Source organism: Lactuca virosa, chromosome 2, assembly GCF_052849685.1.
Source record: "Lactuca virosa cultivar CGN04683 chromosome 2, Lactuca_virosa_CGN04683_v6, whole genome shotgun sequence".
Classification (NCBI taxonomy): domain Eukaryota; kingdom Viridiplantae; phylum Streptophyta; class Magnoliopsida; order Asterales; family Asteraceae; genus Lactuca; species Lactuca virosa.
This window is the reverse complement of record NC_136427.1, coordinates 283,518,196-283,590,284: the sequence shown is the minus strand read 5'-3', so window position 1 is coordinate 283,590,284 and position 72,089 is coordinate 283,518,196. Positions and strand designations below refer to the sequence as shown.

General features: G+C 38.6%; 3 protein-coding genes and 1 pseudogene across 3 annotated transcripts; 2 read left to right on the top strand and 2 right to left on the bottom strand.

The window, feature by feature from the left end:
• Nucleotides 1-14,592: 14,592 nt before the first annotated feature.
• On the bottom strand, nucleotides 14,593-15,531 carry LOC145158583 (uncharacterized). Its single transcript, XM_079077462.1, has 2 exons — nucleotides 14,886-15,531; nucleotides 14,593-14,825 (listed from the first exon to the last, which is right to left on the bottom strand). Exons 1-2 carry the CDS (start codon nucleotides 15,529-15,531, stop codon nucleotides 14,593-14,595), a joined length of 879 nt encoding a protein of 292 aa, XP_078933588.1.
• Nucleotides 15,532-27,632: 12,101 nt separating this feature from the next.
• On the bottom strand, nucleotides 27,633-31,031 carry LOC145161264 (putative methyltransferase PMT11). The gene is made up of 9 exons (XM_079080765.1): nucleotides 29,991-31,031; nucleotides 29,686-29,835; nucleotides 29,316-29,586; nucleotides 29,121-29,231; nucleotides 28,877-29,036; nucleotides 28,530-28,787; nucleotides 28,339-28,461; nucleotides 28,184-28,261; nucleotides 27,633-28,089 (listed from the first exon to the last, which is right to left on the bottom strand). Exons 1-9 carry the CDS (start codon nucleotides 30,654-30,656, stop codon nucleotides 27,885-27,887), a joined length of 2,022 nt encoding a protein of 673 aa, XP_078936891.1. The 5' UTR covers nucleotides 30,657-31,031; the 3' UTR covers nucleotides 27,633-27,884.
• A 566-nt stretch (nucleotides 31,032-31,597) lies between these two features.
• Nucleotides 31,598-32,962, top strand: LOC145158582 (eukaryotic translation initiation factor 5A-like). Its single transcript, XM_079077461.1, has 5 exons — nucleotides 31,598-31,878; nucleotides 32,297-32,406; nucleotides 32,500-32,556; nucleotides 32,646-32,720; nucleotides 32,813-32,962. Exons 1-5 carry the CDS (start codon nucleotides 31,812-31,814, stop codon nucleotides 32,960-32,962), a joined length of 459 nt encoding a protein of 152 aa, XP_078933587.1. The 5' UTR covers nucleotides 31,598-31,811.
• Nucleotides 32,963-40,216: 7,254 nt separating this feature from the next.
• On the top strand, nucleotides 40,217-41,704 carry LOC145158581 (T-complex protein 1 subunit gamma pseudogene; annotated as a pseudogene).
• The last annotated feature ends 30,385 nt before the right edge of the window (nucleotides 41,705-72,089 follow it).

Below are 72,089 nucleotides of genomic sequence, written 5' to 3'. Positions count from 1 at the left end.
GTATTAAGCACTTAATGGGAAAATGTCTTAACAGGGGAGTACGTTGAGCGTACATGCAGGTACGCCCAGCGTACACACCATTTGGCTAGTACGCTTAGCGTACATAGGAGTACGCCCAGCGTACTCATCCGACTTGGGTCTTGCGAGTTTTGGGCCTCGGTTTGGGCCATGTAAGGGATTTTGGCTCTTTGGGCTTAGTGGGCCATCATAAGTCAGATGTGTTGGGCCAGGAATATGTTTGGGATTAGGGTAAGGCCCATTAGAGGGGTTGGGCCCAATTTGGCAAATTGGGTCATTAGTGGGCCACTAGTGGGTTTGGAAAGCCTACCTAGTGTTGGGCTTTTGTTTTGGGGTTGGGCCTTAGTTTTGGATCGTACTGGGCCAGGGGTAGAATGGTCATTTTACCCCATGCATGGATTAAGGATTATGGTATGGGACCCAATTGCTAATTGGGTATATTGTTTGGTAGTGACAGCTCGGGAAGCTGGCGGGGCAGCAGCTAAGGAATTCATGCGGGAAGCTCCTGCAGTGCGAGGTGAGTCTTCTCACCATACCAATGGGTCTAAGGCACCAAGGCCGACCCATTTTATGATAGTTGGTATGCTTGTTGTGTAGAGGTGTGTGACTTGAGTATGTGGTAATATGCGGTAGAGATAGCCTTTATGGCTAACGGTAGAGATATATTTTGGGGCTAACGATAGAAATAGCCTTTGGGGCTAACGGTAGAGATAGCCTTTGTGGCTAATGGTAGAGATAGCTTGATAGCTAATTGATATCTGATACATGGTAGAGGTAGCTTTTTTAGCTAATATGATATGTGTTAGCTTTTATAGCTAATATGATATGTGTTATGTGGATTGTGTGTGGGGTATGCTCTGGGGGACTCACTAAGCTTTGTGCTTACGGTTTATAGTTTTGGTTTCTGCAATGAATGATTTTGGAAAAGAAGAGCCCGGATTGATCGCACTGCACACACCTATGATTTCCGCAATGAATGATTTTGAGATTTACTCTGATAAATGTTTTACTTAACGATGATTTGGAATGTTTGAAATAAATGGTATTAATGTTTTAGCTATATTAAAAATGAAATTTTTACCCTTGATTTTTGGGTCGTTACATGTACTTGCTGGTTATTGGTTATAGTTTTATATGTCGACATGTTATTGTGTTTTGGGTTTGAGGCGGTCCTGCTATGTGTTGAAGGTCAAGATACCTGGGCGGTCCAGTTGATACTGTAGGCCCAAGGGAGCGGTCCAACTTATGTTGTAGGTCAGGAGCGGCCCAATTACTAGCTGAAGGGTTGGTGGTGGTCTAGCCTATTCTTCTAGGCCTGGTTGCGTGCATTGTACTATGTTGTTGTATATGGTACTTTGGGGGAACTCACTAAGCTTTGGCTTATTGTTTGATTTTATGGTTTCGGGTACATCAGAGGAAAGGGGCAAGGCGAAGGTGTAATTGTGCATATCATCCTGTATATTTATTTGACTTATGATTTAGGGATATTCAGATTTATACTTATGGTTTTGGAAACTATGTTTTGTGTGAATTATGGATTTTGAAATGGTTTTAATCATGAAAATTTTGTCATGATTTTTGGGATCTTACAACAATGATCATGCAAATTAAGAACACTAAATTGATTCTAAGATATACTTAGGCTATGAATGAATAGATCTAAGAAATATCTATCCATGATCAAGATAAACAATCAAGCAAATATTATGATCAAATAATTCTCTTTAACACAATTAAGCAAGTAACTTTACCACTTATACTAGGGTATGATGAACCTATAGCTCTAGCAATTTAATAATCATAAACAACTAGGAAAAACTAGTTCATGCAATAAATGGCCACTTAACTACAAAAAACTTGAGGGCAAAGTAATAAAATAGGAACTTTTAACATGCTAAGATGATGATATATCAAACATAATCTAAATCCAACTTCAATAATCCATAAAAGCATAAATTAGCACATACTATTAGGGTTCATCTAGTCTAAACGAAAACAAAGGGTTATTAGTCCATGATTACAGTAGAAAAACACTTAATAAAAGAGTAAGCTAGATTAAACATGTTAAAAACTATGCAAACCGAATGATTAATTTTAGATCTTTACTTCAATCTTTCTAATACTTTCTCTCAAATCGAAGTCTGATCTCCAATGGTTTCTCGTATGTTTTTGGTTGCTTCTTATCGAAAATCTCAGTAGCTCTCCTCCTAAATTGGCCTAATTATTGGTATTTAAACTTGCCAAAAATTATCTTCCACGTCGTGGTCATATGCTTGCCGCATCGTGGAAACCATTTAAAACGCGTATGCAACAAGTCATCAACAAATCAGTCGAGAACCTTCGACATCGCCACGACCTAGACCAGAGTTAACCATGTCGTGGAATCTTCATTATGAACGCTCTTCTCTCCATTTTTCTTCTTTATGCATGCTTTAACCTCCAAGTTTCTAGCTTTTTCTAGTTTCGGTCCTTTTCTTGAGATTGTCCTTCTTTGGCTACAAAATAGAAGTTATACTTATATGTACCCAAAATCTTTGTATTTAACCAAATTACGGCTAAAATGTATTTAAATAACACATAAATATATGTATAAATATGGCGATATCAAAATACCCCACACCTGTCTTTTGATTTTTATAAATATGGCAATATCAAAATACCCCACACTTGCATTTTGATTTTCCCCAAGCAAAACTTTATTTCAATACATCACATCAAAACATTGTCTACCAATATCACACAAAACAATCCAATTCGAACTCACTAATTATGTCTTGCCTCAATGCATGTATTTGTGTCTATTTTTACCTAATTACTTACATATCCTAAATACTCACAATCTTCATAAACGTTTCCCACTTATTTTAAACAACATTCATTTTTGGCAGTCCTACCACCTATACCCTTTTATTTACCTCGTTTCATTTCAAAAGTTATTGCCAAATTATAAGTGACACGATTTTAAAAAGAAAAATAATATATAATATAATTGTCCTAAAATATAACTATACTTTATTGAAACTTCATATTCTTGTGGAACTTATACTCTTTTCACATTTTTTTTATTTTTCACAACTTTTTCCATTTTTTTCTTTTCTCAATACTTCAATTTTCACATAAATAAGCAAACAAATAACTTAAACTTTATTTCTACTATGCCATAGTTCGTTACTTTCTGTAACACACATGTTCCAGATTGGGTTAGCTTACTATTTATCAGCGACCAAGGATGGAGTTTTGAAAAAAAAACTCTATGCCACGATGTGGTGCAAGGATGCCCACGACGTGGCATGTATTAATTGGACCGCGTGTTTTTGATGAGTGTCACGACGTGGCAGTAGGTTGGCCACGACGTCGCAGCTATTCTGGCCCAAGCCCGTAATTTTAGGGTTTCCTCCCATATTTAAGCAACATTTCTAGAGGATTAGGGTATCCTCTTCTGCCTCCAACCCTCTACCTCAAGCCCCTAGCCTCCCTTTGAGAGTTTTGTTTCATTTTGGTACTTTTTATGGCTTGAAGAAGAAGAAGAAAGTGTCCTAATGTGTTAATCCAGCAAACAAACCTCATCATCCCCCTCTTGTGTATTCTCTGGACCTTTGTAATTATCCAAGATCCAATCTTTTGTTACTTGCTTCTAGATCTAGGCCTTTTTGTTGGATTAATGTCTAAGTCCATAACTATATTTGGTATGTACTTGACCCGACCCGGCATGGTCCATTTGGGTTGCACTTCACCGGCACAATTTATACGGATAGTCTTTTGAGAATAGTATATTTATGATTTATATTAATATATTATAAGTTCTAATATATTAATATGGAATCATATTATTTAATTAGTATTGATCAAGAATTAATTTAGAATTAATTAAGTGATCAAAAAGAACTAATTAAATATGGACTCTTATATATATGGAATGGGCCAAGTTCATTTAGGTTGGGATAAGCTTTCATGGATGGTCCATGGAGCTTTTAACCCATGGATCCTATGTAAATGAAAGGTCATGGGTATTAGGGTTTACATGGATGTAACCCTAATCCTCCATAATATATAAAGGGGTCCTTGGCTCACAAAATTGGCACAAGTGTGTGAAAATAAGAGTGGGTCGATTTTAGTGTGCATACACATTCTCTCAAGTTCTTCTAAGGTGTTTTGGTGATTTGTGATTCCATTTGAGGCTTCCACACTATTGGGGCTAAGCTCTTAAAGCTTGAAGACATCAAGCTACATCAAAAGGTATGTCATCTAACTAGAACTTTGTAGTATAAGTGCTTCATAATATGCTAGTCAGGATGAAACCTTGGAATAGTTAATATTTGCATGTATAATAGAGAAAACATAGATCCAAGGTTTATAGGGTTGCATGTACACCATAGGAGTGTTAGAATGCTCAAAACCCAACAGTGGTATCAGAGCCATGGGTTGTTTTCTGTTATATTGATGCAAATGTTTTATTTTCAAGTTGGAAAAAAAAAGGAAAAAAACATGACGTTTGTCAAATTTTAAGATAATTACTTGTTTTGTGAAAAAACTAATTATTTGTAAAATTTGAATCATTTGCTATATGAGTTGAATTAGGTCAAATTTAGTAAAAGATAAAATGATATGATTATTTTATTAGTTTTAAAAGTTTGATCTAAATGTTTTAAGGAGTTACAAATTTTGTCATAAAATTTTGGAGCTCAAAAGTTTTTTTTAAAGTTGTGATCTTAAGTGTTTTGAAACCTCCATAAGTTATGGATATGAAAGTTTTTTTTAAAGAAAAATTGATTTAAAGTTTTTATAGAGTTACAAAATTTGGAGTTAATGTTTTAAAGAATTTCATAACTTGTTCTTAAGTTATGGAACATGAAAAGTTTCATCATAAAACAAGTATTTAACTCCATAAGTTATGGAATCCAAAGGTTTTCAAGAGTTACAAAACTTGTCCTCAAGTTTTGGAATTTGGAAAAAGCTTTTTATGAAAAAAAAGAATTGAATTCTAAAACTCTTGGGTTCATAACTTAAACAATTAATTAAATGGTTTTAATTTTGAATTTAATAATTGGAATTATGATGTTTTATTGAATAATTCAAATTAACTCTTATGGACTTTATTAATAGTTAATTAAAGCGTTTAATTAAAGAGTATTATTAAATCTATAAATAAAGATATGGTTTGAGTTTAATTAAATTAAAAGTTTAGTTTAATTAATAGATTAAACCACCAAGTATTTTAAATGTCTAAAATACACCCTTATACTATTATAATATTAAAAGTTTAATATATTATATGTATAAGAGCAAGTCGTCTTACCAATAGTAGGCCTCATTCACGAAGCCGGTCTATAAGGGGGGTATAAGGTTACTGCCTATAAAATGGTAGTTTAATGGGTGTCCACTCTCACTCACCGCTTTCTTGACCGGTGGAGGGTCGTTAGCCGAACAGGTAGGACAAGGACTATAATTCTCCCTTCATTATAAGTATAATGATAAATACTAAGTAACTAAACACTTATAAATTCTCAATCTTAGTTACTTAGGAAAATGTGAATAAGGTACTAATCCATGAAATTACACTTTGCACTTTGTTTAAGCTGTTAGTGGAGCGTGTGTGGTTAACCGGCACACTAACCTGGACTTAACAAGGTAGGCAAAGGGTAACTTAATGTTTATCATAGTATCGTTGGAGCGTGTGTGGTTAACCGGCGCATCGATTGAGGGGTAAATATTAAGGGTACCAAGTATATTTGCATGGTTACTTCACACCTTGTTTTGTGATCCTCGGCATCCCAGTCACAAAACCTGAAGGGCACACTCGAGATTGAAACATGCCATTGAAAAGTTCAATGAATCTCAAAAGAATCTAGGAGTTTCAAAACCAATTAAAACCTAATAATACATTTCGTTTATCTTGGTGGAAATTGGTGAATCGTCATTCACCTACCTTCAAATATTTTATAGCTTGGATTACGGCATCCCTCTTCCAAGTTATAAAATAGTTTGTTGGGTCCTAGCCTTAATATATCATATTGGGTGTTATATGAAGGACTTAAATCAACTTTACGTCAATTTCTCCCATTGTTGATGTCTGGTTTAGACAACAATGATCTTCCCAAACCAAGCTTTCCTAATGAATATGACTTCCCGAGTTTGGCTCATGGAAGTCATACTTCTCTTCCTCCACCTCCTCCAATTATTCTCCCTAACCCACAAGCTCAAGGTCACTCAAGCCCTAATGGCAAGCAAGGTCTATGTGTGATCACATCTTAGAGATGAAGTCACATATTGACAACCCGGGAGAGTTGGGTGTCAAAGTCTTGAGAAAGTTGGATGTTCAATCACTTTCTAAGTCACATAGTGAGTTCCTTTGGGACTACTATGAAACAGACTATGACATGAACCTTAATGATCATATCTATTTGCTTGGTGCTGCTGAATCAGCAATGATTTGGAACGATAGTAAAGCAAATTTGATTAGAAGATCAACTTCCCAAAAACTTTATGGACAATGACAATGGTGACATTGGAAATCCAGAAAAAGCATTCTCTTCCCAATGGAAAGGGATTGGCCATAGTCAACCCGGTTGACCAAATGGTAAAGAGAAAGGCTAAGTCTGAGATAGTCCCATTACCAAAGGGTCCATATGTTTATTTTGCCAAAGGAAGGGGCGTTGATTGCAAAGCTGCCAAATTTACCTAAGGATGTTAAAGTCAATAAGTTTGACTCTACATCAGGTAGAGCCCATTATCTAACTCTGTTAAGTTCTATTCTGAGATCCTCATTACATGATGTGACTGGGTCACATGTTGATGTTTTAAGAATCAAAGAATAGAGAGAAATCTTAAAGGAAGTATATGCTGATTCTGATCGCGAAGGTGGATTTCGATCGCATCAGAATTTTGAGCAGTTGCTTAAGAAGTTATGATATATTGCTAAGGAATAGATAACAACAATTTTCCATGTGGATTGTAAGGATAAGTTTTTCCGCAAAGTTTTAAAATAAAAGAAAATTGTTTAATTTTATTTATTTGAAGTATCCTTACAATGGCATTTGTGGAAAATTGTTGCTTATATGATTCCACTGACAGCAATATTGGAAAATGGATTTGATTCTTTCATTTGTGGTAGTGTCTAAATTTACCAAATCAGGAAAGTTCCTCATCACCCAAGTTTCAATTGGACCGAAACTTGGAATCATGCAAGTTGAATAGTATGATGAATGAGAACTTTCAAGCATTGGAAAATCAAGACTAATTACTTGTTCATATGGATGTGTGAGTCAAGTGAAGGACTAAAGGGATCGAGTACACATTCTTGTGCACTGGTCATGTCCACCACAAAGCTCGTTAAGACTATTTGATTTACTAAAGTTTAGTAAATATGGTTATACTTACAAGTTTAAGTATAATTCTGAAACATTGGAAAAGTCTCAATGTATGGCAGAATGAATGAGAAGAATCAAATTAGGCAGAAAGATAAAAGTTTCTCAAATCTGAAAAGATGGGAGAGTACTTTAGTATCATGTTTGTGATCATCTTAATGATTTAGAAATCATATCACAATTAGTCCTCTAAAGGTCATCTTAGTGCATTCTTATGACTAAGAAGAGGAGTCATTAATTGTTGAAATGGTTAGATCAGGAAGATGAGTCATACTTCGTTCCAAAACAATTCTTAGAGTCATACTCCAAGATTGTAACTTGAGTGACATATCTTAAAGAAAGGTTTAAAACACTTGTCAAATGTAAGAGTAAAAGTGTCCTGCTCTTGTACATTTGAAATTGGTAAGTTGTGATGTTTTGGATAAAACAAAGACCAACTAAGGCCAATTGTGTGAAGTGTTTGTCTTGATAAAGAATCCGCACTATCTCTTGAATATTTGGCAAGATAGTCTTATATGTCAAGAGGATAGTGGGAGTCTTAAAGATCCTAAAAAGAATTTCAAGAACTAATCAAGAATAAAACCTGAGGTTCTTCACTAGCACACGACTTGAGGTTTATAACCTATCGTGTTGACATATTCTGTGCCCATTCCAGTTAAAGTTGGCTTTGCATAGGAGTTCTGAAAGTTCTCAATTGGTTGCATAACAACTTGGAAGCAATGGCAGGCCCTGTACTGCCAGGTGGCAAGAAGTTAAGATTGCATAAGTTCAGTCCATATGAGTTTGGATTTGTCATTATCCTTGTCTTGTGACTATGGTTTTGACGATTCACATGGATAAGAACACATACACCATAAAATCTAAGGGTCATAAGGTTTCTCTCCGATTCATGAAAATGATGGTGAGGAAACACTTCCACCAAGTAGATTTGAAGCAGATGGCAAAAGGTCTAAACAATTGAGACTATGATTACGACATCCCTTTTCATAGTTCTGAAATTGTTTAGACACACATGCATGCTGTCTAAGGAAAGGTGTATGATTTTGATAAAGTTTTATCAAAGCATCTCGTATCAGAAATCTGAACTTTGGTAAGAAAGTCAATAAAGTATTGATTTCTAGAAGTCCAGCTGATTTCTGAGTACATGTCAAAGCTAGTGGGAGCATAAGTGTTATGCTAATAATCATCATGTTAGTGGGAGCATGATAATTATTGTTAGTGTTGCAAGTTAGCAATGTTAATTATAGAAAACAAAAGTTTCAATTCGTGAGGCTGCAGGGATTGAAAAAGTTGTTTTGCTATAATTAAGGGAGAGGATATACTTCATTTCAGTTCTAAAGGCTTAGATTGAGACCTTAATCGTCTTTAGTCAAGAATATATATATGAATTTCATGTTGGATTGGTTCAACTTAAGGAAATTCTATATATTGCGTTCTCAAAATTCGATTATGATTACGACATCCCTCTTCATAGTCAAATTTTGAAAACATGGCAAATAAAAATATTGTAGCAAAAGACTGGTCTAGAATCATGTCTTTATGTGAGACATCATGAATCGTGTACCATTTGCTTTGGGTACAGGATCGATTGCATGTGCTATAATATTTGTCATTTCTAAATTTTTCCAAATGCCCAGAGGCATTAAGAAGGGAAAAGGTCTAGAATTGGATATGACTAAAATGATTAAGCAATTGTCGAGGACAATCTGAGGTTTACCAAAGATTGGTTGCTCAGGGACAATTGGAAGTATAGTGCTAATTTTGGAAGGACCATATTGACATATTCTGAAAAGAGGCATCTCTTATTCAGAAGTGATAGTCAAAATGAGAATATGGATTTGTCTCCATAGGTGGAAGTTATCTGTGTAAGATTAGAAAACTTAATGCAAGAAGCATGTCCAAAGCAATGTACTTTGAATATGAGACTTAGTTTCCATGGAGTTGATCTCCATTGGAATACCTTATAATGACTCCAACGCTCTACCTCAAGCCCCTAGCCTCCCTTTGAGAGTTTTGTTTCATTTTGGTACTTTTTATGGCTTGAAGACGAAGAAGAAGAAAGTGTTCTAATGTGTTAATCCAGCAAACCAACCTCATCATCCCCCTCTTGTGTACTCTCTGGACCTTTATAATTATCCAAGATCCAATCTTTTGTTACTTGCTTCTAGATCTAGGCCTTTTTGTTGGATTAATGTCTAAGTCCATAACTATATTTGGTATGTACTTGACTCGACCCGGCATGGTCCATTTGGGTTGCACTTCACCGGCACAATTTATATGGATAGTCTTTTGAGAATAGTATATTTATGATTTATATTAATATATTATAAGTTCTAATATATTAATATGGAATCATATTATTTAATTAGTATTGATCAAGAATTAATTTAGAATTAATTAAGTGATCAAAAAGAACTAATTAAATATGGACTCTTATATATATGGAATGGGCCAAGTTCATTTAGGTTGGGCTAAGCTTTCATGGATGGTCCATGGAGCTTTTAACTCATGTATCCTATGTAAATGAAAGGTCATGGGTATTAGGGTTTACATGGATGTAACCCTAATCCTCCATAATATATAAAGGGGTCCTTGGCTCACAAAATTGGCACAAGTGTGTGAAAATAAGAGTGCGCCGATTTTAGTGTGCATACATATTCTCTCAAGTTCTTCCAAGGTGTTTTGGTGATTTGTGATTCCATTTAAGGCTTCCACACTATTGGGGCTAAGCTCTTAAAGCTTGAAGACATCAAGCTACATCAAAAGGTATGTCATCTAACTAGAACTTTGTAGTATAGGTGCTTCATAATATGCTAGTCAGGATGAAACCTTGGAATAGTTAATATTTGCATGTATAATAGAGAAAACATAGATCCAAGGTTTATAGGGTTGCATGTACACCATAGGAGTGTTAGAATGCTCAAAACCCAACACTTTTGTCCCTTAATCTTCTTGGTTTGGAAGTTTGGAAGGTTGGATTCCATAAAGTTGGCAAGTTTTTGGATCTTTGTGGTCATCTTAGTGTTATATGTTCCAGATCTGAGGATCCTTAAAGTTTTGGTCCCATGCACAAGCTTTGAGTGCACATTTGCTATGTTTTTTTACCTAAAATGGAAGGGACATGCATGTCCATAAAGCTATGATTTTTATGGTCAATTAGGTGTAGGAAACCCTTCTGGAAACTTTGGAGGAGTAACTCCAGTGATTAAGTGCTTAATGGGTGTTTACATGTCTTGAGTTGCCTTTAAGGATTTAGGGTTTGAGATATTGACTTATTGAGATGTCTTAATGGATAAAGTTGGAAACTTTATCCATCAAGACCACTGGAAGGACCATATATAAGCTTTGGAGCTCTTGGAATTGTTGGAAAATAGCTTAATATGTTAAGTTGTTCAAACCAATCCCCACGGCGTGGCCTTTGGCGTGGTGACTGGGTAATGACTCGACTGTTTTGTTTTTACGCTGCCACGATGTGGCCAATGGAAGGACATGATGTAGCAATTCGTTGATATAATTTTTGGGCTGTTGACCTTGAGGATTGACCTTTGATTGTTGACTTGTTGACCTGGGTCGACTTTCGGTCAAGATTACTGGATCTAGTGTGTAGACTAAGGTTAGACCTTGTATGTTTTGATAAGAGTGTTGTAGCATCTGTTGCGAGGCATTGAGTCGTGGTTTAGCTGATCTCGTGAGTCAGATGAGTCTTATCACTATACTATGTAGGATGTTAGATGTCTTTGTGACTCTTGCATGTGTATGCTGAGCTAGGCTCATTTATTGTATGTTGGGTTGGGCCCATTGGTATGCACGTTGGGCAGGGCCCATTTCCATGTTGGGTTGGGCCCATTTGCATGTCAGACTGGGCATGTTGTATGGTATGTGGTATTTTGGGGAACTCACTAAGCTTTGTGTTTACGGTTTGTGGTTTAAATATTTTTCAGGTACTTCCAGTTCCAAAGGGAAGGGTCCAACGTGATCGCACAGCATCCCCCAGAGTTTATTATGCATTGGATAATTGTGATTTTTACTCTGATGTTTTGAGAATGCTATTAATTTTGTTATCTTTTGGAACAAATGAATGAATGGTCGATTGACTAAAAAAAAGAATTTTTTACTTTAGATTTTTGGGACGTTAGACTTTGTAAGAAATTCATTGGAGTACTAGGAATTCCTTAGGCTGCTAATGGAACCATGACTTTTGATAAAACTCATGTAACGATTTTCTTCCCATCGATCCAAGCTTATATAATTAGGTGGATTATAGAAAACATTCCTGGGGGGAGGGGGAATACTCATCAAGTCTCAAAGGTCACAGAATGGTCCAACTCTTGAACTGTTAATTATTTATTATATATAACTAGACTCAAAATGTAGAAATTTAAACAGATAATACTTGGAAAATTGACTCGCTTTATTTTAACAGAAATAACTCAGGAGATAAATCGTCACTAGTATTTTTTTTATTGGGATTAGTTATTCACAAATCAAAACTTATTATGTTCCAAAAACTACACAATGTTGTGTTTTTGTCTCATGATTTCACTAGAACTGGGAAACCACAAATACTCTATAACAAATTAGGTTAACTAAATCTTAGAGTTCTCATTAAATCATCTCACACAACACTAGCAAACTAGTTCTAACGCAATAATATCAAAATTTTAAAATGTACTAGATTTTTCAAATTAGACTATTTTTGCAAGTCTATATAATATACTTAAAAATTTTAAAATCTACCATTTTTCAATAATTAAACTCTTTAAAGTTTGAAATCCTTTTTCGACCATCTACCCCACATTTATTTCATATAGTGCCCATATTGTATGCATAAAATAAAATAAAACAAATAAAAGCAAATAAAAAGAAGAAAAAGAAACAGACTCCCCTGGAGTAGTAGTGGCGAGATCTACTTGATTGTTGTGGGAAAAACGTTGACACCTCAAATTTTTAAGCTGGAAACTGGATTTTTCTGCTTCTTAATATGCCGGAAAATGATCAAGATCACCAACTTCTGAAATATGGCGCAAAAGAGTAGAAACTTCTGAAATATGGCGCAAAAGAGTAGAAAAAGTTGAAATGAACAGTAGTCATGACATGGGAAAGTGTCGACCATGTCACAGTGTCTCATATAGGAATCCACCATCACGATGAAAAACTCCGCCATGACGTGGGAATGTGTCAACTTATTATTTATATAAAATAAGTTTTATATGATTATGGGTTGTTATATAAAAACATTCTATTTTAAATCTAAAATAAATAAAAATATTGATTTTCTATTGAGTGACTACATTAATAATCAAGTGATGTATTTGTAACTAAAACATTCGTTTTGATTATTTATTTGATAACTCATTGCCAAAAAAATCTTTTGTATTTTACTTCAATATTTTTTATTTTCTTTTTCAAAAAAAGTCATATTATTTTGTCAAAACTAAAACTTTTATTAAAACTAAATTTTTATTAAAACTATATATGAGTATTAATGTACTACTACATTGAAGTTTTAATTTAATATACTACTTTTTTAATTTTAAATAAAGGTTATATAGAATTAAACCATTTTCTATTTATGATACTTAATTGATATTTATGATATTTAATTATAAGTCTCTAATATTTATGTGTATTAGTTATATAAAATAAATTATATAAAACAATGAGTTATTATATAAAACATTATGTTTAAATATAAAAAATAAATAAAAGTTATGATTCGCTATTAATTTAAATGTATTAATAATTAAATGACCTATTTACAACCTAAAACATTGGTTTATATTATTTATTCCACAATTCATTGTCATATGATCCAGATGTAGCAGACCAAAAATATGGTAAGATAAATGGTCATACCCTAATCTTATAATAGTTATGTAATTTATGTATACTTATTATTTAAAAAGTCTCATACACCAATTGTACATAGAGGTACAAAAATAGCAAAATTTATATATATAAGATGTCATTCAAATTAATATGGTTCAAGATAAGCTATATCTCTTGAATCATATTCATTTGAATGACATCTTTTATATATATATATATATATATATATATATATATATATATATATATATATATATATATATATATATACACGTTTTGCTATTTTTGTACCTCTATGTATAATTGGTGTATGAGACTTTTTAAATAATAAGTATACATAAATCACATAACTATAGTATTTGTGGGTATGACCATTTACTTTACCATATTTTTGGTGCGCCACATCAGGATCATATTATTTTCTTTTCACTCTCCTCCCCCCCCCCTCTTTTAAATGATAAGAAATGGTCGTTCATCATCATCTCTCACTTTATTTATTTATTATGAGTCAAAAATAGAGATTGTACAAGTTTTATTGATGGATGTACAAATGGATGAAGCCATGTTTGAAGGGTTAGAAGATTGATCATTTGAGAATGAGGAGCAACACATGGGGTAAAACCGTCTCATGCCGGAGGTGGACACCGCATCACCACACACCGGTCGGGATGGTGTTCACTACTGTATCACACTGACAGATCATCAAACCATAGCATGTTGTGGTGGTGCTCCTATCAGGCCATCCGTTATACCCACCACTAACCACTATAGTGATGGGTGCCACATCATCACCACATTCTCTACCACTAACCATGAGATACCTACCACTAAACACACCACTCCACCTCATTTTTTTTAATTGAATTTAAATAAAAAATACATAAAAAAATCATATAGTTGTGTTTAAAATACTAACTTTCATTAACTTAAAATACCAAATTACATTATTTAAAATACAAAAAATAAAAAAAACATTAAAAATAAAAATACAACTTCAAACTACATTACTTAATTAACCTAGAATAAAAAAAACATTACAGTAACTTAAATAACCTAAATTAAAAAACAAACAAACAAACATAAGTAAAAAAATAAAAATAAAAAACTAATCTTCGTTCATATTGAGTTGGTACAAATGATCCACGACATCTTCTCGAAGATTGAAACACGTTTCGCTTTTATGAATTTCAACAACTCGTGATAAAAATTCATCCGTTGGATCGTACGTGCAAATCGCTCGACCTTGATCTTCAATGATCATATTATGCACTATAATACATGCTAGGACCATTCATTTAATTCTATCCTTATCCCAAAGTCGTGTAGCGTATTTCACTACATGTCACGTCTGCTTGAGGACTCCTAATGACTTCTCGATATCCTAACTCGTTGATTCCTGTCTGTTTGTGAACAACTTTGCATTTTCACTTCGAGGAACCGAATATGCCTTCATAAGGGTAGAATAATCTGGGTATATCCCATCACAAAGGTAGTAACTGTATTTGTACGAATGTCCGTTCACCGTGAACGTCATATCAGGTGCTTTGCCGGTCCAAAGATCGTTAAAAAGTGGAGACTGACCAAGAACGTTAATGTCGTTGTTAGACCCCGCGACTCCAAAAAAAGAATGTCATATCCATAAATCGTAAGATGTGACAGCTTCTAGGATTATACTTGGTTCACCTATATCTCCTCGAGTGAATTGACCACGCCATGCATTTGGACATTTTTCCCAAGCCACATGAGTACAATCTAGACTGCCAAGCATAACCGAAAATCCATGCCTCTCTTCATGAGTCGAATATAATCTCTCGATATCACGTGGAGTTGATTTACGTAAATATTCTTGATGAAAAACCTCATACACACATGCACAAAACCAATCTACACAATCAATTGCGGTCCTTTCAGATATTTTGAAGTATTCGTCAGATGCATCAAATGTTATACCGTATCTCAAATACCTAAGCGCAGCTGCATACTTTTGTATACTACTAAAACCTATTCTTCCTCTAGCGTCGGGTTTTTGTTTGAAAAAATCATAACGAGCTTCTAAAGCATTATTAATACATAAAAATATAGCCTTATTTAGACGGAAACGACGTTCGAATGCGTCATCATTGTAAAGACAATTATCGGCGAAGTAATCACGTACCAATAAGTCGTGTGCGGCTTGACGATCACGATGGACGACCGCCCTTGTACGAGCAACATTCAAACTTTCTTCATCGTGAATGTGTTGCACAACATTGAAGAATGTCGAAATGAATTCCCCATCATCATCCAAGTCAAAAAATTTTAACACTTCCAAATCCTCCATGTGTTTTTGGTTTAGAATGAGAGTAAAATGTGAGGATTTTATTAGATTTATATAGGTATTATGCTTTTGAAAAAAAAAATTAAAAATTAAAAAAAATTAAAGCTTAACAAATTGACCGTTGAATGGTCAAAAGAAAGGAAAACGATTTGATTGGGCGTTTCATTTCGTCGTCGGGAACATGGACCATAACGACCACGATCGACCACGACCGGCCGGGATGGTGTGCACGATCGTGGTCGTGGTCCACCTCAACCACAGGTCACCTCGTTGCACGTATACCGGAAGGCCCAGTGGAAATTTTCATATACAACTCAAGGATCACATTGGTAAAGCACAACTTCCGACATAAAGCGAATATGACGTCACGTGTTTTATGTCACTTACGTGTCCATCGTATTATGAATTTATGCTGATAAATTACAATATGAAATCAAAATTTAGGTTTCCGGATGTTTATTAAATGGTAAATATGTATATAGAAAGTGAAATGTTTGTATAAAAATAAAATTCCGAGGTGGTAAGTATGTGGATGGATAATGGTGAACTGAGTCCATCCAGGAGGATGGTGATTAGGACACAAGTCAGCATCAGGTGCAGCCACGTCGACCGGTTCAACCCCACGGTGTCACTCTCTGTGTGCTGGATTCCAATCGGATAACTAGTCATCATTCCATGTGGACTCCACACAGACACACATCATATTCTTCCAAGTCAATATTTATAGTTAATTATCCAAGCAAACCCTACATTTTTCGTCTGGTTGCATCTTTAGTCCTCCATCAACTATTTTCGTTGTTTAATATCTTACCTTTATCAATATTGATTTTCAACCACGAGAACTAGAATAAGGTTTGCTTTTACATTTGTAATATTTTATTTTCTTCTTAGTTTGATTAAATATTGTTTTTCTTAAAAGTTGAAAATCTAATTTACTATTTTTAATTTATTTGGGCATATTTTAGTTAGATTATTAAATATACAAATCATAAAACAACAGAACTTGATATTTGTCTTCTTTGAAAAATTTAGGCATGATAATTTGATGGGTTAGTTTTTAAAATATATTATTTTTAATACAATCGAAAAAAGTGTTATGAAAGATAAACTAAATTATTGCTTTATAAATTATGCTCTTTAGTATTTATCAAGTTTCTAAAAAGCTCGTTATGGCTTCGTCATGGTCCGCCATGGCTCCAAGTCTTGTATCTGTCATCAAATTTTACCAAAATGTCGCCTTAATTCATATATGTATATAAAAATAAATAATAGTAGAAAATACATATAAAAATATTAATTATATACAAAATTGCCGTGTTAAGTCAGGCCTTACAAACGACATGGTTCGCCAAGGCTCGGAAAAGCTTGAGGTTTGACATTGTCGTAAAGTCACGTCTTACGTTATTTAGAACATTGGTATTTATGGTCAAACTTGTCATCGAGATCCATGGAAAGAGTTTATTTAGGGGTGGTAAATCGGACGTTCGTGTCGTGTTTTTGTCTGACACGACACGACAGAGTTTTATATAACACGACACGACACGATGTCATGTTTTTTTAAAATAACACGAAAACGAACCAATTAAAAAATGACAAACACAACGCAACACGACAAAGATAACATAACATAATAATTAGTTTATTTAATTAATACTTAATCATACATAATACGACAAACATGAAAAATACGATAAACGAATGCTAAATTGTGTCAATTTCGTTTCGAATTTTGAACAAGAACACGACATCGTGTTTTTTACACTTGACACGAACACGAATTCGAATTTCAGTTTCGTCCTAATTTCGTTTCGTGTTGCGTATTTTTGTCGTATAGTATCATCAATTGTCACCCCTAAGTTCATTTATAATAAAGCTCCCCGGTATGGGTGAGATTTCTATGCGTGAAATCCTAGTCTAGTAGGTGTGTTGTGGATTGGTTATCTTAACGGTCGATTAAAGGCAATGTGATTGGTGGGGTTTTTGTGACTGTTTGAAAGGACCGTTGGGCAATGAAAAAAATAATAATATTATGTTTTAAAATAAAAACCAAACCTCATTTATTTATAAATATCAACACTTATATATATTTTTTCACACTACAAACATATTCTTTAAACATGAATAATTTTTTATCTTCAAGTTCTTCTTCTTCATCCGATGATAATGATGATGCTTTGTTTATGCACACGTTCATGCTAACGACAAGCGAAATGTTGTGTCAAGAAGCCAGAAGTTCAAATGTCGAAAAGATGAGAAGAACTTCGATCAACATGGATCGTATCGCAGCAAACGAACTTTTGGTACGTGATTACTTTACTTCTGATAGTTTCTACAACCTATCGAAATTCAAAGAATGTTTTCGTATTAGTAGAAAACTATTCCTACGTATAGCTAGAGATTTGAAAAATAGCTATGACTTTTCTCAATTGAGATGAGATGCTAGAGGTACACATGGTTTTACTACAATACAAAAATACATAGTCGTACTTTGACAATTGTCATTCGACATAACCGCAGACACATCATATAAGTATTTCAAAATGTATGAGAGGACGGGTCGAAAATGTGCATGTTTTTTGTGAGTATGTTGTAGAACTTTACGGTGACATATATTTGCAGAAGCCGACTAGAAGTGATATTGAACAGTTGTATGTCGCACATCAAGCTAAACACGGTTTTCCAAGAATGTTTGGTAGCATTGATTGTACACTTTAGGAGTGGTCGAATTGTTCCAATGCATGGCGAGGTCAATTCACGCGAGGTGATCATGACGTGCTGACTATTATACTAGAAGCAGTTGCTTCACAAGACATATGATTTTGACATTTATTCTTTGGTATAGTGGGGTCAAACAACGAACTGAATGTGCTTGGAGCGTCTCTGATATTTAACGACATTCTGCTCGGTAAAGCTCCAAACATGTTATACGTTGTGAATAGACATGAATATAATTTTGGGTATTACCTTGGTGATGGGATATATATCCAGAACACGCTATATTTCTCAAGTCATACTAATATTCGACCGATGATAAATAAAAATGATTCAAGTTAGCAAAGGAATCAGCAAGGAATAATATGGAACAGACGTTTTAAGTCCTCAAAAGCAAATGACACATAATCAAACATTCGACACAATCATGGGATATGGCAAAAATTAACGAAGGCGCTGACTACTTGTGTCGTTTTACATAACATTATAATAGACGAATATGGTAGGGCTATTTGCAGGGGCGGTTCCACTATGGTGCCCATAGTGGCACCGACAACCCTGTTATTTTCGGACGCAATATAAAAAATTTCGACTTTTTCGTTTTTTTTTTTTTTTTTTGCTATTGTGTCACTGCGTAGAAAAATGTATCATTAGCAACACCTACTACGAAATCATGCGTCCGCCCCTGGTTATTTGTACGTATAGTCCGAACGATATATTTAATCCACCTGCACTAATACAAGTTACGATTTGACTGAACATATATGAGAAAAACAATTCAAACACAAAAATGAAAATGCCGACGAAGACGATGAGGACGGGGACAATGAGGACGACGACGAGTAGTATTTTCTATTTTCTAGTTTAATTTCTATGTTTTTATTAATAATGTATGTTTTGATTTCTATGTTTTTTTACTAGTAATGTAGGTTTTAATTTTTGATGTAATTTTTTTATTAGTAAAATGTTAATCTAAGTTTAAATTATGTTTTTTATTTAATCTATAGTTAAAAAACAAATATTAAATAAAAAGTATAAATGATGGGGAGTGGTAACAATTTTCAAATGTTAGTGGTGTGGTAGTAAGAATGTAATGAAGATGATGTGGCGCAGATGTGATATCATTTTTTTAATTAGACTGTAATAACCATACACTTAACCTAATTAGACGGGTCATCTTTTTTTGCTATTAAAGATGATGATAGAGAAGTGTTTAAAGATGGTGTGGCATTACCACTTTTTTTTTTTAAATCTCAATATTTTACTCTAATTTACGAAAAAATCTCAAACTACGAAAAAGTCCCAATTACCGGTAAAAGTGACGATTTGACCAATTTTTCCCGGTTTATCGGTTTCATTACTTACCCGGTTTTATTAAAGTCCCATTATTTTACCATAATTTACGAATAAGTACTAAATTATAATGAGACTTTAATGAAACGGGTAAGTATTGCAACCGATAAACCGAAAAAAATGGTTAAATCGTCATTTTTACCGTTAATTGAGATTTTTTTTGTAAATAAATTTTAGTTTGAGACTTTTGCGTAAATTAGGACGAAATATTATGAATTTTTCTAAGAATTCCCTTTGATAAAATATGGACCTGGTAGATTAAGAAAGGTGCTTGCTTCCAATTGGTTGAAAGCTATATACAGACTACACCATGGTTTTAGGCGTGGTTCAATAAATATATTGTTAATTACAAGACAGGTTTATATTTGAACTGAAAACGAGTTTTGGGACTTTTAAGATACCCTATCGTTATTGATGTAATTCAAATTAATTTAGTACAATACATATTTAAATCAAGAACTTTGTTGTCAAATTCATGGAAAATATGTTATATATGTGGTTGTAATTACACTTGTTAATGTTTAATGAATCAAAAACATTTGACATATAATTTTAGTCATTTTTATTTCTAGAACGACGTAAATTTTGATAAAAATACAAGCAAGATATCAATGAACAAAAAATCAATGGTAAGCAACGGTCTCTGTGGTTTGTCATATGGGTGACAAAAAAATCAATATAGCAAGATATTGGAAATTATCCCATATGTGAACAAAATTGTAAATTTGGTCTGTGGTTTGTTAAAAATTGGAATTTTGGTCCAAAAAATTTTAAAGTTGTATCACTCGTCCAAAAAATTTATTTTGTTGAAAGTTTGGTCTAAAAGCTTTTAAAATTTTCAAAATACTCGATTTAACCCCTGTTAATTTGTTTTATTCATTTTCCTTTATTACAAGAATTAAAAAGAAACTAAGAAATAAAATACTCTCTCTCTCTCTCTCTCTCAGACTACCACCACCGGCCTGCCACCACCACCAATTAACGCCGCCGCCACCACCATCGGTCACCGCCGCCGTCACGATCACCGCCACCACCCCTAGTCAACATTATTTGATAAACTCAAAGAAATCTCAAGAACTATCAGATTTGTAAACCTTCACCATCTCTCTATCTTCCTGATTAATACACACATACAAAGATGAAATAGATAAAGATCTAAAAACCATTTCTATATGAAGATTTGAACCGATTCAACACAAACATACACATACAAGCATCATATTATTTTTCCACAATTAATCTTGTGTTCATCTCATACATAAAATGTAGACATCAAGGAAAGAAATGTCAAAAATACACAATGGTTGAAGATCTGGACACATGCGCCACTCAAATCCCAATGGCCGAAATTACAGATGAAGGAGAAATAAAGCAATCATGGCCGAAGTTGTAGAATAAGGGAGACCCAGAGTAGTCGGTGAACGGAGTTGCATAAGGAGGGAGAAATAGAGAAGTTGTCGATTGATTATAGCGGATCTGTTCATCAGATCGACTGCGGCCGGTTCAAACGATCTCCTTCTCCCTTGATTTTCTAGTGGTGTTTAGGGTTCATCCTTTACAAGATCGACGGCGTATGGGGTCGAGTCGCAGCGGATCTGTTCGTCGGATCGACGACGATGGTAGGGTTTCAGAAGGTGGTGGAGGAAACGTTGAAATGTGGTAGCTATAAAAGCGGATTTGTTCGTCTGATCGACGACGACGCTAGAGGATCTGCTGAAAACCCTAAGGATAAAGAAGAAGGTGGTGGAGGCAATGTTGAATTGTGGTAGCAACGACTGATTAACAGCAAGAATGGCAAAGTTAGTGATGGTTTCTGTCAAGAATGGTGTTGATTTCTGGTGGAGAAGACGAACCGAGAAGGTGACGACGATTTGACGTTGGTTTCCGGTGAGAATGGTGGTGATTTCCGGCTATCTGGTGGTGTCCAACGGGATAAGGAAGAAAGAGAAGAGAGTGTGTGTGTGTGTTAGAAGATGAAGGGTTTAAGGTAGAAATTTTAATTTCTCTTTGTTTTTTTTTAATTCTAAAAATAATTAAGTAAATAAAAGAAATAGAAAAAGAAAATGATAAGGGCAAAATAGTACTTTCACAATTACCAAGGACCAAAATCGCAATCAAATTCTTATTTTGGACCACTGGTGCAACTCCAAAAAAATTTAGATCAAAGTCCCAATTTTTAACAAACCACAGGGACCAAATTTGCAATTTTGTCCATATCAGTGGAACTTGGGGGGAAGAAATTTATATGGGTTTATAAGGCTTCTTTTGCCTTAAGCCTTTAGATGTTTTAATGAAGATTAAGGGATGGCTAAGCTTAGATGCGTGCGGAATCGAGCCTATGACAACTGAACAAAAGATGCTATGTTTGCGAAATGACACGATTTAGCCACACTTTGTACGTTGCATCACGTTTGTGCAACTCATTGTATATCTTCAAAGGATAACGGATACACCTGAGGTCTAAGACAATCAAAGACCACACTCTTCTTAAATTAGTTCCCCTTTTGTCTGTCGACAAACATTTACCCTCCATCTGTCTTATCACTATCGATCCAATACCCTTGAAAATTCATTGAGACTCCAATCGAATCCCACTATAAAAATCATGCACAAGAGGATATGATTTATATGTAATAAAATTTCAGTAAGCAAACTCCAATAACCTCAAAAACACAGCCCCCACCTACTAATAAATTTAAAGGAATGAAATTGCTTTTTATTTTTCTCAAGATAAACGAATACAGGGAGCTCCTTATATAGGAGAAAAAGCTAAAAATTAAAAGCTAAAGATACGTATAAAGGTTAATAATTATCCTAACCCTTGTACAGCAAGAAACGAGTAAAAGAAGGAAACTAAAATTAATCTCAACACTCCCTCTCAAGTTGGACTGTGTAAATCACGAACACCCAACTTGCTGCAAAGAAACCGAAAACGATCCGCTCCCAAAGCTTTAGTAAATAGGTCTGCAGTTTGAAATTCAGAACGTATAGCACAAGGTTTAATTTCGCCATTAGTTACTCGTTCTCTGACAAAATAGCAATCCATCTCTACGTGTTTTGTCCGCTCATGATATACTGGATTGATAGCAATATGTCTAGCAGCTTCATTGTCACACATTAAGGGAGTTGCTCCTTCTTGAGAAGCATCAAAATCTTCAGCAAAACTTGTTTCATTTAAGTCCTTATGACTCCCATAATCCTTTCCAAACGGAAAAATATTTTCTACAAAAGTGGCATTACGACTAACATAGCATTTTTCTTCCTTTAAATCGAAAAATTTATATCCTTTTTGTCCCATTGGGTAGCCTAAGAATACACACGGTTTTCCTCTTTCACCAAACTTATCCTTCTTTCCAACGTTGTCATGGACGTATGACAGGCATCCAAACACCTTTAGATGATTGTAAGATGGGGTTTTTCCAAGTAGAATTTCATGTGGGGTTCTATTCTCAAGAACTTTTGTGGGTAACTTATTGATGATATATGTTGCCGTTAAAATGCAATCTCCCCAAAATTCTATTGGTAATGATGCTTGAAAACGTAGTGCCCTACCCATTTCCAAAAGATGTCTGTGTTTTCTTTCAACTACGCCATTTTGCTGTGGCGTATAAGGACATGAGGTTTCTAAAATAATTCCTTGCTCTCTATAGAATTCTATCATATATCTAGACTTGAATTCTGAGCCATTGTCTGTTCTAATTCTTTTAACTCTTGTGTCAAATTGTGTCTTAGTCATGTTACAAAAAGATGTGAGTAAACGCCCAGCCTTAGATTTATACCTCATTAAATAAACCCAAACTCCTCTACTATAATCATCAACAATTAACAAAAAATAGTGTTCTCCATTTATAGTAGCATTTTGGTACGGACCCCATATATCGACATGTATTAAATCAAAACTCTTTATTGTTTTAGAAAAACTAATGGGAAAAGGTAGTTTGGTTTGGTTTGCTCTAAGACATGAATCACAAAACTGATTACAATTACCTACATCTATTTGTTGTAACCTTTTCAATACTCCCTCTGAAGCGTGTCCCAATCTTCTATGCCAAATCATCTCTTTATTTAAAGTTGCCATCGCCACCCTACATTCCTTGAACGGCTCTAGATAGTACAATCCACCACGTTCCTTACCCGTCCCAATCAGGTTCCTCGAACGTAAGTCCTGTATATAACATGTTTTTGGAAGAAAGGTTAGTGAGCAATTTAAGTCATTCGAAAGACGACTTACAGTTGAAATTTGGAACATTCAACACATCTCTTAACTCAAAGTTATCTGAGAGATGTATATCACCTATATTTTCAATAGGGATAGATGTTCCATTAGGTATGGTAACAGAACTACTATCTTTACTAGTTTTGGGATTTTTTAACCATTCTTTATGTGGAGTTATATGCTCACTAGCCCCAGAATCGATAATCCAAGACTTTGGAGTTGTAATCTTACCAGTCATGTAAGCTTTTGGGTTATTCTTACCACTCATGTTGGCCTTAGGAGGGTTATCACCAATTTTCGATGTCCTGAGCAGTCTCATAAGATCCTCATATTCTTCTTTTGTAATTGTAGGAGAGCATGTTTCTTCTACAACTACAGCTGCCTTAGCTTGCACCTTTTGTGTTCCAGCCTGGGTCTTTGCATTTGTGGATTTCGAGTTCCACCACTCCGGGTAGCCGATTAATTCAAAACAGCCTTCAACCATGTGACCAGTTTTCTGACAATGCGTACACCCTTTATCCTCGGTTCTTCTTTGATTTTCTTGTCTGATACTTGATTGTGGTCCAGCTTTATTATTTTGGTGAGGTGCGGATCTTCCTGTATTTTGGAACGCAGACGAATTGGAGTTGTAATTTCGTGCAGTTCCAATCTGGCGCTGCTGTTCATCTTGGCTAACAAGGTGATAAGCCGCATTTAAAGTGGGCAAAGGGCTGCTGCTAAGGATCTGGGTTCTTACAGCGTTAAATTCCTCATTCAGCCCCATAAGGAAATCGTAAAGATGTTCTTTGTCATGGAGTCTAGCAATCTCTTTATTGATTTCGCATTTACACCCTTTACAAGAACACGTGGGAATCTAACTTATGGACCGAATCTCATCCCACACACCTCTTAATTTTGTGTAGTATGAGGACATAGTCATGTTGCCTTGTTGTATGGTAGTGATAATTCTTCGCAATTCATACGCTCGTGGAGCGTTCTCTTTTCCAAACCTTTCTTTGAGATCAAGCCAGATCTCATGGGCAGTGACAGCATATTTCACGCTTCCTTTTATCTCCTTCTCCATGGTGCTCACAAGCCATCCACGCACCATGGCGTTACATCTCTTCCAGTTGCTCAAATCGGCTGAATCTTCTTGTGGCATGGGTAGGGTTCCGTCAACGAACCCGAATTTGTTTTTGGCATAGAGGGCATTCGACATCTCATTTTTCCAGTCACCATAATTTCCATCACGTAAGAGATTTTCTCCCACAAAGTTTTGTCCTGGATGGTCGGAACTCGCAAGAAAATAAGGAGAAGATACATTGAGTGCAGGCTTCTCTCCTTTGGACGATCCTGACGCATCCGAGCCTGTCATCACAGATGAATACTAGGATTATATTCCCAGGTTTTGCTCTGATACCATAATAAATATAAAGGAATGAAATTGCTTCTTATTTTTCTCAAGATAAACGAATACAGGGAGCTCCTTATATAGGAGAAAAAGCTAAAAATTAAAAGCTAAAGATAAGTATAAAGGTTAATAATTATCGTAACCCTTGTACAGCAAGAAACGAGTAAAAGAAGGAAACTAAAATTAATCTCTAACACCTACGGGTGACAATTCTCAACACAAACCCAATACGAAGACAAACGGGTTTGGGTTGAGTTTTTCTTATCCGCCAATCCGTTTATCATACGGGTTGTGTTCGGGCTTGCAAATAATTTTGTGGGTTGACATGTGACCCCGTTTATTTTATTACATTAAAAAAATGAAAAATATTTAGTAAATAAATGAGAGAGTAAAAACTAAAAAGGAAATATGTGAGATTTAGACTTTTTTTCATGTGACTCGCGAACCCGATTCAGGCCCACGAACATGAATTTGATTCACGAACCTGAATTTCACCTACAAAACTGTATAATTAAACAGGTTATGTTTATGGATAATCTGAGTAAGAGTTGAGCAAGACGACACAAATATTTATATAAATTGTGTCCAACTTAAGCTTTTGTGATCCGTCAACCCATCAACCTGAACACAACATAATTGTCACCCCACCCCACCCTAGGAAGCAACCATCGATATCCTAGATAACGGGTTTCAGTTAAAGAGAGTTTTTTTTTTTTTTTTAAACTTTTTTTTTCTTTTTTGCATTTTTAATTGCTTGATCTCTTATGCGTGTATAATTTGAATTTGGAATTCCTACTTTATTCTATGTGGTGTTGTGTCTATTGACCATATATTGTTGGAGAATAAAACTTATTTTATTCTCTATTGTAAAAATTATTCTATTCTTACAACAAACATCTATTGCAAGATATAGAAATTGACATGTCTTTTTGCAAAATGTCAAACACGTTGATATCTATGGAATCTCTCATTATCAACTTACGATGCTATTATAACACTAAGAGAAAATGTTCCATTGATATGTCGGGTTTGAACGACCAAAGAAGCAACATGATCTTATCCAAAGCTAATGTTTGGTAATTTTGATCAGATTAATCTCTCACAACAAAGACTACTTTTCCTTTTCGATCGTACGTGGCATACATTCAATTTGAACTTTTCTGTTGTGTTGCATCATACAAAATATTGACCACTGAGGTTCGGGTTCCCATCAAATCAGATAAAATCATTTTAAAAGTTAAACTTCAAAGTCATATTAGTAACAGTAATTTTCTTTTTCCTTTTCAAATATCAAATTAAGTATTAGCCTGTCAAGTGTCCTTCGATAATGGAATACAGTATTATACCTTTTCATTCAAATATAGAATTAAAGAATATGTTCTTAACTTTTAAATGTTATTGTCAGGTTTTGCTCATAAAATTAATGGAAAATTGTTAAAGATTTAATGGTAAAAATTACATTTCATCAATTACGATCTTTTAAGTTCTTTAAAACAAATTCAGAAATTTGAAGTAGACTTTTGACAATACAGAATGTTGATCGTAGTTGCACGTCTCTAGCCGCTACTATAAAATTGTGATGAAAACTGCTATGTCATCCGCTGTCTTATGCTATAAATCCTTTTAAATTATATTACCTCCGTTCTGTATTTACTGTCCATCTTGATTTTTGAAGTCTTTATTCTTCAACTTTGATATTAAATATTTTTATTTGTATGATAAACTACTTAATGAAACTTATAACAATGAAAAGACATTTAAAACACAATCTATTCATATATTTTGCATCAAGTATTATACATCAAAATCAAAAATATCTAAGATCAAAGTTGAACAATAAAAACTTCAAAAATCAAGAGTGGAAAATAAATATGAGACGGAGAGAGTATGTTTTTTTTTTTGGAAAAAAACTGTTTGTTTCTTGTTTTTGTTGTAAAAATAGCCATTTAGTTATATATATTACCGCCCTAAATACCCATCTTCTTCCTAACTTTCCTCTTCATTATCTGTAACTTGTGTTTCCTCTTATTCAAAAGGAAAAATGATGATATGCTTTGGACTTGAAGACATACATGAAAAAGATTTTTTTGGATTTATCCAACATTTGGGTCCAATAGCAACTTCATTGGATGGGTTGATCCATAATTGTACCCTAGACCAATGGTGATATGTTTTGTACTTCCCTCTAAATGGCCTAGAATGTGTGGAAAGGGGGCTGATTTTGTTACCTATTGTATTGTCTTTTTTTGTTAAAAAATAAAAATCAATGCTTGTAAACCTTTATGACGATGTAATTGTTTAAGTTGTAATGAAATTTGTTTTAAAGTTTATCAAAGTAATAAATTTGGAACTAAGATGAATGGTGTATCAGTATGACTGTATGTAGTATGTGCCTTGAAAACATATGTAGAAGTAGAACCCTATCCTAAAAGGTAACAAAACGACATTCCCTTTCATCAATTTCATTCAAATCCCGAATCAGCACATAATTTGTAATATCATACATAACATAACTATTAACCACAAAATGAAAATATGATACACAAGACCTCATTATGCTACAACTTTAAACCCGAAAAAATAAATAAATAAAACCCTGAACCTTTATCGGTTTATCCTATGTAGTTTTTTTACCCGAAATAAATAGAACAACAAGTACTTTGCTTTCAAAAAAGAAAAAAAAAATCACCTGGGCAGATTTTTGTCACATGTCAAAACTCTATAACTTGCATGGGGCCCTTCAGCCGTATCCCTAACTGCCACACGCCACCCAATGGCCTTCCCGATTTCTTCAAGTTCATCCATAACCGAAACCGAATCACGAATGTACGCACGTCCCCCAGGTCTCAAAATTCTATCCATCTCAACCATTATGCTACTAATATTGCATCTAATAATAATACAAAACATTCACATTAGTCTATTTATTTTCACAATTAACCAAAAAGAAAAATTATGGTGGTGACTAGTAAAGTAGTAAGTACCTTTTTTGCTCAATTGAGAAGAGGCCAGCTGCATGTAACAGATCATATGTTCTTGGGTATGTATCAAATGGCTCACACCTGTCCTTTCAGATAATCAAGATTAGGGAACATGACATATTTATTGAATATTTTACAAGCATTTTATAGTTTTATACCAATCATGCATAACTCCAATGAGTCCACGATCATAGATGACAGGTAATGTATTTGGACCACTAACAGGAACGACATTCATCACCCAACAATCTAGTTGATTGCCGATTAAGGCGGCTGCAAAACTGCAAATTAAAAATGGTATTAATGAAGAGTTATACAAATGAAAGAAAAGTTAAAAAGACGGAAATACCCTCCGTAGCCGGCTCTCATGTCCATCACGTTTCTAAGTTTGTATGTATTCCAGCGTAAAGCTCGTACATAGCTTTCTATTATTTCTTTCCAGTATTTTGATTCCGCTTTAAAAAGATCATTTCTTGACACGTAGGCATCAAGTTTTAAGCTTTGGAGTCTTGCGGGTGGATTATTTAATCGATCGGGCCAATCGGTAATATTTGCTCCGGATCCATCTTCTGGTAGTCGAGAAATACATGGCTTTAAGTCAACATACCTTAAAGTCAAAATAAGTAACCATGGTCAGGTCAACTTTGATCTTGATCAAGAAAAAAAAAAAAAAAAAAAAAGAGAAAAGAAAAATACCAAACATCGTCTGGATCGTCTTTTTTATCACATAATGGTGGTAGGGTCCCCAATTCGCGACTTAAATAGCAAGTGTTGTTAAGTGGTTTTTGCCATATAGCAATGTACCCCTCTTTCTTCACAAGATTCCAGCATAGACGAGTTGTAAGGTTCATCATCTCTGTGAGTATGTATAAAAATGAAATTAAACAAAAAAAAGATAAGACAAAATTTCACAATTTGATAAAGTTTATAATATTATTACCTTCCCATTGTTCTTCAAGAAGTGGTTCGTGTTTATAAACAGGCTGTGCTGCCCAAGCAAAATACCCTCCTGATCTCAGCAATCTGTTGACCTCAAGTAGCAAAATCCCATCTTCATCATGGAATGTAAACAAGTGAAAGAAATTAAAGTATGCCCAGATTGATTGTTATTCAATAAGAGAAATGAATTCATTACCATCACGTGTCCAATTGACTCTACATCTTGAGCAATGAATCAAGTCAAAAGCTTGACTTGGATATAAAAGTCGCCTTGTTGCAAAAGCTGCTATCATTGCAGGGACACCACGTTCAAGTGCAAATTGGATCTGGTTCTCATGTACATCTTTTGGGGCAACAGACATGGTGAGTACATTTCTTGAATATAGATATGCACCAAAACTTGCTACACCACATCCAACATCTAATGCAACACGGGTATGATTTCCAAATGCAATTTCAGGGATCATCTATACATATATACCAGTCTGTTAATTTTCATTATAAATAATGTCAATTTGGCAATAGGAAGATGAAACAAGAGTGGGATTTGTTTATTGTTATTATACCTGTGAAATTTGATCCAAGTACTGGTCTGCACCATGAATGAACTGTGTGCCACCTCCAGGAAACTTAAATTTATCCTTGTCTACAGTGATCCAGTTTTGACCACCCTTGTATTCAGCAAGCTGTGCATGTGGGACATTACTGTACCACACCTGTATTCAAGTGCAAAACAGACGAATATCCTTCATAAGCATTGAGCATAAACAAAAAGAAGATGGAAACAGAAACAGAAACAGAGATCGCATGTGAAATTGTATTTAGATTCACAGCATGTTATGCAAATCAGAAAACGAACGAATAAGATTACCTCATCACGACTTGTTGGCCAAGGAATGGGGGCTTTGTAACCCTTGGGAGGTGGTACCAAGCAATTCAATCCCTTATCTTTCTCAGGGCAATGTCGCTCGAATCTCTCCCCTTTCTCAGTTGATTTCAACTCCTTAATCGCATCCTCATTGTCCAAACATGGTATATACTCCCTCATACTCACCGGACAAGTCTCAAACTTTAGAACCCTAACAGTCCCTTTATCATCTTCCACCACTTTCGTTTCGTTATTACGGTTCTCTACCACATCGGGATCATACTCCCCTACCTCAAACTCATCCCTCATCACCCCATTCTCATCCACTACACCTAGCCTCTGCACCGCCGGCGGAGGCGGAGGCGGCGGAGAAAGCAATGGTTGTGGTGGAATTGCAGGTAACGTATGATCTGCTACTGTTTCTACCTCTTTTGTGTCGTTGATTAAAGACTTGATATCAAAGCTTTTGTTATAGTTTGGCGAAATTGAAATCGAAGGGATTTTTCCATTTGTGTTGGAGTTCGAACTGAAAAAGATCAATTGCTGATAAGTATCATCGGACCAATGCTTACCTAAGTAGAAAAAAGCTAGCGCGACGAAGGCAAATCCAGCAGTTTTCACAAAAATTGGCGATTTTAACGAACCAAATCCCTTCATCTTTGTAAGCATTATCCTCAGATCTAAGCCCCTCCCCTACCTGTGAGTTTAATACATGTAAACGTAAACTAAAAGCTCAAAGATCTATGCGTGTGATGAACGCTTTTTGGTCAACATAATCTAGAGCTTCGACTGTGCCATCAATTCAGTGAAGTGTTGAAGTCGCTTTCCCTCTCTTTCTCTCTCTCCTTCTGTATAATATTTGTATATATATTTCTGTGTCAATGGTCAATGAAGTGCCTTAAACGACGCCTGAATGTATGTATAGGTGTCTGTGCATATGTGATTTTGATCCCGCAGCGTAGCTCTCTGTGTAGTGCCAGGAAGACGAAGTCGAATGGCGAATGAATCCGCTGGGTGCATCAACATTAAGAAGATCGCATCTAGATTAGCTAAAAACAAACTAATCATAATTATTAATTATCAACTAGATTTATACATCGTGGACCCCGAAACTCTTACTACTCCTCATTTAAGGCCCTTTAGTTTATTGCTTAGGCCTTAGGACTTAGGAGTGTTTAAAAAAATAATACTATAATTAAATAATTGGTTTATTAAAGTAGATGAAAATAACTTCATATTAACCTCAATAATTAATTACATATTTTTCTTCACATTTTATTATTTTGATTGTATATATTGAAAATCAGTTTTTATTATTACTTGTTCAAGTAACATCTTTGCATTCATTCAAACATCCTTTAGTCTTTTTATTTAGTTATACAGTTTTTTTAGGTTTTTAAATGGTTTCGATTAGGTTGGTTGAAGATCCATCTCTAAATATTATTAAAAGAGAACCTTAAATTATAAAATGAAGAAACAAGGGCTCTTGATTATATTTCACTCCTTTAGTCTCCACCTAGGATCATTTTGTTGACATCATCCTAAGTCAAAATATACACGCGCCTCAGAATAAAACTTCCTTCTTACAATTCATTCCTAATTTCATTCTTAGGTTTTCTCTCCACACAATCAGCCAAGAGCTATCGACATCCCCATGAGACTCAATAGATATGATCCCTAACCCCTTCCTTCAATCGATACGCGTAACCCCATCGATTTCATATATACATCGAATCGATCCTATGTGTTCTTCCTCTGTTGAAACAACTTGTCTACAGGAACTTATTTTCTTCTTCTTTTTCTCTTTCTTTCTCCAATCCATCAATGGATGTAGATGTGATCGATTGGAAGGATCCTCTTGTTGATGATGAAGCTTGGTTCTACCGCCCTGGTGTTTTTTTTTTCTTCTGTTCTTATCATATGCAATGGATTGATCCATTGATTTAATGTTAATTTATTGGATTCCATTGCTTGAAATTACTATATTCTTACAGGTTTTAAGTTTTATGTCATGGATTAAGTTTTCTTAGATTTGATGATGTTTCTCATAAGTCTAATTTTTGCAAATTCGTTCATCTGGTAACTAATCCCATGATCGAATACACATATATCATTGGTCATGTATTAATTGTCATATACTTTGTTACTTTTTACTCTCGGAGAATATTTTTATGGTTGTTGCATTGACAAATTAATGTCATTACTAGCTTATATCAGTGTGAAATTCCCATCTTGTAGATCTACCACTCTGTTTGAAGATACCAACTTTTAGAAGATAAGCAATTTATGTCATTACTTTCTTTTTGCAGGTAGTTCAAAGACTGGCAAGCACGGACAAGCCAAATGTCATTTTGTTGCCATTGATATCTTCAATGGAAAGAAGCTTGAAGATATCGTTCCCTCTTCCCACAATTGTGATTTATGTTTTATGAATTTTACAACATATTTTTCATCTTTTCTTTGTTTGTGCTTTTATATTTTATAAGGAATATAATATTTTCTTGGGTTTCAGGTTCCACATGTCAACCGTGCTGACTACCAACTAATTGACATTTATGAAGATGGATTCGTATATGTCACTTATCTTAATCATTTCCCCTTTTACTTTCTTTGGTTTATATTTTGTGTGTATTTTATAAAAAAATAGATTTATTATAGGTGAGTCTGTTGACTGAAAATGGTGGCACTAAGGATGACCTCAAGCTTCCAACCGATGATAGTCTGCTTATACAGGTTAGTAATTAGTAATTAAACATGGAAAGTTCACTTGAAAATTTTAAAATATAATTTATATAAATAATAAATTTTGTTTAAAAATTGTGCAGATTAAGGATGGATTTGTTGAAGGAAAGGATCTTGTTGTTACAGTGATCTCACTCAGCTATGCTATACTAGGTGATTCGATTGCAGAGAATAATCTGATAAGATTATTTAGATTATGCATTTTTTTTTATTTGAACATTCGACTCTTCTAAGCCTGCTCATGGTTTTGGAATTGTTTTTTTTGTAATTTATTTTTTAATCGTATTTTGTTTTTTTTCAGTAAATGCATACATAATATGACAAAATAAATAAGCTTTAAAATAGATTATCCATTGTAGATGCTCCTTTAAGCCGCTTACAACATATCAATTAACAAACTGACCCCCTTTTTTTCTTGAATGATAATTTTCACCACCCAACACTTATTCCAAAACCATTCACCACTTTTCAAGATTCCAAATACCAATTACAGAATTCAAAAAATTACAAGAGAGTATTACCTATATTTAATATTTTCAAATAAACACAATTTATACTCTAAATCTTCCAATTCATATCATCACACACACAAAACTATAAAGCCAATAATGGCTTCCAAAATCTTGAAAAAAAACAGTCAACAGTCATCTTCCGGCTAGCCTCCTGCTTCTTCTCAATCCTTTTGATGGTGTTTGGTCAATAAATCTTTCAAGGCTCTGAATCTGATAATGTTCTTCTTCATAATCACTTGCATCATCTAAAATCCATCAAGTTCCACCATTAGAAGGATACACAGGATCCCCCCCCCCCCTCTCCCTCTCCTCTTTGTTACCGGACATCATACACAAATATTAAAAATATATATATATATATATATTTTCCTTCTCTTTTTTCTTATTATAATTTATAAACCAACAATTGTAATATAGAAAAATATTTTTAATATTTATTACCTCCATGACATGTCCATAAGATCACTAGAACCTTCCACAACATCTCTTCTACCAAATCTACTCGATCTTGCAGAATTTGTAAGGTCATTTTGGTCATTTTGAAGAAGATGATGCTTGTTCTTCCGAATTCTTGAAGAGCCTATGTTAGACTCTTTTAATGGTGTTGTATTAGCAGTGTTTGTATCATCAAATTTGAAGCTTTTACTGATGGATTTAAGCATTCTCATTTGTGACATCCCCTAATTTCTCGGCCAGAAAATACCGATTTAATTTATGCTTTTTAAAATAAAATCAGAGAAATCTTTTCAAAAGATGTTGTGGAATTGGTCCCCAAACAACATATGATAAAAGTTTATCAAAACCCTTCATTAAGAAGGTATATATTTTCCATATATATCAAAACCTCGGGATGTCATGTTCCGATACAGATCAAAAGCATAAACAAGACATTATAAGCCTTACTACAGTTATTTACAACTACTGGCCTATAATCCAAAAATCTCACGTCATCCTCCGACTATGCTCGGGGTCCACTACCTGTAATCATAAAAAAACTGAGTGGGTCAGGCTTGGGAGCCTGGTGAGCATATAGGGTTTTAAACCCACAATAATAATAAACTTATTAAATTCATCAATCAATAATAACCCTGATTACCCGTTCCCGTTATCCTCACTTTACGTCCCTAAACACTTTTCACAAGGGACCTAGCCTAAAGAATATCATCGGGATGGACACTACTGCTAAGGGGTTTCCTTAGCCATACATGTCCTAAAGGCAACCATGAGGGGGATTGGAGTACAGCGAATAAACACCCAAGTTCATTAACACCTACAGGTTGCGGACCTGCTAATGTTTCCCACTGGACTGTCTAGAAAGTCCGTGGTCGTCATCCAAACTCCGCTAGATGACTGAATCACAAATCACATCGAGGCCTCTCATCACTTTTATTTTATCACACATCACTATCTACCCATGTTCTACCCAACATATTTGTAGATAAAAATACTTATACAGTTTAAAACTTGTATAAAACATCAACTCAACAGTCACCTCAAATAAACAATTAATATATTTACACATAGCACGTATTATAAGGTAAATACTTCATATCTATGTGTAAAATGAAAGTGACTATACACTCACTTGATTTAATGAAAATCGGGCAGCAATTCGTTTCCTAAAAACGATCGTTTCTAATAAAACCGGGAGTTTTATTCAGAAACCGGGCTCTGCGAGGGTCGGGCTTCGAAACCGAAAAGATAAATTTTTCGGGCTTCTCGGGCTCTTCGTGGCGTATTCCGGGGGTTATGATCGATACCGGGGCTTTGGGGGATGCTAAGATGAAGAAAATATGAAGAAAGGGGCTAAATATGGCAAAATTCCAAATCTAACCGGGAAGGCTCGCATACCCCTTCTATTTATAGGGATCCGAAGTCGGTTCCGGTGGTGGGGTCCGCAGGCGAGGGTCCACAGGTGGCTGCACGTGGGCTGCGCATGCGAGGCCTCGGTGTCGCCTCCTGATTGGACCGCGGCCTAGGGTCCGAAGCAGCGAAGAGAAGACACGTGTTACCATCTGCGAGGTTCGGAGGCTAAGGCGGTGCGAGGCTCGGACCAGCTGCGAGCTTCGGATTGGGCCTCCCTTCGGTCGAATCAGAATCCGACACGCGGCTACTGTTCATGCGAGGGAAGGCGACACGTGGCTCGCATGACTCACCAATTTCGGACACGTGGCACTCTTTCAGCGAAGGTGACGTGGCCGAAGCCACCTATGCGAAATTTCTCGGTTTTCGCGCCAAAACTTCTAAAATCCATAACTTTCGCATACGAGCTTCGTTTTTGACGTTCTTTATATGCACGCGTAGGTAAAATTACGCTCTACAACTTTCGTTTAGACTTCGTTGGCTAATTTTGAATTTAATTTTTATATTATTATTTTTAACAGACCGGGACATGAAATCCGTTAAAAATTCATAACTTCTTCATCCGACGTCCGTTTTCGTCATACTTTTTACCGTTGTGCTACTAATGACGAGACCTTCGATTCTCGTTTAGGTCGTGTCGGCTAAAACTCACTCGATCTAAAATTCGAGTTTTTAGCTGTCTACTGCTAAGCTGAAACTTTGAAAAATCATAACTTCCTCATACGAAGTCAGATTTGGGCGTTCTTTTTATACTTACTCTCGGTTTAACGAACACTACGAGTTTCGTTTAGATCACTAAGGCCAAAAAGTAGTTTATCGAAAACTCACTTTTTACGACATTCGGCCCCGTGCCGGTTTGTCGCGAAAGTTCGACAAGTCATAACTTCTTCGTTATAACTCGGATTTCGGCATTCTTTATATATCCGTAATCCTTGTCACGCCCACTACAAGTTTCTTAATAGATATCGGCTTTATCTAAAATTTAATTTTTGACGCTCATTTTTATTCTTAATTAATTAAGCCCTAATAATTAAGCATAAAACACATAATATTCACATAATTCCTTTTCATTTCTTCAAAATGAGTTACAAAGGTTAACCTAGACTATAATGTTAATATTAATGCCTAGCCTAGAAACACGGGCATTACATCATTCCTCTTTCTCTTTCTCTTTCTCTTTCTGTATCACTATTCCCTTGAGGGGTACCATATTTCTCTTTCTGTATCACTATTCCTGTAACACCCATAAAATTCCAGCCAAATTAAAACTTTTTAATATATTTTAAAACCATCAAGTTATTATAGTTTGTTTTCAAAATGGTTTAGACATCAGAGTATCCCCAGAATCAATTCATAAAACGATAAAATAAGAGGAGCTGTACGATCACGCCTTTGCCTTCCTGCATTCATCTGATGTACCTGAAACAATAAACTGAAACTGTAAGCCCGAGAGCTTAGTGAGTTACCCCCAAAATACCAACCTCAAATAACCATAATCATATCATATCAACAAATACAGAACATCATACATAATGAGTCGTCAGCCTGATTGGACCGCCTCACAGGCCTTTAGTATATCTGGACTGCTCTCCGAGCCTTCGGCACGTCTGGACCGCCTCGCAGGGCCTACAGCCTATCCGGACCGCTCGCCGGGTATGTTGGCCTACAGCACAAAGCAGGACCGCCTCAATCCAACCCCCAATCAAACAAACATGTGCACATAAATATCATACGCTAGCTCATTTCATATAACAGTCAAACCGATCTAACAGATCACCAATCATAACAACATCCCAATAACCGGGATACAGACCTAACCGGTCACTAACATAGCATCATCCTATAACCAGGACAATCATGTGCACATAGACATCATATAACACTAGCATGTATATATATAACAGTCAAATCGATCTAACAGATCACAAAGCATGGCAACAATCCTATAACCAGGATATCGACCTAACAGGTCACTAACATAGCATATCACCATCCTAACTACCAGGGTATAAATCAGTAAGCATAACATGCAATAATCCGAATACAATCCATAAAGGGCCGGCCTTGGTGCCTTAGACCCTGTTGATATAGTGAGGAGAACTCACCTGGCACTGCTGAAGTCCCGCGGATAAAACTCCAACTACTGGTTGACAGCTTCCCGGACTGTCAACATCAAACAACACCCAATTAATAATTGGGTTCCAAGCCCAAAGTCCAACTCACACTACAAAACCCAATAGTCAAGTAATGGGCCAAAGCCCAACACATGGCCTAATTTTTCAAATTGGACCCAACCCTTCACATGGGCCTTACCCCTTAGGCCCAACCATCCCTCCTGTTCCAAACACTTGGCATACTAATGGCCCAATCTCTCATAACCATAAAGGCCCAGTTATGGCCCATCTATGGCCCAATTTTCCAAATGGGGCCCCAGTCCTCACATGGGCCTTATCCTAAATCCCATCTAATTATTTTGGTCCATTAGCTTGTTCTTGGATAGCCCATCAATAGTCCAATCGCTAAGCCCAATAGGAAGGCCCAACTCTAGGCCCAAGTGAAAATAGGGCTTTCACATGAAATGATGATTAGGGTTAAGTGTTTCTTACTTAACCCATTAAGGACTTAATCCATTAAGGACTTAATTCATTAAGTCCATTATTGTCTTAAGTTAGTTTGCCAATGATTATTATTTAATATCTCAAGTTATTAAATAATCTCGTGTGTGTCCCGGTAAATTCTCAAAATTAAGGTTTTAAGCCATTAAGATTTTCCAAACCCAAATTAGGGTTTCCTACCCAATACTAGCCCATTCGTCAACAGGTTGGGCTTTTAGGTCACTTTGGGCCTCATTGGGCCCATTAAGATTTTATTAAGTCAATTAGGGCTTTATTGGGCCCCATTAAGCCCACTAGAGTTTCATTAATCCCATTAGGGTTTCAAGCATCCCAACGAATCAATACCACAATGCAAAGCACACCGCCACCCGACACGGCGGCCGGTGGCGGTAGGAGACGGCAGCCACCACCTCACGGTGGTGGTTAGGGTTTTCTTTTCCATTATTTCACTTTGGTTACAAATTACAATATTACCCTCTTAACACACACAACCAATAAAACACATACTAATTACACACACACAGTCGCACCGTGGCGGCCGGTGGTGGTAGAGGGTGGCAGCCCTAGCTTTTCAGCCTCACAAAACACACACACCCACATCCGGTATCAAAATATACTCCAGCCACCCACCTGGCGGCAACAACAGCGATAACAGCTTATTAGAGGCGGCAGCCACCATCTTATAGTGGTGGTGGTGGCCTTCTTGTGAAATTCGGCCAAAAACCACAGCCAAAACCACATACACACGTCCTTCTGTTGCGAGAAAGCTCAGCCACCCACCTGGTGGCGCGTGATGATGGAAACAACGACCCTAATGGCCGCAACCAAGACTAACGGCGGCGGCGGACGGTTGCATCATTGGGACCCAACAACAACTAATTCGACTGGTCCTTCCCACGACCCCAGCATCAGCTCGAACCCTCGTCTCGAGGTCTCCAGTGCCCCACGGGAATTCCTCTGCTGTTCACGATGTCCAACAGTGGCGGTGGGGTACCGCGAACCATGAGCAACAGCAACGATGGCATGAACGGAAACCTCCCGGCTGAAGCAACGCCCTAGCGGTGGTCTGCGTCCTCGGCCACAGGAGACGGTGGCTGAATGTCTCCAACGATGGGCACAGTGGCGGCGGCAACACACGTAAATGGGTTTCCCGGCGGTCCTCAATGCCACCATCAAGAGTTTTGCGGTGGTTTGCGACTTCGACTACAGTGGGGAGGGGAAGGGGGTGTAGCACTGTCGGAGATCGGAGAAAAGAGGAGTGATGGCGGCTGGAGGGACTGGAGGCGTGGAAGGTGGCGGCCGCAACAAGCTATTAGGGTTAGGGTTTAGGTTACGGGGTGGCGACGGCTTTATACCCTCTACATCCAAACTTTGGCCCATAATGCCACTCTTAGTCCCTCCTTCCTTATTTTCTTTCAAATAAATCCTTAATTTACCATTTAAACCCTCACTCCCTTAATTCTTTCCAATATAATCCCAATAGTTACAAAACAATCCCTCCTCTACAAATTATTCTCAATTAAGATCCATAAATTACCATTTCCACCCTGGCTTCAAGAACCCTTCCCAGGATAAGTCCGATATTTACTTTTTATCCCTCGAAAATCAAAAGTTAATCATTTGCTCCCCGAAACCAATACCCCACTAATTATTATCTGATTTTGGACTATAATAACATATAATAATAATAATAATCGCTTCTCGGGGTTCCGGGTTTATTATAAAATTATTATATTTTAAATGGGATGTTACAATTCCCTTGATGGTAAATTGATTTTTCCATGCTTCTACCTAATTTCTGTCCTAATTGATTGAATTGCCCAATTTGCTTTGTTCTTTATATTCTTCATCTCTTTCTGTTACATGCTAGATAGAGTTTTTTTCTTATTTTTTTGTGGATTATGGTTGTAAATATTTTATGTTATTAGGTTTGCTTTTGACTCTTATTCTATGTTTTAATCTCTTTTTTCACACTCAAAAAGTGTGTGTGCATGTAGCTTGATAAAATACGGTACTCCTTGAGAAAAGATTGAATATCTAATTCTTCATCTTCTAGATATGAATCACAAAAACCAGTTCCCCTTCCACTGATGGCCAACAAGTAATAAAATTACTTATATACCTTTTGTTCTAAGCATTACTTGCTTAACTATATTCAGAGTGTGAAATGTATGCATATACCTGTAGCTTGACAAAATATGGTACACCTTCATGTTTATATTTTCTTCTGATTTGATCAAAATTATCAAATGCTGTTTTTCTTTTATAAATTGTTGGTCCGTGTCATTGAAATTGTCACCCATATAGCTTCTACCGTTCTGCACCATCAAAGTTCCCAAAAAAATGTGTTGTACTTTGCATAGCACGTAAAAAGATCACAAATTTTATAAAAAATGATGGCTTTATGAAATTGTTTCACATTTGAACTTTACCTTTACTCGGTCACAAGAATTTGTGAAAGAGTGGCTGATATTAAAACTTGAGTTCAAGCCATGAAATGTCTAACCACTTTCTCAGAGGTTGTGGGCCCAGGTTTTATCTTCGAAAGGGTAAGTAAGTTTATCAAGTTGTGTGTTATTCCAATTCAATAATCTGACATTAAATATGTTTAATTTGTTTATTTTGTAGATGTTCAAGATAATGAAAGAGCACAATAACTTTCCAATTTCAAGATTTTGTTTTATCTTGTACTTCAATTACCAGGTTCAATAATGTTAGGTTTAGTGAAGAGTTGCATTGGCAAAAAATTCACAAGTGAATTTGGGGATCTAATTGCAGTAAGTATTATTTTTATCCCCCCCACCCCCACCCCCCATGTTTTTAGTTAAACTAATCACAATTTCAGCAACTATATAAATATATTTTTTATCTATTTGTATTGAAAAGGCTCATATATTTTCTTGTATAATCACAAAAATGACCAAAATAGGTGGTTTCATTTGACAAATTGGCGACCGTTTTAACCTTTTAACAAAATGACCATCAAATTCGCAATTGGTCAATTGCAAATCATGAAATTGCTTTATCAATGGTCCCCACCATCGATTTTGGTCATTTTTGTGATTATATTTCCTAATATTAATAATATTTATTAGTTTTTTTATAGGACATAGCACTTGATGCAACAACAGTTGGTGTTGATCTAGGCCAGGGACTAAGAGAAGTAGACATAAAAATACATCAAAGTTGAAAAAATCCTAGGAAGGCAATTAAAAGATTCCAAAGTCCTAAAAGGTGTTATGTTCAACAAAGACGTTGTCTTCCCTGGAAAAATGTAAAGAAAAATCATAAACCCACGTGTCACTTTACTCGATTGCCCTCTTGAGTACAAAAAAGGAGAGAATCAAACAAACACAGAGTTAGTCCGAGAAGAAGACTAGACGGTTTTGTTAAAAATGGAAGAAGATTATATCATGAATTTATGCGCTCAAATACTCAAATTTAAGACTGATTTGGTAATTATATAAAATGGACTTAGTGATTTAGTGTGTCATTATTTAAGAAAAACGGGAATTAGTGCAATTAGGAGATTAAGGAAAATTGATAATAACAGGATTGGAAAGGCATGTGGGGCTGTTATTGTAAATAGGCCAGATGAACTTCAAGAATCTGATGTGGGAACTGGAGCTGGACTTTTTGAAGTGAAAAAGATCGGTGATGAGTTTTTTGCTTATATTGTTGATTGTCAAGATCCGAAAGCGTGCACTACTCTTCTTAGAGGTGCTAGGAAGGATCTTTTAAATCAAGTAGAGAGAATTTTACAGGTTGGTATTTGACTTTTTAGTTTTTTTTCCAAAAATAAATTTGGTATGATGGAATGAAATTAAAAAGAATGGAATGAACAAATAGGATGCAATGTTAGTGGCCTTATGAAGCTGCAGCAGTGGCATTTGAGGCAATACACCGAACCTTGGCACAAAACTGTGGTGGCATTGTCATTAGAGCAATGACTTCTCTTCATGGAAATGCAAGAAATATTTTCTAATTTACATTTTGGTCCCCATTTATAGTTGTTTTTGCAATTTTAGTCCCAATAAGTTTTCTCTTGCAATTTTGGTCATTATTTGAGGGTTTTGTAATCTTTTTGATCCATGTTCCAAGTAAAATGACTTTGTTCAACTTACTTTTACAATTCTGGTCCTTATTTAAGGGTTCATAACATTTTTGGTCCATGTTCCAAGTAAACTAACTTACTGTGGTCCATGAATATGCCTAATTTTTTCCATTTTGGTCCCAATTTTTTACTCATTTACTCATACTACTTGGAACTTAGACCAATAACGTTAAGAGAACCTTATATAAGGGCCAAAATTGCAAATAAAACTTTTTGGGACCAAATTTGCAACAATCAACTATACTTAGGGGCTGTTTGGTAGGATCTGAATTTTTAAGGTCTGAAATTTTAAGAGATCTGAATTTCTAAGAGGGTCTGAAATTTTAAGATCTGAATTTTTAATATGTTGTTTGGTTGGAACCTCTGAATTGTTGTGCTGAATGAGAAAAATGACCATTATACCCTTATGTATCATTTCTTTCAATTACAACATTATATTTTTAACCTTTTCTTTATTAAGACAACATACTTTGGAAGTATAATGCTACTTCTTGTTACAGCATTCTGACCATGTTGCACAACATTAGTATCATAGTTTAACAATAGATTATCTAGATATGAATGCAAAATAAAGTGCAAGCATGTAAGGTACAAGGAAATACATGGCTCAAACAAGAATATTGATATCCAAATCTAAACAATGATCCTAATAAACAATAAAAGAGACAACTAAACAATTTGGTTCAGTACAGATCCACATTCCAATCATAAGAGCTTCGTCTTCTTGGCATAATCATCAACTATGTTTTATCACTACAATCTAAAGAGGAAAAAGCTTTTTTTGAATTAAAAAAAATCTCCTGAATTTGATTGAGAAACAAAGACTATAACTGTAATATAATCTTGAAAGTGTCTTCTTACACTTCCCTCGATTAATTAACCAAAACCCCAGACAAATCCAAAAGAAGGCTACAGCTCTAGAAAAATACATCTACAACTCTGATAATCAAGTTTTAGGGCATCTGATTTTAGGAATAAAAAAAGTAAACAACATCTATATGAATTGATAATCGATTTTTAGGGCAAGAAAGAAAAAACCTTACCTAGAATGGGCAATGGACTAACCACACACTGCTGAACGTTGGCTTGAAAACCAGATAAGATATGGACATCTGTTGTGTTCGAACCTTAAAAACTTGTTGAATCGAACGACAGGAAGAGAAATCGAAGTTTGAAGATCGAACAATAGATGGAACGGAATTGAAGGAGGGAGGCGGCAACGGTACTAACGGAAGAAGGCAGCGACAGAACTGGCAAACGGAGGCGAAGATGGAATTGGCGGACAGAGGCGGCGACGATAATTGTGGACGGCGACGGTGACGACATGAGGATGGAGTCGGTTGAAGCTTTGAGCGAAGGAGACATGTAAAAGGGCTTTGGCAAAGGGGCAAGAGAGGAAACACGTTCATTTTTTTTCTTTCAGATGTATCTCCGTCTCTGAATTTTTAAGAGGATTTAAAAAAATTAAGAGGTTTTTTTTAAGAGCCTAACAAACAGTCTATATCTAAAAATTTAAGAGGGTGCCTCTTAATTTTCTAATTAAGAGGCAAACAAACGGCCCCTTAGGGACAAAAAATAAATCATAAGGTTCTTAGTGATGGTCTATTTGGCATGGTGTGTGCAGTTGAAGACTTTGGTTTTAGACACCTTAAATTAAAAGCTTTAATTGACTTTATTTGCTACTAGAAATTCCACCATTAAACTTATTGGCGCATTACACAAATTTGTTGGTCCTGATATCAAAACATTCTTGTCGGATGTCAAGCCTGCCTTCTTAGTGTGGTAGAGTCAGAGTGTGAAAAAATCCTTTTGAGGTTTGGCTGTTTGACCATGTTTGCTTTTTCTGCTCTTTTTTATATAAAATGTTAGGTATTTAATTGTTATTTCCATCAGGGGGCGGTTGCATGGGTTGCAACCATCGCTTCAGTGAAACTGGCAACTTTTGTTGTCCTTACTATGTCTATCAAGACCACGATGATCGAGACTTATGATGAGCGGTACGCTGCTCTTACTGATGTTGTTGTTGCTGTGGCCACCGCAGCCGTCGCTGCTGCCAGGCCACAGGGGGGTGACTCGTTGCTATACCGAGAGTTCAGCAACACGAAGCCACCAGAGTTTGATGGGACGCAGGACCCGATTGCTGCGATGAGGTGGATTTCTGATATCGAGGGATGCTTCTACACCTGCTCGTGTCCGGAGCATCTGAGGGTTCGGTTTGCGCTGAACCAGCTTCGCTTGGGAGCGAAGGACTGGTGGAAGTTTGTGACGGCAGACTTTACTACGGCCGAGCTTACTGTGGTGACCTGGGAGAGGTTCACCATGATGTTTCGAGATGAGTATGTTCCCCCTGTGGAGAGGGAACGTCTAGCCCAGGAGTTCATATCCCTCAAGTAGGGAAATGAGTCTGTGAAGGTGATTACGAGGATGTTTCATGAGAGGGCGTTGTTTTGCCCTGAGCACGTGTCGACTGAGCAGGCACGTATGAGCCGGTACTTGAGCATACTGAGGAGGGATATCCGTGAGTTCGTGGCGAACTCGTCATACCGGACATTTGCCGAGCTCCAGGCAAATGCCCGGAAGAGAGAGATTGAGCTGGAGACTCAGGTCAGGGAGGAGGCCGAGTCTCAGAGGAGGGACAGGCGACCGGCACAGACGCAGCCGACAGCCAAGCGGGCAAAGCCCGCTGATTCGAGATCTGGGGGTCCGAAGGGCCGCACTTGTGGGAAGTGCGGCAAGAGTCACGAGGGGGTGTGCAGAGCTGGGGTGTGTTACAAGTGTGGGAAGGAGGGGCATTACGCGAGGGATTGCCCCAAGGGATTCTCGGTTTGCTTTCATTGCAACCAGACCGGCCATCGAAAGGCCGAGTGCCCTCAGCTACTACAGGGATCAGCATAGGGATCTGTACCTGCTGCTAGAGCTACCGAGGTCCGGCCAGTGAAGGCCGAGGCACCGAAGGCTCGCGGGAGAGCCTTCCAGTTGACAGCGGAAGAGGTCCGTGCAGCGCCCGATGTCATGGTCGGTATGTATTCTTTTACTTACTTATTTGGAGTTTGAGATTTTGTGCTTATATTGTGGTATGCTTAGGTACTTTTCTTGTGAGTTCTGTACCTGCGTTGGTGTTATTTGACTCGGGTGCGAGTCGATCTTTCGTGTCATTAGCATTTAGTCAGCACATCAGTGTTCAGCGAGAGGCGTTGAGTCGACCTCTACGAGTTTCTATAGCCGACGAGCGAGTGGTGTATGCTACTGATGTGATCAGAGGATGTGTACTCGAGATCTTCGGCGTTGAGTTTCCGATTGATTTGGTCCCGATTGCGATGGGAGATGTTTGTGTCATCGTGGGCATGGACGGGTTGAGCAGGTTTGGAGCGGTTACCGACTGCGAGCGACAGTTGGTGACCATACAAGACCCTAGTGGGGGAGTTCTTACGGTTTATGGCGAGGGTACCCGTTCCGGGTCAGCATTTTGTTCGGCCGCTAGAGCGAGGCAGAGTCTACAGCAGGGCTGTAGTGGGTTTGTGGCTTATGTGGTGGATACGAGAGTAGATGCGGAGAAACCGAGGTCGGTTGATGAGGTCCCGATAGTGCGAGAGTTCCCGGATGTTTTCCCCGATGAGTTGTCGGGTGTGCCTCCCGAGAGGCAGGTGGAGTTCCGTATCGATTTGGTTCCGGGGGCAGCGCCTATCGCCAAGGCGCCCTATCGCCTTGCGCCACCAGAAATGCAGGAGTTATCCTCACAGCTGCAGGAGCTGCTGGGGAAGGGGTTTATTCGGCCGAGTAGCTCACCGTGGGGAGCGTCGATCCTTTTTGTCAAGAAAAAGGATGGTTCACACCGGATGTGCATTGATTACCGGGAGTTGAACAAGTTAACGGTCAAGAACCGTTACCCACTGCCAAGGATTGATGATCTGTTCGATCAGTTGCAGGGAGCGTCTTGGTTCTCCAAGATTGATCTAAGGTCTGGATATCATCAGATGAGAGTGCGTGATGAGGATATCCAGAAGACGACGTTCAGGACTCGTTATGGGCATTACGAGTTCGTGGTGATGCCTTTCGGGCTCACCAATGCACCGGCAGCGTTCATGGATCTCATGAACAGGGTGTGTAGGCCGATGTTGGATCGATCGGTGATCGTGTTCATCGATGACATATTGGTGTATTCGAGATCCAGAGAGCAGCATGAGGAGCATTTGAGGGAGATCCTCGGAGTTTTGAGATCGGAGAGGCTTTACGCCCAATTCTCCAAGTGTGATTTCTGGTTGCGAGAGGTCCAGTTCTTGGGGCATCTCTTCAATCAGAAGGGGATATTGGTCGATCCGGCCAAGATTGAGGTAGTGATGAGTTGGGAGGTGCCGAGATCTCCCACCGAGATCAGGAGTTTTCTGGGGTTGGCCGGCTACTATCGGATATTTATCAAGGATTTCTCCAAGATCACCGTGCCTCTCACCAGGTTGACCCGGAAGGGCGTTACTTTTTCGTGGGGTCCGGAGCAGCAGGCCTCGTTTGAGACACTTCGCCAGAGGTTATGCGAAGCCCCGGTGTTAGCCCTCCCGGAAGGGATGGAGGAGTTTGTGGTGTATTGTGACGCATCGATATCGGGGTTGGGTGCGGTGCTTATGCAGAGGGGGCATGTGATAGCTTATGCATCGAGGCAACTGAAGCCTCATGAGACGAGGTATCCCACCCACGATCTGGAGTTGGGGGCAGTGGTGTTCGCCCTCAAGATCTGGCGCCATTACCTGTATGGGGTTCGGTGTACTATATACACGGACCACAAGAGTTTAAAGTATCTGATGGATCAGCCCAACCTGAATATGCGCCAGAGGAGATGGTTGGATGTGGTAAAGGATTACGATTGTGAGATCATGTACCACCCGGGCAAAGCTAATGTTGTAGCTGATGCGCTGAGCCGTAGGGCGCAGAGTGCCCCGATTCGAGACACTTGTATGCGATTGACAGTGATGACTCCGGTGTTGGGCACCATTCGGGAGGCCCAGGCAGAGGCCGTGAGACCGGAGAACCGCAAGAGAGAGCGGGTGATTGGGCAGGTACCTGAGTTCGTTACCGATAGTCGTGGGCTTATGACCTTTCAGGGTCGGATTTGGGTGCCGTATGCAGGCGGGACGCGCACCACTTTGATGGAGGAGGCGCACCGATCGAGGCTCTCGATCCATCCCGGGGCCACTAAGATGTATTTGGACCTGAAAAGGGGCTATTGGTGGCCCTGTATGAAGAGGGATGTAGCATGGTTTGTTGAGAGGTGCTTGACCTGTCGCAGGGTTAAGGCCGAGCACCAGCGTCTGCATGGCAAGTTGCAGCCACTTGAGGTTCCCCAATGGAAGTGGGAATAGATTTCTATGGATTTCATCACCAAATTGCCGAGGACCGCGAGGGTTGTCGATGCAATTTGGGTGATCGTCGACCGGCTGACGAAGAGCGCGCATTTTCTTGCTATCAGTGAGAGTTTTTCTGCTGAGAGGTTGGCAGAGTTGTATGTGAGGGAAGTGGTATCACGGCATGGAGTGCCGATCTCGATTGTGTTAGATCGGGATGTACGTTTCACTTCCAGGTTCTGGAAGAAGTTCCACGAGGAGTTGGGCACGAGGCTGCATTTCAGTACCGCTTACCACCCCCAGACGGACGGACAGAGTGAGCGGACGATTTAGACGCTCGAGGACATGCTCCGAGCATGTGTGTTGGACTTCGGGGGAAGTTGGGACACGTATCTGCCATTGGCTGAGTTTTCTTATAACAACAGCCACCATTCGAGTATTGGCATGCCTCCCTTCGAGTTGTTGTACGGGAGAAGATGTCGGACTCCCATTTGCTGGGGAGAGGTAGGGCAGCGCGTGATGGGCAGCACTGAGATATTGCTTCAGACGACCGAGCAGATACAGCTGGTTAGACAGAGGTTGTCGACGGCTCAGAGTCGTCAGAAGAGTTATGCGGATAGGCGACGATCCGAGCTTGAGTTCCAGGTGAGGGACTTCGTACTCCTGAAAGTGTCTCCTTGGAAAGGAGTGATCCGATTCAGGCAGAGGGGCAAGCTGGGGCCTCGGTACATCGGTCCGTTCAGGGTGATCGCGAGGGTAGGCAGGGTAGCATATCGGTTGGAGCTACCTGCGGAGTTGAGCCAGATTCATGATACCTTCCACGAGTCTCAGTTGAGGAAGTGTATAGCCGACGAGTCAGCGGTGGTACCGCTGGAGGATATTCAGGTGGATGCGAGCCTGAATTATGCTGAGAGGCCCATCGCGATCCGGGATCGGAAGATCAAGGTTCTGAGAAACAAGGAGGTGTCCCTGGTGCAGGTCCAGTGGCAACATCGGACAGGGTCCGAGTTGACTTGGGAGCCGGAGTTAGAGATGCGGGAGCAGCATCCAGAGTTGTTTGCGGAGCAAGACTTCGAGGGTGAAGTCTGATTCTAGTGGGGGAGAATTGTAACATCCGGATTTCCAGGTATTTTATAAAGTTCATTTATCTTGAGTTTTATGGAGGGACTCGGCGAGTAGACGATCAGACTCGCCGAGTAGGACCGCGAGTTCTTGTCTGGATTAATGACCGGACTCGACGAGTCGATGAGTGGACTCGGCGAGTCCGCGCTGTAAAGTGAAACCCTAAATATCAGGGCCTCAACCCTATATAAAGGCCCTTATGGCCGTCATTTGCGGCCACTACTCCCCTGAGAAACCCTAGAGAGCAGAGAGATCGTTTGTGGTGCAAGAGGAAGGCTAATTCACCATTTCTTGTGTGTTTTAGCAAAGGAGAAGTTGTTTCCAGCGAGAGGAGGTCAAGGGAGCTGTGGATCCAGGGTTTTCAAGTTCAGATCTACACTATTGAGGTATCAAATCGAACTTCCTTTCTGTTTTGGGTTAAGATCTATGATCTAGGGTTTTCTATAACCTGTTAGGGCTTGAAAAGTTGAGTTTATGGTCCCTTGTTGTGTTAGACCTCGGATCTGGACCCATAGAGGTCCAGAGAGCCTTCCCCATTCTGCTTTATGTTGGTTTATGGAGGAAAGGAGACTAGGTTGCCATTTTAGAAGCCATTTCACCAAGGAAAGCCTTAGGTGCATTGCATGTGAGTCAAGTTTCGATCTTTACGTGGTTATTGGTCGTGGGGAAGTCAGATCTATAGTTTAGAGAAGCAGATCTGACCCCAGAAGGTCATTTGAGAGTTGTTATGGGAGCAACTCGCCGAGTCCATAAGTGGACTCGACGAGTCGAGTCGGGGTTGCCCCGTGATTCGTTGCTGAGAAACCCGACGAGTAGCGAGGGAACTCGTCGTGCCAAGTGGGGCTTAGAAGAATTCAGAGGACCAATGTGGACTCGCCGAGTCGCCCGAGTGCACTCGACGAGTCTGGTCAAAGTTTGACCGTTGACTTTTGTTGACTTTTAGTGTTTGGTCAACAACTGGACTTATGGACCATTTGAAGGGTAAAATGGTCTTTTAGCCTTCTTAAAGGATATAGAAGAGACTAGTCTAGCCTGGAGAGCCGTTATTGATTTGAGATAATTGTTTATGTGTTTAGACGGAGGCTAGATCAGTATATACGTGTGCGAGATTATCTGAGATAGCCGAGGTGAGTCTTCTCACTATACATTACCTAGAGTGGTATTTGTGTGTAGACCCGAGGGTCTTGTATGCTATGTGTATATATGAGTTTATGTGCATTGTGTTATATGTATGCTATGTGTTGAACAGACCGCGCCGGAGGGCCCAACGATATAGACCGGACCGAAGGGTCCAACGACACAGACTGGACCGAAGGGTCCGACGAGCTATGACCGGACCAGAGGGTCCAACGAGCTACGGGACTGGAGGGTCCCGCTGAGACACATCGACCGGAGGGTCGTATTATAGCCTCGAGTGGCGTATGTGTTGTATGCGGTATTCTGGGGAACTCACTAAGCATTTATGCTTACAGTTGTTGTGTTATGTGTTTCAGGTACTAGCGAGGATCGCGGGAAGGCGCCGGCATGATCCGTACACACTCATAGAGATTATGTTTTGAGATTCTGGGATTTGTTCTGTGATGATAACATTGGATACATTTTGTTGGATATTGTTTTTGATGATTAAAAGTATGAATTAAAAAGGAAAAATTGTTTTGGAAATTTTACGTTGTTACAAGTTGGTATCAGAGCCTTGGTTTGAGAGACTCGGATACACCTCCGGGCGTATCTGAACTCAGACTGAGGATTTGAGAGAATTTTTCAAAAAAGAAACAAATTTTCCAAAAGAGTAAAGGACTTTTGAGAAAAGCGGAACGAAGCAGTGTGTACGATCAGCCAGCGCCCGAACGGTGATTTCCCAAAATACCCTTACATTATGTGTTATGAGATATTATGTGATATGTTATGCATGCTAGAGTAGGCTAGGTATTCATGGTTAGGACTAGAGTGGGCCTGAATTGTGATGCGTTAGCCTAGGAGTTACTGCTACTATGAGATACTTCGAGAGTAAGTAGGTAGCAGCGAGGAACTTATGAGTGGTCTACCAGAGAGTAGCCTGAGTTTAGTGAGATATAGAGTACTTGTGATCTGGGATCCTAGGAGGAGGACTTGGGATGAATACCGATGCGCTGTGGAAGGTAGTATAAGGGCCCGTACTACTGGAAACACCGGATCGGTGAGCAGTCCAAGTAAGATTCATCAGGGTACTAAAGAGCAAGTAGGGTTGGGTATCGAGTGCGAGTATACTCGAGCGAGTCTCTGATTTCTTTTGTGTTGTATTTCAGAGACGTCATGGTTGGGACGCGCCACCACCCAGGAGGCAGTGGTACCAGTGATGAGGAGATCCGTAGGTTGATTCACGAGGAGGTGGCTGCGGCCATTCGAGCTGAGATACCAGAGATGTTCGGGTCTATCAAGACCACGATGATCGAGACTTTTGATGAGCGGTACGCTGCTCTTACTGATGTTGCTGTTGCTGCGGCCACCGCAGCCGTCGCTGCTGCCAGGCCACCAGAGTTTGATGGGACGCAGGACCCGATTGATGGGACGCAGGACCCGATTGCTGCGATGAGGTGGATTTCTTATATCGAGGGATGCTTCTACACCTGCTCGTGTCCGGAGCATCTGAGGGTTCGGTTTGCGCTGAACCAGCTTCGCTTGGGAGCGAAGGACTGGTGGAAGTTTGTGACGACAGACTTCACTACGGCCGAGCTTACTGCGGTGACCTGGGAGAGGTTCACCATGATGTTTCGAGATGAGTATGTTCCCCCTGTGGAGAGGGAACGTCTAGCCCAGGAGTTCGTATCCCTCAAGCAGGGAAATGAGTCTGTGAAGGTGATTACGAGGATGTTTCATGAGAGGGCGTTGTTTTGCCCTGAGCACGTGTCGACTGAGCAGGCACGTATGAGCCGGTACTTGAGCATACTGAGGAGGGATATCCGTGAGTTCGTGGCGAAGTCGTCATACCAGACATTTTCCAAGCTCCAGGCAAATGCCCAGAAGAGAGAGATTGAGCTGGAGACTCAGGTCAGGGAGGAGGCCGAGTCTCAGAGGAGGGACAGGCGACCGGCACAGACGCAGCCGACAGCCAAGCGGGCAAAGCCCGCTGATTCGAGATCTGGGGGTCCGAAGGGCCGCACTTGTGGGAAGTGCGGCAAGAGTCATGAGGGGGTGTGCAGAGCTGGGGTGTGTTACAAGTGTGGGAAGGAGGGGCATTACGCGAGGGATTGCCCCAAGGGATTCTCGGTTTGCTTTCATTGCAACCAGACCGGCCATCGGAAGGCCGAGTGCCCTCAGCTACTACAGGGATCAGCATAGGGATCTGCACCTGCTGCTAGAGCTACCGAGGTCCGGCCAGCGAAGGTCGAGGCACCGAAGGCTCGCGGGAGAGCCTTCCAGTTGACAGCGGAAGAGGTCCGTGCAGCGCCCGATGTCATGGCCGGTATGTATTCTTTTACTTACTTATTTTGAGTTTGAGATTTTGTGCTTATATTGTGGTATGCTTAGGTACTTTTCTTGTGAGTTCTGTACCTGCGTTGGTGTTATTTGACTCGGGTGCGAGTCGATCTTTCGTGTCATTAGCATTTAGTCAGCACATCAGTGTTCAACGAGAGGCGTTGAGTCGACCTCTACGAGTTTCTATAGCCGACGAGCGAGTGGTGTATGCTACTGATGTGATCCGAGGATGTGTACTCGAGATCTTCGGCGTTGAGTTTCTGATTGATTTGGTCCCGATTGCGATGGGAGATGTCTGTGTCATCGTGGGCATGGACTGGTTGAGCAGGTTTGGAGCGGTTACCGACTGCGAGCGACAGTTGGTGACCATACAAGACCCTAGTGGGGGAGTTCTTACGGTTTATGGCGAGGGTACCCGTTCCGGGTCAGCATTTTGTTCGGCCGCTAGAGCGAGGCAGAGTCTACAGCAGGGCTGTAGTGGGTTTGTGGCTTATGTGGTGGATACGAGAGTAGATGCGGAGAAACCGAGGTCGGTTGATGAGGTCCCGATAGTGCGAGAGTTCCCGGATGTTTTCCCCGATGAGTTGCCGGGTGTGCCTCCCGAGAGGCAGGTAGAGTTATGATGGGTTTTTAGCATTCTAACACTTCCTAAGTGTACATGCAACCCTAATAACCTTGAATCTATGTTTTCTCTATATACATGCAAATTTCTTTTCAAGGTTATTTCCTAACTAGCATGGCATGAGGATTACATAGAACATAAAACTAGTAGAAATACATACCTTGTTGTTGCTTGGATTCCTTCAAGACTTTGTGAGCCTAGCACCCCAAATGTTGTGCCTCAAATGCTTCACACAACACCACAAGACTTGGAATAACTTGAGAGAATACTTCTTACACTTGAAAATCGGTTATGCCCTCACTAGAAAACACTAGGTCACGATTTTGCTAGCCATAGGGTTCCTTTTATAGTGTTGTCACAATTAGGGTTTACACATGAATACCCTTAATTGTCATGACTCTTGATTTCTCATGACCCATGGGTTTGTAACTCCCATGGTCTATCCATGGAGCTCCATATGGTTATAACCAAACCCATAAACCATGGATCATTAATCCACCATAAAAGAATTGATGATTGTCATAATCAACCCTATATATTTAATTAGTCTCACTTTGATCACCAAATTAATACTAGATTAATACTTGATCAATACTAATTAAATAATACTATTATTAATATATTAGAACTTATAATATATTAATAATCATAAGTGCCTTATTCTCTCATCTAGTCTATCCAAGTATTGCAATGCCATGCAACCCAAATGGACCATGCCGGGTCGGGTCAAGTACATACCAAATAAAGTTATGGACTTAGACACTATATCCAACAGTCTCCCACTTGGATAAGTCTAATAACTATATTTGCAAATATGACTTCAAAATCCGACTAGCAATCGTAGCTCTTTCAAAGTCTCTCGGAACTGAGATGATGATGATACGCCATTTAAGATAAGTGATCATATAATCCTCTGTTCTCATGATATCAGCCGGACAAACACATGGAACATGGTCTTACTTATTGTCCAGCATTTGTTTCTCGATCTCTGATTTGTTTCGACATAGAACTAAATTGAACACATCAATTAGGTTCTGACCGGGCCCGGTACATAGGTCAAATCATCGAGGGGCCCAGATATCGCTTCTATTTCTAGAAGGAACAGATAAACTTCGACTGATATGCTTGTACTAACTACTTGTTGAATTATTCACAAAGGCACATTTTATGACATCGAGTTACCAATGCGTTTTCGTGCAATCAATGAATAACCAACTCATAGTCAACAACTCATATCTCTAGGTTTGAAGATTTATATGATATTACCGTCTCACGATCACTCGAGATAAATTCCATGAAGTGATGCAAGTGAGCGTGGGTTGGATCCAATACTCAGCCCTTATGAGTACTCATGAATGTTGTAGCAACCATTGCATTGTCCAAAGCACTTTTAGACAAATCATACAAGCCAAATTCATGACAGTCTTAAATCAATACTTACTTCCAAAGTTTGACTGACTGTGGATGGTTTGAATAATAACATAATTATTCTGGAAGTAAAAACATGCAAAATTGAAACATAGTAAACAATCAACACATGATAGTAACACCTTACTCATAAATAAATAACAACTTTTATTTATCATCAAATGTCAATTACATTTTACAAGTTTCATGAATCTAATTATTGAAACTAATATCATCCTTTAGCCCAATGCGCCTCGCATGCTGTAAATGCTTAACCCTGCTCAGTCCCTTCGTGAGGGGATCTGCCGGGTTCTCATCTGATGATACCCTCTTAGCCACGAGGAGTCCTTCTTCTATTCGATGTCTGATGAAATGGTATTTTCTGTCAATGTGCCTAGATCTCCCGTGATCTCTCGGTTCCTTAGCCAAAGCAACCGCACTTTCGCTGTCACAGAAAATTTCCATTGGCTCCTTTATAGCTGGTACAACTCCAAGGTCTCCGATGAAGTTCTTTAGCCATATCGCCTCCTTAGCTGCTTCACTTGCTGCTATGTACTCTGATTCACAAGTAGAATCAGCTACTGTCTCCTGCTTGGAACTTTTCCAAGTAATTGCCCCTCCATTTAGGATAAAGACCCAGCCTGACTGAGAGCGGAAATTATCCCTATCAGTCTGGAAGCTAGCATCGCTATATCCTTCCACTCTCAAGTCATCACTGCCTCCGAGGGTAAGGACCCAATCCTTAGTCCTCCGCAAATACTTGAGAATGTTCTTTACCGCTGTCCAGTGTGCCTTGCCAGGGTTCCCTTGATATCTACTGACCATGCTCAAAGCAAAGGCCACATCAGGGCGAGTACAAGTCATAGCATACATGATCGAGCCCATAGCGGAAGCATATGGTATATGACTCATCTCAGCTATCTCAGCCTCTGTACTCGGACTCTGAGTCTTACTCAGCTTGGCATTACTCTGGACGGGTAATTCCCCTTTCTTGGATTCTTGCATGCTGAACCTCTTCAGCACCTTATCCAAGTAAGTACTTTGACTAAGTCCAATTAGTCTCTTACTCCTGTCTCTCAATATCCTTATCCCTAGGATATAGGCAGCTTCCCCAAGGTCCTTCATAGCGAAACACTTCCCAAGCCAGGACTTAACCTCCTGCAAGGTTGGGACGTCGTTTCCTATGAGAAGTATGTCATCCACATACAACACCAAGAAGCTAACTATGCTCCCACTAGCCCTGACATACACACAAGACTCATCCTCACTCCTAGAAAAGCCAAACTCTTTGACTTTCTCATCAAAGCAAAGATTCCATCTGCGAGATGCTTGTTTCAATCCATAAATGGATTTATCAAGCTTACACACTCTATTAGGGTATCTTGTATCGACAAAACCCTCTGGTTGAGCCATGTAAACATCCTCAGCCAACTTTCCATTAAGGAAAGCGGTTTTGATATCCATTTGCCATATTTCATAATCATGAAATGCAGTTATGGCTAACAATACTCTAATAGACTTAATCTTAGCTACTGGTGAGAAGGTCTCATCATAGTCAACTCCCGGAGTTTTAGTAAATCCCTTCGCAACCAGTCGCGCTTTGTAAGTATGTACCTTCCCATCCATGTCGGTCTTCTTCTTGAAGATCCATTTGCACCCAACTGTCTTACGACCTGGTACATTGTCAACCAAGTTCCAAACTTGATTGTCATACATGGACTGAATCTCGCTGTCCATAGCCTCCTTCCATTTAGCAGACTCAGGGCCTGCCATGGCTTCCCTGTAATTATTAGGTTCATCCAAATCTATTAGTGTACTATCACTAATAAATGTATCACCTTCAGTGGTGATGTGATAACCATAATAAAAATCAGGTGTGTTCCTCACCCTAGTGGAACGTCTTGGAGGTACAGACTCATCTATCGGATCAACAGGAGTTTCCTCCTCAGGTTGGTCGATAGCATTTGAGGTTCCTTCACCACTTGACTCTTGAAGCTCTTCAAGGTCAATTTGCCTCCCACTGTCCCCTTGGCTTATGAATTCTCTCTTACGAAAGACTCCTCTTCTTGCTACAAAAATCACATTATCACTGGGTCTGTAGAAGAGGTAACCAAAGGATCTCTGTGGGTAGCCGATGAAAATACACCTCTCACTTCGAGGTTCAAGCTTATCATGAGTCTCACGCCTCACGAAAGCTTCACAACCCCAAATCTTGATGTGGTCCAAATTGGGAACTTTCCCAGTCCACATCTCGTGAGGTGTTTTGGCAACCTTTTTAGTAGGGACTAGATTAAGGATATGGGCGGCAGTCTCTAAGGCATACCCCCAGAAAGAGATTGGTAACGAAGCTCGACTCATCATGGAACGAACCATATCCAGCAAGGTTCGATTGCGCCTCTCAGCTACACCATTCAACTGTGGTGTTCTGGGAGGTGTCAATTGTGAGACAATCCCACATTCCTTAAGATAGTCAAGGAATTCAATGCTAAGATACTCTCCTCCCCGATCGGATCGGAGCATCTTGATGTTCCTGCCCAATTGATTCTCCACTTCCTGCTTAAACTCTTTGAACTTTTCAAAGGTTTCTGACTTATGCTTGATTAAGTAAATACATCCATATCTACTGTAATCATCAGTAAAAGTCACATAATAGCGATTAGCATCCCTTGTAGCAACTCTGAAGGGCCCACATACATCCGTGTGTACAAGGTCCAACAAACCTTCACCCCTATCACAAGTACCTGTGAAGGGTGACTTTGTCATTTTTCCAAGTAAACAAGACTCGCAACTATCATCTGACTTGAGGTCAAATGATTCCAAGACTCCAGCCTTTTGGAGTTGGCCTATGCGCTTCTTGTTAACATGTCCAAGACGACAATGCCACAAGGATGATTTATCCAAGCTATCTGAAGAATCAATATACAACACATTATTTCCTAGATTGTCTACAACATTCACGGCTTCATATACACCATCACAAGGTAATGCTTTAAAGTAAAATACATCATTGTAATAAACATAAATAGCACCATTTTTATTATCAAATGAAAATGAAAAACCTTGTTTGTACAAGCCATGAAAAGAAATAATATTTCTCGCCATTTCGGGCGAGTAACAACACTTATTCAAATCTAACATTAACCCATTATTAAGCAATAAAGAATAAACTTCTATCTTGGTAACAGGTGATGCTTTCCTGTTGCCCACGACTAAGTTTATCTTCCCGTGCTCCACTTGCTCACTTCTTCTTAGTGCCTGCAAATCAATACAAAGGTGAATACCACAACCTGTATCAAGCACCCAATAATTAGCATTAGATGAGTTATTAGACTATATTGTGTAAATACCTGCATGGGTGGGTTTAACCTTCCCATCCTTTACATCTTGCAGATATTTAGGGCAGCTTCACTTGAAGTGTCCCTTATCCTGGCAATAGAAGCACTGTGCTTCCTTTGGGTTTGAAGAAGGAGTAATGGGACCTTTCTTTGTCCCACTTGAAGAGGAACCATCAAGAGTCTTACCCTTGGTACCCTTCGAAGGGCTTTTCCTCTTCTTACCCTTTCCCTGCCCAATAGCCAGAACAGGGGCTGTTGAAGGAGTAGAAGTAGCAACCGCTTTACCCTTAAGGACATTTTCAGCTGTCCTTAAGAGTCCTTGAAGTTTGCTAAGTGTGACTTCCTCCTTGTTCATATGATAAGTCATACGAAACTGATCATAACTTGGAGGTAAGGAATGGAGAATGATGTCAATCGCCATTTCCTCAGGAAAGTCAACATTTAGCTTCAGCAACCGGTCAACGAACCTTTGCATCTTCTGCAAGTGACCGGTGATGGGTTCACCATCCTTCATCCTTGCGGTTATCATGGAGGAGATGATTTCATACCTCTCCTGACGCGCGCTCTGATGGTACCTTTCCATCAGATCCAGGTGCATCTCATAGGGGTAGAAATCTTCATAGGATTTTTGAAGTTCAGGAGTCATGGTGGCCATCATGATGCATGCTACTTTAGTAGCATCCTTTTCATGTGCAACAAACTCCGCAAACTCTTCAGGAGTAGCAGTGGCTTCATTCACAACCTTAAGCTCCCTATCGAGGACATATTCTTTGTCCTCATAGCGGGTAATCATTCTGATGTTTCTGATCCACTCATTGAAATTGGATCCATCAAAGATGACCTTACTACACAAGTTCATAAGGGAAAAGGAGCCTGTTGGGTTTGAGCCAGAAACATTGTTGGAAGACATCTGAAAGGAAAGAAAGACAAGTTTCATTAGATTAGGAATCCTTAATAATTCACCCAAATGAAATAGTAAGGCTAGGATCCAACAAACTATTTATAGTTGGATGAGGGATGCCGTAATCCATACTATAAAATATTTGAAGGTAGGTAAATGACGATTTACCAATTTCCACCATAAGAACGAAATATTTTATTATTAGGTTTTATTGGTTTTGAAACTCCTAGATCTTTTGAGATACATTGAACTTTTCAATGGCATGTTTGAATCTCGATTGTGCCCTCTCAAGTTTGTGACTGGGATGCCGAGGATCACAAACAAGGTGTGAATAACCATACAAATTGACTTGGTACCCTCAACAATATTACCTAATCGATGTGCCGGTTAACCACACACGCTCCACCGATATATAATAAGGTCAAGTTACCCTTTGCCACTCTTACTAGTCCATGTTAGTGTGCCGGTTAACCACACACGCTCCACTAACGACTTGGTAAGGTACAAAGTGTAATTTTATGGGCTAGCACCAATTTCACATTTTCCTAAAGTAACGACCCTCCACCAGTCAAGGAAGCGGTGGGTGAGAGTAGACACCCATTAAACTGCCATTTTATAGGCAGTAACCTTATACCCCCCTTATAGACCGGCTTCGTGAATGAGGCCTACTAACGGTAAGAATGACATATTCTTATACATATCTATATAATAAAATTATAATAATAGTATAAGTGTTGATTTTTAAACTTTTTTAAAAATCTAAGGTTTAATTTGGAATTAAAGTATTAAAGTGTAAGACTTTTCAAATTCCAAAACTTGAGGGCAAGATTTGAAACTATTCCAAGTCTCTTCAATTTGTAACTTATGAGTTTTAATGGTTCATAAAATGAAGACTCTTCATTTTATGAAACCTCTTTAGTTCTTTAATCATAATTAAAAGAAGTGACTTTTGGTTATCCATAACTTGAGGACAAGTTATGGACACCATCATAGCCATTAAGATCATGAATTAAACACACGTGGAGGTTACACATAATTCCTATGATCTTCTAAACTCATATGAACACAAATTCATGTCAAGCAATTTCAAGAAAATCATATAAACATATACAATACTTGAAAATTGATAAAAGTCATGTAAAATGGGTTAACATAATCATTATCATTTTGAAAAAAAAGATTTTACAAGTCCAAAATAGATTGGAATAATGATCTTAATTCATTTTCAGCAACAAAACTCGAAAAAACTGCCCAACACGCTCCTACTCGTCGAGTGCATTATTCTACTCGGCGAGTTGGATGAATTTGTTCATGGACTCGGCGAGTCCAGTCGTCAGAGTGCAGAATTTTCGATTTTTAAGCAGTTTTGCATCAAGTATACAGAAAACAATCCTAGGCTCTGATACCACTGATGGGTTTTTGAGCATTCTAACACTTCCTAAGTGTACATGCAACCCTAATAACCTTGCATCTATGTTTTCTCTATATACATGCAAATTTCTTTTCAAGGTTATTTCCTAACTAGCATGGCATGGGGATTACATAGAACATAAAACTAGTAGAAATACATACCTTGTTGTTGCTTGGATTCCTTCAAGACTTTGTGAGCCTAGCACCCCAAATGTTGTGCCTCAAATGCTTCACACAACACCACAAGACTTGGAATAACTTGAGAGAATACTTCTTACACTTGAAAATCGGTTATGCCCTTACTAGAAAACACTAGGTCACGATTTTGCTAGCCATAGGGTTCCTTTTATAGTGTTGTCACAATTAGGGTTTACACATGAATGCCCTTAATTGTCATGACTCTTGATTTCTCATGACCCATGGGTTTGTAACTCCCATGGACTATCCATGGAGCTCCATATGGTTATAACCAAACCCATAAACCATGGATCATTAATCCACCATAAAAGAATTGATGATTGTCATAATCAACCCTATATATTTAATTAGTCTCACTTTGATCACCAAATTAATACTAGATTAATACTTGATCAATACTAATTAAATAATACTATTATTAATATATTAGAACTTATAATATATTAATAATCATAAGTGCCTTATTCTCTCATCTAGTTTATCCAAGTATTGCAATGCCATGCAACCCAAATGGACCATGCCGGGTCGGGTCAAGTACATACCAAATAAAGTTATGGACTTAGACACTATATCCAACAAGTTCCTTATCGATTTGGTTCCGGGGGCAGCGCCTATCGCCAAGGCGCCCTATCGCCTTGCGCCACCAGAAATGCAGGAGTTATCCTCACAGCTGCAGGAGCTGCTGGGGAAGGGGTTTATTCGGCCGAGTAGCTCACCGTGGGGAGCGCCGATCCTTTTTGTCAAGAAAAAGGATGGTTCACACCGGATGTGCATTGATTACCGGGAGTTGAACAAGTTAACGGTCAAGAACCGTTACCCACTGCCAAGGATTGATGATCTGTTCGATCAGTTGCAGGGAGCGTCTTGGTTCTCCAAGATTGATCTGAGGTCTGGATATCATCAGATGAGAGTGCGTGATGAGGATATCCAGAAGACGGCGTTCAGGACTCGTTATGGGCATTACGAGTTCGTGGTGATGCCTTCCGGGCTCACCAATGCACCGGCATCGTTCATGGATCTCATGAACAGGGTGTGTAGGCCGATGTTGGATCGATCGGTGATCGTGTTCATCGATGACATATTGGTGTATTCGAGATCCAGAGAGCAGCATGAGGAGCATTTGAGGGAGATCCTCGGAGTTTTGAGATCGGAGAGGCTTTACGCCCAATTCTCCAAGTGTGATTTCTGGTTGCGAGAGGTCCAGTTCTTAGGGCATCTCGTCAATCAGAAGGGGATATTGGTCGATCCGGCCAAGATTGAGGTAGTGATGAGTTGGGAGGTGCCGAGATCTCCCACCGAGATCAGGAGTTTTCTGGGGTTGGCCGGCTACTATCGGAGATTTATCAAGGATTTCTCCAAGATCACCGTGCCTCTCACCAGGTTGACCCGGAAGGGCGTTACTTTTTCGTGGGGTCCGGATCAGCAGGCCTCGTTTGAGACACTTCGCCAGAGGTTATGCGAAGCCCCGGTGTTAGCCCTCCCGGAAGGGATGGAGGAGTTTGTGGTGTATTGTGACGCATCGATATCGGGGTTGGGTGCGGTGCTTATGCAGAGGGGGCATGTGATAGCGTATGCATCGAGGCAACTGAAGCCTCATGAGACGAGGTATCCCACCCACGATCTGGAGTTGGGGGCAATGGTGTTCGCCCTCAAGATCTGGCGCCATTACCTGTATGGGGTTCAGTGTACTATATACACGGACCACAAGAGTTTGAAGTATCCGATGGATCAGCCCAACCTGAATATGCGCCAGAGGAGATGGTTGGATGTGGTAAAGGATTACGATTGTGAGATCCTGTACCACCCGGGCAAAGCTAATGTTGTAGCTGATGCGCTGAGCCGTAGGGCGCATAGTGCCCCGATTCGAGACACTTGTATGCGATTGACAGTGATGACTCCGGTGTTGGGCACCATTCGGGAGGGCCAGGCAGAGGCCGTGAGACCGGAGAACCGCAAGAGAGAGCGGGTGATTGGGCAGGTACCTGAGTTCGTTACCGATAGTCGTATGCAGGCGGGACGCGCACCACTTTGATGGAGGAGGCGCACCGATCGAGGTTCTCGATCCATCCCAGGGCCACTAAGATGTATTTGGACCTGAAGAGGGACTATTGGTGGCCCTGTATGAAGAGGGATGTAGCATGGTTTGTTGAGAGGTGCTTGACATGTCGCAGGGTTAAGGCCGAGCACCAGCGTCCGCATGGCAAGTTGCAGCCACTTGAGGTTCCCCAATGGAAGTGGGAACAGATTTCTATGGATTTCATCACCAAATTGCCGAGGACCGCGAGGGTTGTCGATGCAATTTGGGTGATCGTCGACCGGCTGACGAAGAGCGCGCATTTTCTTACTATCAGTGAGAGGTTTTCTGCTGAGAGGTTGGCAGAGTTGTATGTGAGGGAAGTGGTATCACGGAATGGAGTGTCGATCTCGATTGTGTCAGATCGGGATGTACGTTTCACTTCCAGTTTCTGGAAGAAGTTCCACGAGGAGTTGGGCACGAGGCTGCATTTCAGTACCGCTTACCACCCCCAGACGGACGGACAGAGTGATCGGACGATTCAGACGCTCGAGGACATGCTCCGAGCATGTGTGTTGGACTTCGGGGGAAGTTGGGACACGTATCTGCCATTGGCTGAGTTTTCTTATAACAACAGCCACCATTCGAGTATTGGCATGCCTCCCTTCGAGTTGTTGTACGGGAGAAGATGTCGGACTCCCATTTACTGGGGAGAGGTAGGGCAGCGCGTGATGGGCAGCACTGAGATATTGCTTCAGACGACCGAGCAGATACAGCTGGTTAGACAGAGGTTGTCGACGGCTCTGAGTCGTTAGAAGAGTTATGCGGATAGGCGACGATCCGAGCTTGAGTTCCAGGTGGGGGACTTCGTACTCCTGAAAGTGTCTCCTTGGAAAGGAGTGATCCGATTCAGGAAGAGGGCAAGCTGGAGCCCCGGTACATCGGTCCGTTCAGGGTGATCGCGAGGGTAGGCAGGGTAGCATATCGGTTGGAGCTACCTGCGGAGTTGAGCCAGATTCATGATACCTTCCACGTGTCTCAGTTGAGGAAGTGTATAGCCGACGAGCCTGAATTATGCTGAGAGGCCCATCGCGATCCGGGATCGGAAGATCAAGGTTCTGAGAAACAAGGAGGTGTCCCTGGTGCAGGTCCAGTGGCAACATCGGACAGGGTCCGAGTTGACTTGGGAGCCGGAGTTAGAGATGCGGGAGCAGCATCCAGAGTTGTTTGCGGAGCAAGACTTCGAGGGTGAAGTCTGATTCTAGTGGGGGAGAATTGTAACATCCGGATTTCCAGGTATTTTATAAAGTTCATTTATCTTGAGTTTTATGGAGGGACTCGGCGAGTAGACGATCAGACTCGCCGAGTAGGACCGCGAGTTCTTGTCTGGATTAATGACCGGACTCGACGAGTCGATGAGTGGACTCAGCGAGTCCGCGCTGTAAAGTGAAACCCTAAATATCAGGGTCTGAGCCCTATATAAAGGCCCTTATGGCCGTCATTTGCGGCCACTACTCCCCTGAGAAACCCTAGAGAGCAGAGAGATCGTTTGTGGTGCAAGAGGAAGGCTAATTCACCATTTCTTGTGTGTTTTAGCAAAGGAGAAGTTGTTTCCAGCGAGAGGAGGTCAAGGGAGCTGTGGATCCAGGGTTTTCAAGTTCAGATCTACACTATTGAGGTATCAAATCGAACTTCCTTTCTGTTTTGGGTTAAGATCTATGATCTAGGGTTTTCTATAACCTGTTAGGGCTTGAAAAGTTGAGTTTATGGTCCCTTGTTGTGTTAGACCTCGGATCTGGACCCATAGAGGTCCAGAGAGCCTTCCCCATTCTGCTTTATGTTGGTTTATGGAGGAAAGGAGACTAGGTTGCCATTTTAGAAGCCATTTCACCAAGGAAAGCGTTGGGTGCATTGCATGTGAGTCAAGTTTCGACCCTTACGTGGTTATTGGTCGTGGGGAAGTCAGATCTATAGTTTAGAGAAGCAGATCTGACCCCAGAAGGTCATTTGAGAGTTGTTATGGGAGCAACTCGCCGAGTCCATAAGTGGACTCGACGAGTCGAGTCAGGGTTGCCCCGCGATTCGTTGCTGAGAAACCCGGCGAGTAGGGAGGGAACTCGTCGTGCCAAGTGGGGCTTAGAAGAATTCAGAGGACCAATGTGGACTCGCCGAGTCGCCCGAGTTCACTCGACGAGTCTGGTCAAAGTTTGACCGTTGACTTTTGTTGACTTTTAGTGTTTGGTCAACAACTGGACTTATGGACCATTTGAAGGGTAAAATGGTCTTTTAGCCTTCTTAAAGGATATAGAAGAGACTAGTCTAGCCTGGAGAGCCGTTATTGATTTGAGATAATTGTTTATGTGTTTAGACGGAGGCTAGATCAGTATATACATGTGCGAGATTATCCGAGATAGCCGAGGTGAGTCTTCTCACTATACATTACCTAGAGTGGTATTTGTGTGTAGACCCGAGGGTCTTGTATGCTATGTGTATATATGAGTTTATGTGCATTGTGTTATATGTATGCTATGTGTTGAACAGACCGCGCCGGAGGGCCCAACGATATAGACCGGACCGAAGGGTCCAACAACACAGACTGGACCGAAGGGTCCGACGAGCTATGACCGGACCAGAGGGTCCAACGAGCTACGGGACTGGAGGGTCCCGCTGAGACACATCGACCGGAGGGTCGTATTATAGCCTCGAGTGGCGTATGTGTTGTATGCGGTATTCTGGGGAACTCACTAAGCATTTATGCTTACAGTTGTTGTGTTATGTGTTTCAGGTACTAGCGAGGATCGCGGGAAGGCGCCGACATGATCCGTACACACTCATAGAGATTATGTTTTGAGATTCTGGGATTTGTTCTGTGATGATAACATTGGATACATTTTGTTGGATATTGTTTTTGATGATTAAAAGTATGAATTAAAAATGAAAAATTGTTTTGGAAATTTTACGTTGTTACAAAAGGGGTTCCAGTTGAGGATGAAGCAAGGAGATCTGACAAGCAAACTACTGGATTCAATGGAAAACCACAATTGTTGAAAGGAAAGCGGAAGAAGAATAAGAAGAAGAAGAAGAAGAAGAAGAAGATATGCTTAGGGTATGTTGTGAAATGAAAATTCAATGGAAAATCACAATTGTGGTTTTCCATTGAATCCAGTAGTTTGCTTGTGGTTTTCCATTGAATCTAGTAGTTTGCTTGTCAGATCTCCCTGCTTTATCCTCAAGTTACTATTAATTCTCTTCTCATAGTTGTTTATGGATGCTTTTATGGAAATTTATCCCACGATGGGTGAGTGTTGTTAGTTCACTTAAAAATGCTTATCAACAGAACAAGACATCATGGGTTTTAATTTTGACATATTTTTTTGCATTTTATTACTGATCATTTAATGGCTTATTTATTAAAAAATTAACATAAAACATACTTATTTTGTGTTATTCTGAATATGATATGTTTTTTAACGCAAAATAGCATCATATTTCTATTTTTCTCAAAACATCAACACATTTTTTTAACCCAATCTAACCACGGACATTTATTATAAACCAAAACAATAACAAACTTTTATTTTTAACCGAAACCGCTAAGTATTTTTATTAATTTTTTAGTCAATTAGCTACTTATTTTTATTTTAATCCCCAAAAAATAACAATTTTATTTTTTTAGCTGAAAATAGCAATTTATTTTTTAGTTTTAACTCAAAACAACAAAGTAGTTTAAATTTTAACCCAAAAAGCCATGTACTCTTTATTTTTAACCCAAAATAGCTATGTACTTTTCTTTTAGCATGAAAAAAATAAATTATCATGCCCTTTTTTGCATCAAGTAAAAAATTAGACAAACAGCTATTTAGGGTATTGTACTTTGAAAAAACTATATAATTATAGCATTTGTATTTTAAATAATTTTCTAAATAAGACATTATATTGTGATATAATTATAGCATTGTATTTAAATATGTTTCCTACTAAAACGTTGTTTTTTAGCAGAAATTTTTTTCCCTCTTTTGCATCAGGTCTATTGAAAAAAAATTGTAAAACTTTTTTTGATTTGGGTAAAAGGTATATTAAAAACTCTTGTTAAAAATTTTAATTGAGAATATTTTAACAAAAAATGGTGGAAAATTGATGCAACAAAAGAAAAAGCTTTGAAAATGTTTTGTAGAAGTGGAGGATTATGAATGAGTTTTTATACAACAAACTATGAGTTTTTGTCATTCTTTTTCTTTTAGGCATATACTAAACAACAACAATGTCCTTATTTTTTGTTGTTTCTTTCTTGCTACTTGCAAGTATGTTGTTATTATTGGAAACAAAATATAATTATATGTCACAAATACCCTTGCTTGACTGATTTTGCGGTTTTGGTTCCAAATAATCTGAGTAAACTCTTATTTATTTATTTTTCTTATTAAGCATTGTACTCTGAATCTACAATGCCATAAGTTTATTTATGGGCCTATACTAGGCTTGCGTAGACCCGTTTGCACTCATGGTCAATTATATGTAGTTGTTTCTCGTGTCACAAGTAAAAAAAATGTTTGAAGGTACTCATATGTGACGATGAATGTCGTTCAACTAATAAAACAAAAAATGTTATCTACAAAGAGATCCTTCAACGATTATAGATATTTATTGATTTCGGTTAATCTTCTACATGTTTCAATCATACCAATAACCATAAAAAAAATTTAATTAGTATGCAATATCTATAGACATTTGTATGTTTTTTTATGCGTTCCCCGCGTTTAACGCGGGTTATAATCTAGTTAAATACTATACATGAGATTGAATATTTTGTATATAACACTATACATGAAGTGCTTAATCCAAATATTGTGCCCAAAATTTAAAGCATGACGATGTTTAATTTTTTTTAATTAAAGTTAAGTTCAATATTAAAAACCTTTAAATCAATAAACAACTTAGTTATCACAGTAAAACGAGTGAAAAGACAAACGAACAAGCTGTGCCGCTAAACCTTCTTGTATGGTAAAACCAATTCTTTTGAATACTACATCCATAGATCTACAGGATATAACATTGTTATGAATGATCTGGTGTACTCTATTAAAAAGCTCCACCGCATTTGGTGTGGGGAAACCAAACATATCAAACGCAAATGGTATGAACACGTGTTGATTTTTCATGCATGACTTTTCATGTTTTGTGACCTTGCATGTAAGAGCTTTTAAAGCAGCGTGTATCACCTTGAAACCCCCATCCCTCAAGCCTACGAGAGAGGATACCCCTGTAAGGTCCACACATGCATGTTTCCCTCCAACTCTTCCAAAAATCAAAATGTCAGTCGGTCTAAGGGTTGACCTTCCTCCTATTGGGTCAGTTAACAAAACATCCATAACTATATGGTGCCTGTATTTGAACCCCGAGAGTTCTTTACAATAAACTGCATGCTCTCCGAGACTCCGAAAAAATCTAAACATGTCTTGCGGCACACCGGACATATCTCGTCAGCTGGGAATATTGGGATCATAAGCCGATATTTAAGGATAGTACGATACTCCGCATGAAACATATGTTGGCCAAGCCCATCTATAGGGATAGGTAAAAGAAAATCTTGAGCTTGTGGTGCTTGTAAACACTACAAAACTACTTTCTGTCGAGCCAACATGTCGAAATGCACTTCCATATCTTGGACAATTGTACTAAAAAGGGCACTTACCAATGTATTCTGGGATTTAGGGGGGACGGTGTCCTTAGTAGTAAAACTGTTAACTTCAATATTCAGAAGCTTGTTACGAAGAGAAGCCAAGACACAAGCATAATCAGAATCTGTCACACCCCCAAACCTGAACGACGGAAACATTCGGGGGTTGTCACACCCCAAAACCAGAACGGTGGAAACGTTCGGGGGTGGAGGACGTCATGTATAGTATCACAAGACATGCATCATAGTAATCAAAGTAATAAACAACCATTTCATTATAAAGAAAGTGTTTACAAAGTATGTGGTTCACATAACATAGACTACAAAGTAAATAACAAAATAAGACATGAAGCTATACCGCTCCATCTTCTGAATCCCAGTGCGCGTACCTGTCTACTGGTCTCTTGAGAATACAAGTTATTTTGAAAGCGTAGATCAGCATTTAAGCTGGTGAGTTCATAAGATTTTAGTGATGTAAGAAGTTGTAAGAAAGTTGTAGTAAGTTGTAAGTAAGTTGTAAGTTCTTTTAGAAAAGTTCGCCTGATCCTCCAGAAAATCCTATATTTCCTGTTTTGATGAAAGAAAAGTAAAAATGACTCTACAATCCTTTCTATGAGTACTAAATGGATACAAGTTATATAAAACCCAGCGTAAACAAACAATCGATTGTGTGTATCTGCCCTAAGCCCACAACCAAACAAGGAACATGAAATGAGGCGGAAGGCACACATCCCATTGTTTGTTAGATCATCGTTGTATATAACCCTGGCGTATTCACTTGATACTCACGGAGTTAACTGTAATAGTTCCTTTATATTTGATGAAAATATTCTTTAAGAAAACCCTTATTTCTTTTAGTAAAAATGGTAACCACAATAGTTCCTTCTATAATCACTTAGTTTATACTAGCTATATATAATCTAATATCGAACAGATAGTTAGTTGTGTGAATCTGCCCTAAGCCCACAACCAAACAAGGAACAGGAAATGAGGCGGAAAGCACACATCTAACTACCTATCGGGTATTAATTATATATAACCCTGATGTATAAACTAAGGTATTATAGAATTAACCACCTAAGGTCCTTTAAGTTATACTGGTTTAATAAAATGGATTAAACCCTTTACTGGTAAGTTTCTAGTTTTGTATACCAAATGTTCTTTTTGAAAGTATGTTTTATACCAGAAAACGGTGCATTGAATTAGTGTCCTATGACCTGACCCATACATGGTACTCCTTATGATTACTAGGCTGGGTGAATCTGCTCTAAGCCTACAACCAAACAAGGAACAGGAAATGAAGCGGAAAGCACACATCCTACTACCTGTCAGACCCGATTAATATATATCCCTGATGTATAAACTAAGGAATCATAAAGTTAGCATTATAGGCCCCTTTCTACTGAATGTACTAGACTCGAATGTTCTGTTTGTCGCTTGAAAAGATGTAAGTTTTCCCTAGTTTATAACTATCTTAACTCGAAAATAGTTTGCATTAACTTTCAAGTGGAGCTGTCACAATATGAAAGTAATGGGAAAATGTAAGTACACGGTTGTCTTTTGGATTGACATTTTGAAGTACTGATTACCTTAAAACAAGTATGTTTTAATAAGGTCATAATGTGATGTGGTTGTACCCATACTATACGCTCTCCCTACAAGAGATTCTGGTTACAAAACGCGTCTTCAGCAAACAAATTGCTAAGCCGTGAAGTAGTATCACATTAAAGTTATAGTAGTCTTGTATACCCAATTTATTATCACCTTTTGTTTAGAACAATGAGTTAGTGATCATTGGTATATTTTGTAAATCATGATTTGTTCTTCTGTTATAGTATATAGTATGTTCTTTATGTTATCGTGTATTGTATCTTCCTCCCTGTTTCTCTTTATAGTATGTTCTCTCTGTTCTAGTGTCTAGTGTGAACTGAACCTCTAAACTATACCTATTATAGTTTACTAGTATGTTTACTTGAACTGTTACTGACTTGAAGAAAAGACTCATTTTATCTACTAAGTTATGATTGTACTTTAAAAACGGAGTTTTGTAAACTATAAAGTAACATAACTTTAAAAGAGTTTTTGAAATGTTTTGATCACTTATAAATACATAAGCAATCCTTTAAAAGATGTTTATAGCAAAACATTTACACAATTATCATTGTGTTCAACTTGTATTCCCCCCTTAAAAGCATTTAAAACAGTTAAAAGATTGATTATAGGGGTATGAACTCACCTTATGTGGGTGATTCAAACGAGTATGCGTGTAAGGATGAGAAGTTCCACGAATGAAATCCCGAGACACAAACGAGTCCTAAATGACATATATGGCATGTATTGGCATGAATATAGTGTTTATAAGCAACTAACATGCAAGGAAACACCCTTAGGGACTAGGAAACACTTGGACCAAGTGTTAGAATCACATGTGATTCCTCAAAGGCGAGTGTACGGCCACAATGAGGAGTGTGCGGCCATGGGTGTACGGACATGGAGTGTACGGTCGTACACTCATGGTCAAACATGCACAAAAGGGTGTTTTGATCAATGGGGAAGCTAGTGGGACTATTGCTCATCAAGTGTTGAAGCTAGATTTGCATTTTGGAGGCCCTTTTTGGGGTGTTTTGAGGGGTGTACGGCCACATATGGGTGTACGGCCGTACACTCCTTATGTTCCAGTTAGAATGACGATTCTAGGGTGTTTAACATGAGTATCTAACATGTACTAAGCATAGGGAAAGGATACTTACACTTTGGAGGCTCAAAAGGGTGTTCACAGCCACCAAGAACAAGTGTGTGTTCTTGGTGTTCTTGGTGAAATGGATGAAGATTTGAAGATCTACCCAAAAAGATGATTTGCATGGATGGAATCAAAGGGTGTTACTAGGTTAAGAAGAATAACAACTAATAAAAACGGAAGAAAGGCTTACATTCTTGAAGATCGGAGAGAAAAGCTTGACTTAGAAATGGAAAAGTTGAGAGAAAACACGAGTTCTTGACTTGGAAACTGAAGGAATGACTTAGAAATGGAAGGATATCATACTTATGGAGGGGGTGTACGGACAAAATGGGTGTACGGACGTACACACATGTGTACGGCCGTACACTCATGTGTACGGCCGTACACTCCCTCTGATGGAGTGTTCGGCTCGATTTCAACGCGAAGAACTTTAGCTGACACGTCCCTAAACCCAATGCTTAAATGTACTGAGCTTAGAACCCTTAAACAGACTCTAACAATGCTAACTGATAGCGGAAACGAGTCTGACACACGGTTGAATTGAATGGCTGGACTGACAAGGCAAAAGTTTTTCGGGTTGTCACAGGAGTGGAGGACGTCATGTATAATATCACAACAATTGTATAATAGTAATCAAAGCAACAACAACAACCATTGTATTGATAATAAAGTGTTTACATTGTATTCAAATCACAACTGGATTGACTCCCAAAAGTAAATAACAGAACAAAGATTTGAAGCTACTATGCTCCATCTTCTCAAATCTGTGTGTGTACCTGTCTACTAGATACCTGAGAATACAAGTTATTTGAGAAAAAGTGTCAACATTTAAGTTGGTGAGTTCATAAGTATTTTTATGAAATTAAAAATACCATTCAAAAAGATGAAATCACATTCGTTTCCAGAAAATCCGATATTTTCAATAAAATTTAATTGTAAGTTGTTTGTTTGTAAGAAATCGTATTTATCCAGGAAAATCCTATATTTTCCATAAAACTGAGTTGTAAATAGTAGTCATAATTTTATCCAAGACTAAAACATGTAAAAGTAATTCACCATACTTGAATTAATGATATATAGATTTATTTGAAAATAAAACTATTTGAAGAGAAATGTTTATGTATATATTCGTTTTCCCTATGTGAGTTTTTATAACCGTACTAACAAATGATTTGCCTGCCTCGACGTTCTTCAGGCGTCGTACTGTTTGATATTTGTCACCCCGGGGACTGTAGCTAATAGTCAGGGTGCGGGGTCATCAATCCTGTATAGATCTATACACAATTATCACGCTCTCCAGGAGGAGACTCGGGTTATAAAATAGGACTTGCTGTTATACCTTGATAGGTACTGTAAAGACGACTGGCTCACAATTTCCCAATGAAATATATATATATATATATATATATATATATATATATATATATATATATATATATATATACCTGTATATGAGAATATTCATATATAAAGTTGTTACTCTTTTCGTAATGTTTATAACATATAAAAATAATCATATTTTTATATAACTGTTTTATTTGTTCTGAAAGAGTAAATATACTAAGAATGTAATCCAAACTATATCTATTATAGTTTACAATATATATGTTTCAATTAAATCGATAATTGTTGTGTCGTAAGATGTTACATATGTATATGTTTTCATGTAAAAGTTGTATAAAATGAAAGAAAACATAAACCACGATTTATATTTAAACACTAGTATTCTAGTGTTTTACTTGTATTTTCCTCCTTTAAAACTTATAAAAAGTTATAAAAAGTGTAGGAGTATGAACTCACTTGATAAGTGGTGAATTGTATAGCACTTCGTTGCTAGAAAAAGGCTTTATTGTTGAAAACCGGGCTTTGCGAGGGTCGGGTTTAGAAACCGAAAGACTCCTTTTTCTTGCGAACTTCTGGCGCCTCGGGATGTTCTTCGGGTGTTGGATATGATACCGGGGCTTCGGGGGGTTGTAAGTAAGTTTGTGGGAGTGAAAGAGGTGAAAAGTATGAGAAAATGGTGTAAAGAGGGAGTGAAAAC

What these genes read in the sequence shown, in the direction of transcription:
- LOC145158583 (XM_079077462.1), bottom strand. Translation starts at nt 15,531, where the DNA reads ATGGAGGATTTGGAAGTGTTAAAATTTTTTGACTTGGATGATGATGGG. An exon ending in AGGAGATATAGGTGAACCAA is followed by an intron (nt 14,826 to 14,885) that starts GTATAATCCTAG and finishes CTTTTTTTGGAG; the next exon opens with TCGCGGGGTCTAACAACGAC.
- LOC145161264 (XM_079080765.1), bottom strand. Translation starts at nt 30,656, where the DNA reads ATGCTTACAAAGATGAAGGGATTTGGTTCGTTAAAATCGCCAATTTTT. An exon ending in ATGAGAGCCGGCTACGGAGG is followed by an intron (nt 28,462 to 28,529) that starts GTATTTCCGTCT and finishes TTTAATTTGCAG; the next exon opens with TTTTGCAGCCGCCTTAATCG. An exon ending in TTCTCAATTGAGCAAAAAAG is followed by an intron (nt 28,090 to 28,183) that starts GTACTTACTACT and finishes TATTATTATTAG; the next exon opens with ATGCAATATTAGTAGCATAA.
- LOC145158582 (XM_079077461.1), top strand. Translation starts at nt 31,812, where the DNA reads ATGGATGTAGATGTGATCGATTGGAAGGATCCTCTTGTTGATGATGAA. An exon ending in AGCTTGGTTCTACCGCCCTG is followed by an intron (nt 31,879 to 32,296) that starts GTGTTTTTTTTT and finishes TTCTTTTTGCAG; the next exon opens with GTAGTTCAAAGACTGGCAAG. An exon ending in CCTCTTCCCACAATTGTGAT is followed by an intron (nt 32,407 to 32,499) that starts TTATGTTTTATG and finishes CTTGGGTTTCAG; the next exon opens with GTTCCACATGTCAACCGTGC.